The 71,765-nt window shown below is 44.4% G+C and overlaps 1 protein-coding gene across 5 annotated transcripts; it reads left to right on the top strand.

Annotated features, from left to right (window-relative positions):
- On the top strand, positions 20,514 to 69,226 carry SMAP2 (small ArfGAP2). 5 transcript variants are annotated; one of them, XM_005665520.3, is made up of 10 exons: positions 20,514 to 21,058; positions 51,187 to 51,320; positions 52,720 to 52,805; positions 53,756 to 53,834; positions 58,342 to 58,428; positions 59,470 to 59,551; positions 60,679 to 60,788; positions 61,805 to 61,970; positions 62,415 to 62,728; positions 67,886 to 68,014. In XM_005665520.3, exons 1-10 carry the CDS (start codon positions 20,956 to 20,958, stop codon positions 68,009 to 68,011), a joined length of 1,287 nt encoding a protein of 428 aa, XP_005665577.1. In that variant the 5' UTR covers positions 20,514 to 20,955; the 3' UTR covers positions 68,012 to 68,014.

The following is a 71,765-nucleotide window of genomic DNA, read 5'->3' as shown; positions in this document are numbered from 1 at the left end:
AAAAAAAAAAAAAAAAAAAGAGAGAGAGAGGATTCAAATCAATAAAATTAGACATGAAAGATAAGTTACAACAGACATCACAGGAATACAAAGGATCATGAGAGACTACTACACGAAACTATATGCCAATAAAATGGACAACCTAGAAGAAATGGACAAATTCTTAGAAAAGTAGAAACTTCCAAGACTAAACCAAGATGAAATAGAAAAAAAATGAACAGACCAGTCACAAGTACTGAAATTGATTAAAAAATGTCCAACAAACAAAAGTCCAGGGCCAGATGGTTTCAAAGGTGAAATTTATCACACATTTAGTGAAGAGATAGCACCTATCCTCTGAAACTATTTCAAAAAATTGCAGAGGAAGGAACACTCCCAAATTCATTCTTATGAGGCCACCGTCACCCTGATACCAAAACCAAAAATACCACAAAAAAAAAGAAAATTATAGACCAATTTCACTGATGAACATAGATGTAAAAATCCTCAACAAAATACTAGAAAACCAAATCTAACAATATGTTAAATGGATTGTACATCATGAAGTGGGAATTATCCCAGGGATGCAAGGATTCTTCAGTATCCACAAATCAATCAGTGTGATATACCACATTAACAAACTGAAGAATGAAAACCATACGATCCTCTCAATAGACGCAGAAAAGGCCTTTGATAAAATCCAATACCATTTCTGCTAAAAACCCTTCAGAAGGTGAGCATAGAAGGAACCTACCTCAAAACAACAAAGGGCATATATGACAAACCCAGAGCTAACATCATTCTCAATAGTGAAAAGCTGAAAGAATTCCCGCTGAGATCAGGAACAAGACAAGGATGTCCGCTCTCGCCACTAGTATTTACCATAGCTTTGGAAGTCCTAGCCACAGCAATCATATAGGAAAAGAAATAAAAGCAATCCAAATTGGAAAGGAAGAAGTAAAACTGTCACTATTTGCAGATGACAAGATGCTATACCTAGAAAATCCTAAAGACTCAACCAGAAAACTGTTAGAGCTCATCCATGAATTTGGCAAAGTTGCAGGATACAAAATTAATGCACAGAGATTGACTGCATCTCTATATACTAACAATGAAATATCAGAAAGAGAAATTAGGAAGCAATCCGGTTTACCATCGCATCCAAAAGAATAAAATACCTAGGAGTAAACCTACCTAAAGAGTCAAAAGACCTGTACTCTGAAAACTATAAGATACTGATGAAAGAAATCAGAGATGACACAAATAGATGGAAAGACATGCCCTGACTGGTCTGTTATCGCCAGGCTACAAAATCTGGACAGGATCAACAGAGTCCTTGTGCCTGTCTCTTTTCAAGAGTGTCAGCACTCTCGAACCTCACATCATTTCTGGTGAATGCTGAGGAGCTAATATCGTCATATTTTTTTATCCTTACTTATTTTTGATTAACACTGATATATGGAGCTCAATTTCACGAAATTTCTCAACTTCATGATCCCATCGTACGTGTATATCCATTTTGGTTTTTTCACATGATCCTCCATTTGGTTCCAAAACAGTGACTAGACATAGTTCCACGTGCTAAAGCGCAGGATGTCTATGCTCGCACACTCCAAGGGCAAGTGTTTGGATCTATTACCCTACAAATCTCAGTCCTTCCCAAAACCTCCCCCACAAATCTGGCAACCGAAAGTCTGTATCGCATTCCAAGAGTTTCTTTCCCGTAGGAAGTTTCATTGCTGTTATTAGTAATATTCCAGAGAGAAGGGGTTTCCCATGGGATTTGTGTCTCTCAGACATATTTCGTTTAGTATGAGTGATTTACTTTCCAACTCTGTGGCTGCAAATGGAATTATTTTTGCATATTTTTATGGCAGAATCTGCTTCCATTGTGTATATGGACATGCTCTTCCTAATCCAATCACCTGTCCATGAACATAGAATGTGTTTCCAGGTCTTGCTGTTGTGAAGAGTGCTGTCTGAACACAGTGGGGTGTTTAAATTTTGGAAAAGAACATTTTATGGATTTATGCCCAAGAGTGGGAGAGCTGGGTCCTATGATCATTCTAGGTATCATTTTCGGATGCCCTGGATCCTGTGGTCCATAGTGGTTGCACAAATGGATGTAGACACCCACACTGTAGGAGGGCACCTTCTTGTCCACACCCTGTCCAGGGTCTGTCATTTGACTGCGTCCTAAGGATGGCCATTGGGAGGGGGCTGGGGAGGTCCCTGGGCCTCGTGATGATTTGCAATACACTACGAATGAGTGATGGTGTTCCTTTTTCCGGTGCCTGATGCCCTCCGTCTGTCTGGAGTCCGGAAATGTTTATTCAGGCCTCTTCCCCACTTGTCAACTGCACTGTTGCTTTTTTGTTGCTTTTTCTTGGTTTCAGTGGTTGAGCTGCTAATTTTGGAAGCCCAGCCTGACCTGGGTTTGGGGATGCACATAAAGTGCCTGCGGGTTGTGCACAGGAGGTGCAAAAACGAACATATTTTGGAGAGCAGTGGTGCCAAGCACTGGGCATTGTCTCTCAAGAGGGCTCATGAATCTCCATGCTTTTCTTTCCATGGGAGCCTCTTCTTTCCATGCACCTGGTGTGGTGATGTGACCTAAAGCCAGGTCAAGCATATGCAGGCCACTTTATTGACAGATCCAAAAAAAGCTCTCCCTGAGATCCCTTCTGGCCCCCTGGGGAAAAGGGCTGATTTTGTCAGGGTGGTGGGTTTGGTAAACTCTGTGCCTTGGCAAACATCGATGGGGATACAAAGCACACACACTCCAGGTGGGGTCAATATATTTCGAAAGAAAGCGGGAAAGTGAGAACCAAAAAAAAAAAAAAAAAATAAGTAAGAAGGAAAGAATTGAGGCCAGACTAAACTGTATGAAGGAAGGAATCACAGGGGTAAAATTAAGAAAAAAATAATCGTTCCATCCCTACACACCTGTCTTCATAAATACGTATGTTCAAGTCTATCAAAATGGAAGAAGGCTGGCATGACATGATGTGTCAGAAGACGATGGTTAACACAGCAAGGCATGGCTTAGGTTGGCCTTGGCGCTCTGAGCCTTTGAGAGAGAGAGAGCCCACGTGGAAGGGCACTTCTTGGTTTTTCCTGAAAGCGGGCAAGGAGACCCAACCCGCATGTGGACCCCAGACAATGCAGCCCCGAGCAGTGCTGAGCCAGAGGAGGAAAACCCGAGAGTGGCTGTTCCAGTAGATGTCCACACGAGGGCGCCAGCGTCCCCAGGTGCAGCTCCGTGCCTCTAACGGGCGAGGGCTGCAAGGCTCCAAACGTGCAGGCTCAGCATTGAGGCTGATGGATTGTTGAGCAGAACCCACACGCAGCAAGCACCCACAGGATTTTGGGGTATTTCCTGGGCCCCAGGGACTCTCTCCTCCAAGACACCTCATGTCAGGCAGAGGGGACAGGTGTCTCTTCAGGATGTGGAGGTGGATTGGCAGCCTGGTTGGGGGGCAGTTGGTTTCAAATGCTTGAAGCATTTCCCGGGTTGTGGTGTGCTTGTGTTCCTCTAGAGGCAGGTGCCCAGACATACAGAGCTTCAGGGTTGTCTCCTGGGCTGGCACTGTTCAAGCCCCTGCCCGTCAGGGGTTCAGGTAGGTGAGAAGAAGGGTAGTGCTAAAGAATAACTGGGGGGCTTGGGTGGCATGAGGGTGGGCAGCTGGGTGAATCCCTGTGCTTTTTTCACTCAAGAGGCTGAGGGAAATATCCTTCTTGCCTTCCAAGATGAGCCTCCCTAGTCAGTAGGGCACCAGGTTATGGAGGCCTGACAGAAACCAGGTCATGAATTAAGCAGGGTTAATTGGTCTCATCAAGCATGCTCTCAGGGAGTTCCCACGGGGCTGCCAGGCCTAAGAGTCTCTCCTGGTCACTGCGGTGGCTGTGGCAAGAGCTGCCTTGGGAGATGACACTCTGGCCAGGCAACATCCCAGTGTGGCAGGGGGCTCCCATGTTAATTGATAAATCAAAACAGAGTTTGAAAAGAATGAGCTTAATTGATAAAGAAATGAGTCAATGACTCTCTCTCTCTCTCTCTCTCTCTCTCTCTCTATATATATATATATATATATATATATGCATACACACACAGAGAGAGTACGACAGAAAAGCTAAGGAAATGGATAGATACAGCTACACTAAAGGCTCTCCTGACCCAATACCTCGGGGGGCAGTGGGTTTGAAGTGCAACCTGGGGATGCGCAGCCTAGGAGTGGATGCATTTCCAGGGCAGAGTGTACCCGATGCCACATATGTGTGAAGGAATCTAATTCAACAAGGTAATAAATTAGGAATGAAAAAGGCCTCTGTAAATTCATACACGTCAGGTAATGAGGCCTGGTCTGATGCGGCGAGGCTAGGAAACCTTGACAGGATCCACGGAGTCCTTGGGCCTGTCTCTTTTCCTGAGGGGCAGCCGTCTATGCCCGGACACTTTCTCTGGGCAACGCTGAGCCCCCAATATTGTCGTTTCTTTTTACCATGAATTCTTTTTGAATGTCACTGATATATGGGCTCAATTTCACCTTCACACCCAAGTGATCCCATCATACATGTGTGTCCATATTGCTGTTCTCACATGATCCTCCTATTGTTTCCAAAAACAGTGGCTGGATATGGTTCCCGGGGCTAAACAGCAGAATGTCCTCGACTATCCACTCCAAGGGCAAGTGTTTGTCTCTATTAACTTCAAAGCCCAGGTCTTCCCACACCCTCCACATCCCTCTGGCAATCCTAAATATGTTGTCAAATCCATGAGTTTCTTTCCTAGAGGAAGGCTCATTGGTGTCATTTGGCTCAGTCCAGAGGGAAATGTTGCCCCATGGTATTTGTCTTTCTGTTTTTTGGACATATTTCACTTAGTATGAGAGATTTTCTGAGCATCTATGTGGCTGACAATGGCATTTTGGTTGCCGTTTTTTGGGCTGAGAACAGTTCCATTGGGTATATGGGCAGCCTCTTCCTAATCCACTCATCTGTCCGTGACCAGAGAATGGGTTTCCATGTGTTGCTGTGGTGAAGAGTGCTGCATGCACAGGGCGGGGCATTTCATTTTCCCACAGAACATTTTGCACGTCTGAGCGTGGGATCGCTGGGTCCTGGGGTCGTCCAAGGGCGATGTTTCAGACGACCTAGTTCCTGTGCTCCCTCGGTGCTGGACGCATTTCCTACACACCCTCAGGGCCGGAGAGCACCTTCATTTCCACATCCAGTCCAGGAGGTTATTCCAAGACGTCCTCATGAAGACCATTCAGAGAGGGCTGAGGGGGGAGCTCAGCTTCGTTTTGATTTGCAATTCCCTCTTCATGAGCGATGGGGTTCATTCTCCTGGTGCTTGTTGCCCTCTGGATATCTGGTTCAGGGAAAGGGCTATTCAGGTCTTTTCCCCATTTTTCAATTGGATTGTTGGTTTTGTTTTGCTGTTGGGTGGTATTGGTGGTTGAGCTGTTTGTTTTGGAAGGCTAGCCTGACCTGGGCACTGGATGGATACATTACCTGCATGTTGTGCATGGCAAGTTAATATAGTGTGAGATTTTGGACAGCAGCTGTGCTAATCGCTGGGCATTGTCTCTCAAGAGGTCCCAAGAAACTCCATCCTTTTCTTTCCACATGAGGCTCTTCTCTTCTTTCTATGCACCTGATGTGGAGACATGACCTAAAGCCAGTTCGTGCATTTCTGGAATACATAAAGAATCCTTAGAGATGGGATTAGGATGGCCGAATAGAAGGACTGGAGCTCAATTTCTCTCCTAAAAACAACAAAATTTACAACCAAATATTGAGCAATCTTCAACCCAATGGACCAGAAACTTTCAAAAAGATATCCTACTCCAGAAGACAAAGAGGAGGCCACATCAAGAGGTAGGAGGGGCGATTACATGATATAAGCAACCCCATACCTCCCGGGTGGGAAGCCCCACAGACTGGAAAGTAACTGTATCACAGAGACTCACCTACAGGAGTGAGAGGTCTGAGCCCCACATCAAACTTCCATGTGTAGAGATCTGGCACTGGGAGAAAGACCCCCTGGAGCATCTGGCATTGAAGGCCAGTGGGGCTGGTGCACAGGAGCTCCACGGGACTGGGGGAAATGGAGACCCCATTCTTAAAAGGCGCACACAGACTTTCTCATGCACTGGGTCCCAGGGCAGAGCGAGGTCTCCATAGGAGTCCAGGTGAAACCTGACTGCAGTTCTTTTTTTTTTTTTTTTTTTATCTTTTGACCTTTTAGAGCCACACCCTCAGCATATGGAGGTTCCCAGACTAAGGGTCCAATCAGAGCTGTAGCCGCTGGCCTACACCACAACCACAGCAACAACCCCAGATCCAAGCTGCATCTGCAACCTACACCACAGCTCATGGCAACGTCAGATCCTTAACCCACTGAGCAAGGCCAGGGATCGAAACCGCAATCTCATGGTTCCTAGTTGGATTCGTTTCCACTGCACCATGATAGGAACTCTTTGACTGCAGTTCTTGGAGGACCTCTTGGGAAAACAGGGGTGAATGCGGCTTGTTGTGAGGGAAGGACATTGAAGGCAAAGCTTTTGGAATATTCAGCAGCGTGCCTTTCTCTGGAGGTGGCCATTTTGGGAAAATCTTGCCTCACCCATCAGTGCTGAGAAGCCCCAGGCCAAACAACAATCCAGGTGGGACCACAGCCCTGCCCATCAGTAAACAGGTTACCTAAAGACCCCCCCAGGCACACAGACGCTGCCTCTAATCCCATCCGGAGACTAAGCCCCACCTACCTCCCTTCAGGAAGCCTACAGCAAGCCCCCATACTGACTTCAGCCACAAGGGGGGCAGACACCAGAAGTAAGAGAGGCTACAACTCTATTATCTGTAAAAAGGTCACCACACCAAAAACCTATAAAAATGAAAAGACAGAGAACTATAACTCAGATGAGGGAGAAAGAAAAAAACCCAGAAAAACAGCTAAGTGATCAGGAGATTCTCAGCCTTCAGGAAAAAGACTTTAAACTGTTGATGCTGAAGATGATGCAAGACATTGGAAATAAACTGGAGGCAAAGATGGATAATTTACGGGAAACACTGAGCAAAGAGATACAAGATATAAAACTTAAGCAAGAAGAGATGAAAAATACAATAACTGAAATAAATTCATTAGAAGCAGCCAACAGCAGAATACAGGAGGCAGAACAACAAATAAGCGAGGTGGAGGACAGATTAGTGGAAATTATGGATGTGGAACAGAAAAGAGAAAAAAGATTGAAAACAAATGAAGAGAGTCTCAGAGAACTCTGGGACAACGTTAAATGCCCCAACATCCATATTATAGGGGCGCCAGAAGGAGAAAAGAGAGAGAAGGGGACAGAAAAAATATTCAAAGAGATAATAGCAGTTCGGGCATTTAAGACTCACAGATGATTGATAAAAAGCAAGGTCTCACTGAGGTGTCTCCCGGCGCCCTAGGTCAAAGATCTGCCTTTGTCACTGGGGTGGGTTTGGTAAACACTGTGGCTTGAAAATCATGAATGTGCAAACCACTCACGCACACTCCAGGTGGGGTCAATAAATTTAGAAAGAAAAGGAAAGAGAGAATGAGAAGAAAAATAAATAAGTAAAACCAAAGAAAGAAACGATGCCAGACATTTGAAGGAAGGAATCCCAGGTGAAAAATTAAGAAAAAAATCAATAGTTCCATACCTACACACCGATCTTCGTAAATATGTAAGCGCAGTCTTTATAATAAAGAAAGAAGGCTGGCATGCCATGACGGGCCGGAAGCTGAGGGTTTAAACAGCGAGGCATGGCCTACTTTGGCCTCAGGGCTCTGAAAGGCTTTGAGAGTGAAATAGCCCACTTCCAAAGGCACTTCTTGGTATTTCATGAAAGCCGGGGAAGGAGACCCAACAGGCATCTGGCCCCCGACCAGTGCAGCCCTGGGGACGGCTGAGTCGGAGGAGGAAAGCCTGATAGAGGCTTTGAGAGCAGGTGTCCACACGAGGGCGCCAGAGGACTTTCTGGCTTCAGGCGCAGCTCCAAGACACTGAAAGGTCGGCTCTCCTCTGCTCCAAATTTGCAGGTTCAGCGTTGGGCCTGATGGTGTCTTGAGTGCAATCCCAAAGCAGGCACCCAGAGGTTGATCGGTTGTTTCCTGCACACCAGGGACTCTCTGCTCCAAGAAGCCTCATGTCAGGCAGTGGGCACAGGCGTCTCTTGAGCATTTGAAGGGGGATGGGGAGCCTGGTTGGGTGGCAGTGTGCTGAGGATGCTTGAAGCCTTCCATGGGTTTCGGCATGCCTTGGGTTCCTCAGAGGCAGGAGCGGAGACCCACACAGCCTCGGCGTGGTATCGTGAGCTGGTCATTTCCAAGCGCCTGACCACCGGCGTCTAGGTAGGTAGAGAAAGAGGGTGGTGCTGATGACTAAATGGGGGACTTCGGTGGCATGAGTGTGGGCAGTCGGCTAATCCCTGTGCTTTTTTCACTCAAGGTTCTTGGGTATATTTCTTCCTTGCCTTTAGAGATGAGCCTTCCTTTTCAGTACAGCGCCAGGGTATGGAGGCCTGACTGAAACCAGGATTGATGAATTAAACTAGGTTGATTGGTAACAAACAGCAAGCTGTCAGGGAGTTCCCTCCTGGCTGCCTGGCTTAAGAGTCTCTCTGTGTCACTGCTGTGGCTGTGGCAAGAGCTGCGTTGGCAGATCAAACTTTGGCCAGACATCATCCCAGTGTCTCAGGGGGCACCCAATAAACTGACAAATACAGACAGATATTTAAAACAAAATAGTGAGTTGAGAAGAAAGTTATAATACATAATTTTTTGCGAATTTATTGAATTGTCTCCTTTGTACAGTGCTGCAATGGGAGCTGGAGGTCTGATTCTTTTTTTTATGGTATTTAATATATTGCTTGTGGTTTTCCAGAAAAAATGTAAGCCAACTTGAACTTCCAACAATAGTACACGAAAATGTATATTTTCCTATATCCTCAACAATGCTGGGTATTAAAATTAAACATCTTTTGCTAACTTGATAATTTTTGTAAAATCTCATTTACATAGGCATTTCTTTCATTACTAATAAGGTTAAATATTTTTCTTTTTTCTTTTTTGACCATTCCCGCAGCATGCAGAATTTCCCAGCCAGGGATCGAAGCCGAGCTGCAGCAGTGAAGACAACAGGTCCTTAACCTGTTGTGCCACGGGAGAACTCAGATAAATATTTTTCTTTTTCTTTTCTTTTTTTTTTTTTTTGTCTTTTTTTGCTATTTCTTGGGCTGCTCCTGTGGCATATGGAGGTTCCCAGGCTAGGGGTCTAATCGGAGCTGTAGCCACCGGCCTACGCCAGAGCCACAGCAACGCGGGATCCGAGCTGCGTCTGCAATCTACACCACAGCTCATGGCAACGCTGGATGCTTAACCCACTGAGCAAGGGCAGGGACCGAACCCGCAACCTCATGGTTCCTAGTCGGATTCGTTAACCACTGCGCCACGACGGGAACTCCCAATATTTTTCTTATGTTTATTGACCATTTATAATTTTTTCTGTGAATCGTCTTCAAATAATTCTTGGTCCATTTTTCTATTGGAGGGCATTTTATTGATTTGTAGTGTAGTGTTAGGGTATTAATATTTTGTTAATTTTGCTATATGTTTTTTCCAACTTGTTGCCTGCTTTTACACAAAATTTATGATTTTTATAACATATAGATTTAAATTTTCTTGTGTAAATTCTATGGTTTTTATACTTAGAAAATGCAGTGCTATATCCTCTAGATAGTCACCTTTTTATTTTTTAATTTTTTAATTTTTTATTTTTTTTTTTTTGCTTTTTAGGCTCACACCTGCGGCATGTGGAAGTTCCCGGGCTAGGGGTCAGATTGGAGCTACAGCTGCTGGTGTATGCCCTCAGCCACAGCAACACAGGATCCGAGCCTCGTCTGTGACCTACACCACAGCTCACAGCAACGCTGGATCCTTAACCCACTGAACAAGGCCAGGGATCCATCCTCATGGATCTTAGTCAGGTTTGTTAACGGCTGGGCCACGGAGGGAACTCCAGATAGTCACCTTTTTAAACCTGATTTTGATATGGTTTCAATTTTTCGGTGTTATAAATAGTGCTTAAAGAATATCATCGCTTTTTTTTGGAGTTCCCGTTGTGGCTCAGTGGTTAAAGAATCTGACTAGGAACCATGAGGTTGTGGGTTCGGTCCCTGCCCTTGCTCAGTGGGTTAAGCATCCAGCGTTGCCATGAGCTGTGGTGTAGGTCGCAGATGCGGCTCGGATCCCGCGTTGCTGTGGCTCTGGCTTAGGCTGGTGGCCTTGGCTCCGATTCCAACCCCTAGCCTGGGAATCTCCGAATGCCATGGGAGCGACCCTAGAAAAGGCGAAAAGACAAAAAAAAAGGAAAAGAATATCCTCGCTTTTGAATATATTGCTTTTGAATAAATTCCTGAAAGTGGAATTATCATGACTGAACATGAATTATTCTAAGATATTTAATATATGTTTCTGAATTGTTCTTCGGAACTGTGTTAACAAGTCCACACCTTTCCCCACAGCACAGCAGTATCCAAAACTGCTGATTTTCTACCTTCAAACCCAAATGATGGTAGTTTTAAAATCCTTGCCAATGTGATAGGTGAAAATAATTTTATTATTCTATGAGTTTGTATTTATTTCTAGTGAGAGCAAATTTTTTCATATGTTTATTGATCATTTTTCTTTCTTTCTTTTCCTTTTTTTTTTTTTTAGGGTTGCACCTGTGGCATATGGAAGTTCCCAGGCTAGGGGCTGAATGGGAGCTTCAGCTGCTGGCCTCCCCACAACCACAGCAACGCCAGATCCAAGCCACATATGCTGCCTATGCCACAGTTCACGGCAATGCTGGATTCTTAACCCACTGAGGTCAGGGATTGAACCTGCATTCTCATGGATACTAGTTGGGTTCATTACCAGTGAGCCACAACGGGAATTCCCATTTTCTTGTTCGTTAGTTAAGGATCCTATTCATATTACCTACTCTATTTTTCTATTGGGGCATTTATTGTATTAAATGCTCCCACAATTACATTTCTCTGAATTTTTCTTAGATTACTATTTTCGCCTCTTGCTATTGATGGTACGTTATTTAATGCATAGTTTTGTGACTTCACTGATAAAGTGGAGTAAAAATAGGCCTGCTGTTTGTAGCTAATAATGACAGGCACCCTTTGTTAGACACCTACAATATCCCAGATGCTTCTTATATATTAATTCAAATTTTCATATCCATTCTTGTATTTATTTATTTTTGGCTGTACTCACAGCATATGGAAGTTCCAGGGCCAAGCACTCAATGCGGGTCACAGCTATGACCTATGTCACAGCTGCAGCAATGCTGGGTCCTTAACCCACTGGGCCATAGTGGAAACTCCCATAACCAACCTTTTAATCCCATGTTAAAGATGAGGACACCAAGGCACACCGAAGTTAAGTGTGTTGCCTGAGGTCCCAGAAAGAATACGTGAAGAGCTCGTTATTGCTTCTAATCCCCATAACAGTTGGTGTGGTGGTACTTTTTTCTGCAGTCCAAGCACCGTTTTTCCATCCTTTATAAGGTCACTCGAGCATCTGGTCCAATATGGTAGCTCATAGGCAGTAGTTGAAAATGGCAGAGGGCTGGCGAGTTAGGTAGACAGCAGGAACTGTCTCCCACCTTTCAGAGGGTCAAGGTTGATGGGATGGACAGTAGCCTACAGTCCTCTCAAAGGCTGTGGGGTGGATCCCCCGCCAGTAAGAAAGAGGTATGAGGCTATGGGATCACCATCTTAAGAAGCCATGGACTGGCTGCTCCCCAGGATGCTCTGAATTTGCTAAATAGGCCACATGATAAAGCCAACACTTTCCAGTACCAGAGAGCGGGCCGGGTGAGCCAGCAGAGGAGTCCCTGGCTTCCCCAGCCATGACCTTTGGCAGGGAGCAGCAGGGTACCCAAAGAGAACCAGCTGTCATTCAGGGTACCCCAGCACCAGAGATGCAGAAACCAGATCAGACCCATCACACCGTTCTGGAAATCAGCAAAAGATACAGAAGGCGATGTACAAACCCGAGGTCTCTACCCCTGATGTCGTAAGAGTGACCAGAAGGGGTCTGAGAATCAGTGAGGACGTCAAGGATAAAATGAGCTTCCAGAATGGTGATGCTGGAGTTCCTGTCATGGCTCAGCAGAAATGAATCTGGCTAGGATCCACGAGGACACAGGTTGGATCCCTGGCCTCGCTCCGTGGGTTAAGGATCCAGCATCGCCATGAGCTGTGGTATAGGCTGCGGATGTGGCTCGGATCTGGCATTGCTGTGGCTGTGGTGTAGGCCAACAGCTACAGCTCTTATTCAGCCACTAGCCTGGGAACCTCCATATGCCATGGGTGCGGGCCTAAAAAGACAAAAAAAAAAAAAAAACAAAAAAAAGAAAGAAAGAATGGAATGGGTGATACATCTGTTTCCTGGTAAAAGGCAAAACCAAGAAGACTGTATCATTGGTGCAAAACTGAATTTGTGTAGCAATTTATTTGCCAATCCGGGCCACTTCCTTTTTAGGCGCTAGTTGTGTAATATTTGTGAGTCATAGGGCCCCAACTAGCTGGATCAAGGGAAATTCCCACCTTACTTGATGGGGCTAATAAAGTTACTTGGAGGTCTATTGAGTCTGCCTGGATGAATACTTCAAGTCTGTGGTATTTAAAGTGCTGAGAACTTAAAAACAGGTTTTTTTCCTGTTTACAGCCGCACCTGTGGCATATGGAACACAGAAGTTAAGTATGTTGCCAGGCTAGGGGTCGACCTGGAGCTGCAGATGGGACCTATGGCACAGCCACGGGCAACACCAAATCAGAGCCACCTCTGTAACCTACACCACAGCTTGCGGTAACTCGGGATCCTTAACCCACTGAGCAAGGCTAGGGATTGAACCTGCACCCTCACAGAGACAACATTGGGTTCTTAACTTGCTAAGCCACAAAGGGAACTTCCAAAAGTCTTCTTCAACTCGGGAATTGATTGAAAAGAACACCACTGATGAATGGGTTTAGTCAAGTGAAGAACATTTCTGAATCTTCTTCTGAAACACACACACACACACACACACACACACACACACACGATTTTTTTTTTTTTTTTTTTTTAGGGTCATGCCTGAGGCACATGGAGCTTCCCAGGCTAGGGGTTGAATCGGAGCTGCAGCTGCCAGCCTACACCACAGCCACACAGGATCCGAGCCGAGTCTGCAACCCACACCACAGCTCACGGCAACGCGGGATCCCAACCCACCGAGCGAGGCCAGGTATCAAATCATCATCGTCATGGATCCTAGTCAGGTTCATTAACTGCTGAGCTACAAAGGGAACTCCTCTTCTGAAATATTTTTAACATCTTACTGTTGGTTGTGATTTTTTTTTTTAGGGCCTCACCCGCTGCATATGGAGGTTCCCAGGCTAGGGTTCAAGTCAGAGCTGTAGCTGCTGGCCTATGCCACAGCCACAGCATTGCCAGATGAACCACATTGCAGCCTACACCACAGCTCATGGTAATGCCGGATCCTTAACCTACTGAGTGAGGCCAGGGATCAACCCTGTGTCCTCACGGATGCTAGTCAGATTTGTTTCTGCTGAACCACGACGGGAACTCCTTGTTGTGATTTTCATAAGGTAGTTTCTCCTTAAGAAAAATAAGTGATAAACCTCTGCCCCACCATGCTTGCTCACTCACCTTAACTAATGGTTGCGAGCCTCCAGAGTTGAAAGATTTCTGAGACCCGAGTTTGTGAGCAGGTCCATGTGACCCTCCTCTTTACCAGGAATCACAGGAGACGTTGTCGAGGAGAAGTTCCCTTGCACTTATCCCACTCTCTTAGGAAAAATCCACTGCTGTTCCATTTTTCTGGTGCCTTGGGGGGGGAGGGGCATCCTGAAGTGCTCTAGCTTTCATGGAGCACAGGTGGTTCTTCCTCAGAGATGCCCCATCTCCTCCTTTCTCATCATTTGGAAGGGGTGACAGAGGGCGGGACTGAGAGGGTTTTGGAGAGGGGAGGAACTCTGCGACCTGGCAGATATTTCCCACACACTGGAGGAGTACTGGCTCTCTCTTGGCATTCATTGGAGACTGTCCATTTCAGAGATTGCACAGGAGTGGGCTCTGGACAGGAAAATGGAACCCTGGTTCTAGTCTGAGCTCTGTCCTTCTCTAGTTAACCTGGATCTAGAATCTGATTGGAGTCTGAATTTATTCTAGTGATAAACACCCGATTTAATTTAATTCCTTGATTTAGTCTTAAACTTGTTCCGATTACATACATCTTTGCCAATCTAGAGTCTACAACTCAGACCAGTGAACATCCCCACACACTCATGAAATTTGTCGTAATGTCAAAGGTTGAAAATGCTTCCATCTGTGGACCCAAGTTAAGATGCCCTCCAAGCTTTAGCATTAGGTAGAATGGAGAGTTCAACCTCCCTGGCACAGCACACAAGGCCCTTTGTGATCTGGCCCTTTGCTCCGTCTCCAGCTTCTCCTAATGTCATACGTACCCTTGTTAACAATTCACAGTTCTCTTTTCCCACTTCTGCCCTTTCGCAAATACTAATTGTTCTGTCTGGAAGGTTCTCATGCTTGATTGCCTGGAAACTAACTCTATTAAGGCAGAGTTGGGAGTTCCCTGGTGGCTCAGTTGGTTAGGGGCCCAGTATTATCACTGCTGTGGTGAAGGTTACTGCTGTGGCGAAGGTTTGATCCCTGGCCAGGGAACTTCTACAAGCATGGCCAAAAAAATAAAAAATGAAAAAGGAGACAGAGTCCAGCTTTTTTGTGTGTGTGTCTTGTATACCAAAATAGGGCATTTTGATGGCTGTTTGAGTAATGGTATCAAAGCAGCCGCTAAGCCAAATCTCCATGTTAAACACTAGACGGTGTTTCTTTCAGCAAGTGTCACAAGACAGGATTTTTTTTGTTTCCTTTTCCCTCCTTCCTTCTCCTGCTTATTTCCCTCCCTCCCTACCTCCCTTTCTTTCTTTTTCTTTTTCCTTCTCCTACTTATTTCTGAGGGAAAGGGATTCTTTCAGCCTAATTAAGTATTATTATCATTCATTTATTTATTTTAGGGCTGCACCCAAAGCATATGGAAGACACCCAGGCTAAGGGTCGAACTGGAGCCACAGCCACAGCAACGCAGATTCTGAGCTGCTTCTGCGACCTACACCACAGCTCATGGCAACACCGGATCCTTAACCCACTGAGCAAGGTCAGGGAATGAACCTGCATCCCCATGGATACTAGTCGGATTCGTTTCCCCTGCACCACAATGGGAACTCCCAGCCTAATGAACTATGATCAGAACCATCATTCCTTGAGAGGAAAGATAATATTAGTGAGAATTAGATCTCTGTGCCCCATTGTCTCTCCCATCTGGAGCGTTCACAAGTTCTAAGGCTACTTTTGTGGAAGAGTGACAAGATCTGCTGCTTTCCCAAGAGGGAGTCAGGAATGATGTCACCTATGGCCCTGACCAGCATAAACCCTGTGGCAGATGCTGTCTGCTGAGTGTCCACAGCCATTCCCAGCCCCCTCCTCTACTGCTGCCTTCCACTACAGGGCCTGAAAAGCCAGATTCATGTTTCTCTACCATCTTTGTAGTTAGGGGTTGAGTCATACAGCCCGGTTCCAGCTAAGGAGTCTTAAAGAAAAGTCAGCCGGGAGGTTCTGGGAAAATTTTCTCTTTCTTGGTAAAAGGAATTGAAGGCATTCTTTTCTCCTCTTTCTGTCTTCAAAAGTGGTGTGATGTCTGGAGCTATGGCAGCCATTTTGTGAACATCAGGTGATTAGCATGAGCAGTGGTTCTCAGGCACCAGAATCACCCAGAGAGCTTCTTAAAACACAAATTGCTGGGACTTACCCTAGAGTTCTGATTCCTCGGTCTGGAATGGGGCTGGGACTTTGCATTACTAACAAGTTTTTATGTGATGCTACTGCTGGCCTGGGGACTACCCTTTGATAACCATTGAACATGGGGGTAGAAATTCAGTAGCCTGAAGAGGGCAAAGCAGAATGATAGAGTCTGGATCCTAATGGCCTTGTCAGGTAGCTGAATAAATATAAACTTCCCTGCCTCTGGATTTCTTGTTCTGTGAGAAAATAAACCACTGTTTGTTTAGGTTATGGTTATTTGGATTCCTTATGACTCATATTCCAAAGCATTCTGAAGTTACTCCAGGGAGGGCAGATGGAGAGAAAAATCCAGAATGATGCTTATCTGAGGCTGACTTAGCATGGAATAAAAACCGCCTCAACAGGAAATGTTTTGAAATATCTCCTAGAGTCCATGGGTGTTGATCAGAGCAAAATTGTGGGTTCTTAAAAAAAATATTAGGTTAACTAAATTTTTTTTAGTCAAGATAAAACACACACAAAAATAGAAAGTCTAGTTCTACAAGGCATATAAGGACAAAGAAGGCTCTGCCCCACCCCTCCCTACCCTGTTCTTACTCCTCTGAGGTAACCATTTTCAGCTCTTCTTGTTGTTTCATCTGGAGTTTAAAATTTTATGTAAATGACAGGCTTATGCTACCATTATATACCTTTCAGCTTTGTTTATTCACATCCTGCTATGGCAGGTGGACAGTTAGATTTCTTTTTCTCCAGGCTTCTCCTTTCCATGCCACATTTCCCCAATATAGTTAAATAGCAGTATTTTTATTAAACTAATACTCAAGGTCTCTAATATTATGACTAAATATTGACAGCAGAGTCTTGTATTCACTGATTACTTTTTTTTTTTTTTTTGGCTGAGCTTTTTTCCCCTCCAGAGTCAATGGTTGCTCCATTTTTTATTTGCCTAATTTGCTATGAATTCTATAATTAATTCATACCCTCTGGCAGAAGAGAATATTTTCTTAGTTCCAGCACATACGCTAATCTATAAACTTTCTTTTTCTTGGCACTGGCCATTCTAACATTTCTGTTCTACTGCTCCAATCTGGGGTAGTCGTTGCACTATATAAGCATACCCTGGAATTCCCCTTCACCATCACTCTGGGAATAACCTCTGTCTTTTCCCTGTTGAGTGATCTATTTGGGGGATTTGGTGTTTCACTTTTTCTTGATTTACTCCGTCTGTCAGCCTACACCACAGCCACAGCAACTCGAGATCCGAGCAGTTCATATTTGATGTATCCATTGGGATAGGCTATGTTTAAACAAACAAGATTTAGTGGCTTGCTTAACACAAAGGCTTATTTTTTGCTCATGCTACACATTCTTTATGGGTTGGCAGAGGGCTTTCACTTATCAGCTACTCAGGAATTTAGGATAATAGAGCTATTATTTTCAGTTATGGACTGAACGTTTAAGTCCATAATTCTCAAAATTCAGATGTTGAAATCCTACCACCTACTGTGACTATATTAGGAAGTTGAGCCTTTGGGAAGTAATGGGTCATGAGGATGGAGCCCTCATGAGGGGGATTAGTGCCCTTACAGAAGAGACCCCAGAGAGCTCTGCTGCCCCTTTGACTACCTTGATCTTGATCTTGTTCTTCCCAGTCTCCAGAACTGCAGGAAATAAATTTCTGTTTATGAGTCACCCAGTCTATGGTATTCCATCATGCTGTCCTGAACTAAGACAACCATCACCTTGAATGTGGATGGTTTCCATGCCAGAGGGAAACAGAATCTGAGGTGTCTCAAAGCAGCAAATAAATGCGTCAGGCACGAAGTGACACATATCCTTTCTGCTCAAACTCATTGGCCATATGTAACCATAAGAGCACCAGGAAATAAAATGCTACCATGTACCCAGAAGGAAGAAAGCCAGAAATATTTACCAAAGAGCATTAATTGTCTATCACTCACTATGTTCCAAGAGCCATTCTAAATATCTTATAGGCATTATCTCGGCAAAACGTCACAAAAATCCTATGAAACAGGCTTACAATCATTATCATTCACATTTTAGAGATGAAATAACTGAGGCAGAGAAGTTCAGTTACCTGATAAAAGCCACACAGGTGGTAAGCTCAGGATTTAAACCCAGTTACTTTGACCCCACAGTCTGGGTCACTAGACTAGGCAATCTTGCTCTAAATGGGAAATTTTGACAAGCACTGTCACAGACTTCAAGAGCCACTAAAGGGATTTTAAGCAGGAGAGAGTAATTCAACCAGATTTTCCAATTAGAAATCTCTCTCCAAAGAGTGGGGTGAAGGATCAATTTAACTAGGGTTAGACTAAGGCAGTAAAGCTATTTGCATGGTGAAGGGATGAAGATGAGAAGACCTTGAACCAAGGCACAATTATCACAATTACCTGGGTAATCTTTTTTTATATATATAATGATTTTTCTTTTTTTCATTATAGCTGGTTTACAGTGTTCTGTCAATTTTCTACTGTATAGCATGGTGACCCAGTTACACATACATGTATAGATTCTTTTTTCTCACATTATCACGCTCCGTCATAAGTGACTAGACATAGTTCCCAGTGCTATACAGCAGGATCTCATTGCTTATCCATTCCAAAGGCAATAGTCTGGCTCTATTAACCCCAAGCTCCTAATCATTCCACTTAACTGGGTAATCTTGAGTTTCATCAACTTGAGACTCTGTTTCATAATTTTTTGAAAAATTTTTATGGTAATACCTATCTTGATGGGATTTTCTGAGGATTATAACAGATAATATAAACAAAAACTCTGACAGTACTAAGGCTCTGGAATCATAGAGATCTAGGTTAAAAATCCAAGCTCTTCTACTCACCAGATGAAAGAGGTTATTATTCTAAGTCTCTGTTTGCTCATTTGTAAAATAGATGTTAAAGTAAGAGAAGTTAAGTAAGTAAGAAAAATTATTACAAATGGGATATAGATTGAGAAAACTGGCCTAGGATGAAGGCAGAATTCTTTCTAGAGAAAGAACTGAGCCTTTGTTTACAAAAAATACCTTAATGAACTTAATGTGTTTAAGAAAGTCAGATCTCCTTGATGTGGCTGAGAAGGGAAGAGATTTAGACAGAGAATCCAATTGTTTTGATTAGTAAAGTAACAGAAAATTTTAGTTTTTCTCTGATGAAAGTTTTGAGGGCATCCTGTTGTTGGGAGGAAGTAAAAAGATGAGAGTTGTCACTAGAGATGAGAGCCCTGAGCATCTGGTCCTACCAGCTTCCCTGATCCATTCTTCCCCCAGCACCCAGAGTGGATTTTTTTCTCCCCAGCTGTGCCTGTGGCTTGTGGAAGCTCTCAGGACAGGGATCGAACCTTCGCCACAGCAGTGACAATGCTGGGTCCTTAATCTCTAGGCCACCAAGGGAACTCCCGAAGTGACCTTTCAAAACCTCTAACTGAATCACGTTGTTCCCTCTCCCCTAGTACATTACCAGCTACCTAGAAGTTTCTCAGGGAGTTCCCAGCCTGGCTCAGGAGAAACAAATCTGACTAGTGTCCATAAGGAGGTGGGTTCGACCCCTGGCCTCACTCAGTGGGTTAAGGATCCAGCATTGCTGTGAGCTGTGGTGCGGGTCGCAGATGCAGCTTCTCTCTGGCTTTGCTGTGGCTGTGGTGTAGGCCGGTGGCTACAGCTCCGATTTGACCCCTAGCCTGGGAAGCTCTATATGCTGTGGGTGCAGCCCTAAAAAGACACACACATGCACACACAGAAAGTTTCTCAGTGACAATCTGCTAAGTGAATGAGTGAATGAGAACATTTGCTAGAGGGCTGGAGGATCCCTAAAGAAAAGGACAGCCATGGAAAAATTCTGTACTTACTAACACTACCTAGTAAGGGTGGCTTTGGACAATGAGGTTGAATGATCATTTCAAAGTGTTTACTTATTCCGTGTTTTACTGTCATCACCCCTCCTCTCCACCCCGCCTCCCCAAATAACCTTCAGCAAAGGTCTGCTGCACAAAACTGCACTATTTGGGGAGGATTTAGGAATGAAACCAGAAAATGTCTAGGCGACGTGCGAAACGATGTCTAAAGATGTTGGTCATCACAAGAGGAGCGCTAATGAACCGGGGGACCCAGAATTCAAAAGGAGCAGGCATTCCAAGTGAGAGGGGACCAGAATCCTCTGAACATTTGGGGTGGTTGTCATGTCGCTTACCCTGGGTTAGAACCTTGGGCCCTTCTTTTTGGCTGTTGAAGTAAAGAATTACCTGGGGGACTTTGGAGTATTTCACATCTCCCAGGTTACGTAAGGACGGCAAATATTTAACTCGTAGAGAGTTTTTGAGGATTATATTGGGATAATTCATATAAAGCGCTTAGCACAGCGCCTGGCACATAGTAAGAGCTCAGCAAACGTTAATTGCTGTTTTCCTCACTTTCTTCCAATCCCTCCACTCCCTTTCCGCCGGCTCCATTCATTCTTTTCCAAGGACATGCAAGGGGCGTGGCCATTCCTCCCTCCGCCCAACCCAAGCCCCGCCCCTCCCTTCTGCCCGGATTGGTTCCTGAGAGGCGGAGAGGAGGGAAGCGCCCAGTCCGAAGCGGTGGGGGCGGGGCGCATGCGCGGGCTGAGCCGGGTGGAGGAGGAGAGGAAGAGCTGCCGGAAGTAGGCGGCGGAGGTGGTGCCCGAGCAGGCGGCAGCTGCCAGGGAAACCGAGGCGCTGGACTCTGCCCGCGGACAGGCAGGCCGGGGGGTAGTCTCTGCGCCCGGCACTCAGGAAACCCGAGAGCCCCCCTTGCCTGGCGTGAGGGTTCCTGTCTGGTCCCGCAGCCCGGTCGGGACCCGAGCCTTTCCCTAAGCCCGCCAGGGGGCGCCGCCTTGAGGGGCTGCAGAGCGGGGGTCGGGCGCGGCTGAGGGGAGAAGGGGCGCCAGGCCGGGCCAGGGGAGAGGGCTCTCCCCCGCTCAGGAGGTGCCCCTGGGCGGGGACCGGGAGTCCTCACCTCCGGACTGAGGCAAGGGTTTCTGGGGGGCTCGGAGGGCGCGTCGCCCTCTGCCCCCGCCGGCACCCTGGCCATGACGGGCAAATCGGTGAAGGACGTGGATCGGTATCAGGCGGTTCTGGCCAACCTGCTGCTGGAGGAGGATAACAAGTTTTGTGCGGACTGCCAGTCTAAAGGTAGAGCATCCCTCCCGGCGGGCGAGGGGTCCAGCCTCCGGGCGGAACCGGGGAGGCGGACTGGGTGGGAAGAGGTCTCTGGAGCTTAGGTGGCCCCGATCCTCTAAATGGTAACGCGTGCTAGCCTTGCTGAAGAGGCTTCTAGGTGTTCTGCAGCGCAGGCATTGGTGTGGGGAGAGGTTGCGAGGGCGACTGTGGGGGGCGGTGATGGTGGGGGTGGAAGTGGCGTGGTGTGTGCAGGTGAGAATGTCTGTATTTCAGGGCTGTGAGTGAGTTCTGGGCCGACTGTCAGTCCAGAGGCAGCCGGGAGTTCACAGCCTTCTGCTTGCAAAGCTGGGGATGAACTGCAGTGAGTGGTGTGTGCGGTGTGTGTGTGTGTGTGTGTGTGCGAGAGAGAGCGCGAGAGAGAGGGGAGGAAGGGGGAGGAGGGAAGGGAGATGACGGTGAGAAAAACTGCTTAAATGATTTTAAGGAGGTGAGGGTTGCTGACTGCTATTTGGTTAGCAGCTCCTTCCGTCAGTTTACAGCCTTGCTGAGATCTGACAGTGCTTAGGTGGCTTTCCTCTTTCTGGATGTGTGGAGGGGAAACTGCCTTGTGCAGTGACACAGTGCGGATTTCTAGACAGCCTAGCCCTGGCTTGTGCAGTGTGTTGGAGGCCTGATGTGCGTGTGGTGGCAGAAACTAGCAGATTGTGGCTGTAGTGCAGGATCGGTTTAATCAGTGCTGAGAAGGAAGCAAAGCATGCTTCGAATTTGTTGCTTCCAGGGCAGCCACCCTTCTAAGGGGAAATGTGATCATTGTAGATTGTCAGAGCCATTTAGTCTTTGTTTTCTGTGCCCTCAAAGATTCAGGATTTGATACAATTACAAATCAGTATGCTAGGAAAGCTTGGTTATTCGTGAAATGTTTACACTCAATTTATAGACGATAAATATTTTGTTTCCTCATTTTCTTTCCGAATTCTTTGGAATATAATTGGAGTTGGGAAGATTCTTTTCCTTTTGGTTTGAGTAGAAAGGGATGCATTTTGGGAGCTATATTAATTTACTTTTGTTTGTAATGCAGTGGATTTGCCTGGGTTGTTTGCCATGTAGCATGTTGGACATATAGTGCAGAACAAAGATTCAGATGTATTTGTATTTATCAACATTGAGAAAGGAAGTACATGCTTAATTGATGCTTTCACTTAATTACCTTTCATTTTAGAGAAATAGGTTATGTAAGGAGATCGGGGAGAGAGACATTGATCAGGACGCTTTATAGTATATTTTAGTGCCCTTTCCCCATAGACAAATGGCATGTGCCATTAGGAAAGCAGGTCCCCAGACTTCTTTCCTAAATTCATTGGCAAGAATTCATTTTTAAAAGAGTTTTGGAATCAGTTTATGTTAAGTAGGTTCATTTTGTCTCTCGTGGACTCTTGTGAGATCTTGTGCTAGATCTAGTGAAAGATTTGGTTTAAAATTTAGGAGTATATCTCTTGGCTTTACTCAAATTCCCTTGTGTCCTCAGTTGACAGATCTTGAGTCACAGTGAAACAACCCACTGGAGAGAGCATTGCTACATTAGGGGAGTCAGATGCCATTTTGATGCTTTGTGCCACTGCAGCCCCGTTTTGCATACCACTCTTATCTTACTCATATTCCAATAAAACATAGCACATGGGAGAGAGGTTGATTCATCAGTTCTTCCTCCAAATTTTCCATTGCTCTTTATCAACAGAATTACTGGGGATCAGGTAATGAAACATTAGTAAATTAAATCTTAATGAGAGCTAGTGACTGCTGGCTTGTAAACTTTATTAACGGCTCTTGGCAATAGAATCCTGGTTCCTGAAACAATTTCTCTTCACAAATTAGTTTTACCTTTTGGCTTGGTGGCTTCAGTGACTTTGGCCATTGTATTAAAAATGAGATGACAGTGTGTCCATCAGTTGTCTTTCAGTTCAGTTAAATAAGGTATTTGTTCTCGGAGTTCCCGTCGTGGCACAGTGGTTAACGAATCTGACTAGGAACCATGAGGTTTCAGGTTCGATCCCTGGCCTTACTCAGTGGGTTGAGGATCCAGCGTTGCCATGAGCTGTGGTGTGGGTCACAGACCAGCTCGGATCCCACGTTGCTGTGGCTCTGGCGTAGGCCGGTGGCTACAGCTCCGATTAGATCCCTAGCCTGGGAACCTCCATATGCTCAAGAAAAGGCAAAAAAAAAAAAAAAAAAAAAAAAGTTTGTTCTGGCCTCAGTTTATTAATCTGTGAGTTAATCAGGCCCCTTCCACTCTTTCAAGGCCTCTCCTTCATTTTCCACTCCTTTTTCCTAATTTTGATTGTTGTCATGATCATGTGGACAACTTATCGGATCTTGGAAGGGAGAGACCCTTGCACCTGCAGATTAAGTTACCTGCTAGCATGTAAAAAATACATTTAGTGGGAGGAGGAATTTTAAAATTGTAGGCTAAGATGTGGATTTAAGTATGTATGTGTATGTCTGGTGTCCTTTCTTGCTTAGAAAATTGATAACTTAATTGTATGGGACCTGGTGGGTGACTGCTTATCCATTCATATGAAATCAGATGACGTCGCCCTGAACTGTGGACCTCTGAGCAGATATTTTTGTAATGTTTCAAAATAACTCTGGCAATGACTCTTTTTAAGAAAGTCTTTCACCAATTTAAGAATGATAATATCTTTAAATATGTAATTTGAACATCAGAACAGAGGATAAGCATGTGTTCTTTTTTGTGTGATACAAGTTTTGTTGGTCCTGGGGTTTTTAAACTTTTTTTAGCATAAGACTCACTCTACCCCTTCTGGGTAAAGGCACTGAAGTAATTTCTGTGTGGGAACGAGGCTGCTTTGGTACTGCCTTTAAAAAAAAATACTGTGACTTGCTTTAGGCTGAAAGATGTGGTTTCATCACCCAAAGCCCTTAAGTTATTGTGACCTTTAGGGTAAAATTTTGGACTGACTTATGCAGAGGACAAACTGAAAATTTCAGGGACGTTAATGGTTAATTCTCCCAAGTTGAGTCCCGGTCCCATTTTTGGATGGACCGTTGGTGGGATTGTACTGGTTCAAGGTTTAGCCTTTAGCTCTGCAATTCTGTATTTTATCAGTGTGCTTGGAATAACTTCTAATTAACCTTTTCAGAGACTGGTTTAAACTGGACACTATCTTATTTATCATGAAAGGATCTGCCTTTCTGATGACCTGAATACTTGGGTCTACTATTGGGACACTCCTTTCTCAGTATCAAGATTGGTGAAAAATTGAGAGCCATTTAATGAGCAAAGAATTAGAATGGAAGAGCTCTGATGGTTTTGAGGAATATTTACTTCAGACTGTGAAACCACATGGAATTCTGGAATCTGATAGAAACTTTGTAATAAGTTTTTACTTCTCAATTCTTCTGCTGCATCTTACCTCTGAAATGTTTCGCCTCAGTCACCTGACCACTGCCTTTGTTCCAACTCCCATTATGTTCTTAAATTTAGATTCACTTTTTGAAAAAGGTAGCACTTTCATGTTGCTCAAAATTCAAAAGGTTCGAAAGGGAATATGCACAGTGAAAAGTTGTGGTCCTGGCTCCTTAGCCGCCATTTTCCAGTGGTTCTGGAAGTAACCACCATTGGTAATTTTGTATGTGACTTTTAAGAGCTAGTGTATGCACAGACAACTGCATTTAAGTATATACCTTTGCAAAGTATATACTTTTGTGCAAAGAGCAGCATGTTACCCACAGGTCACGGCACCTTGCATCTTTCAGTCAGCTGTATCCCTCGGAGGGCACGAAGAGGCCCTCTCTGTGCACATAAAGGATGGGACTAAGTTGAAAGACGTGCTTAAGTGATTTGGAAACATCTGCTGTCGCTGAAGTCCCCTTAGAAAGTGTCCTAGGCCCATCCATAGCACATGTAAGCTCACCTTTCAGGTGGAAAGGAATCAGAGTAGCAGTAGGAGCTATAGACTTGATGTTGGACACCCAGTTAAACTCCTCTCCTCTACTTCTTTTAGCTTTTTTTGGGGGTGGGGCCGCACCCACAGCATATGGAGGTTCCCAGGCTCGGGGTTGAATCCCGGAGCTGCAGCTGCCAGCCTACGCCAGAGCTCACGGCAACTCTGGATCCATAATCCACTGAGCCAGGCCAGGGATTGAACCTGCATCCTCATGGATACTAGTCGGGTTCGTAACCTGATGAGCCACAACAGAAACTCCATGCTTCTTTTAGCTCTGGGACCTTCAGCATGCCACCTAACTGTCTCCGTTTAATTCTCCTCATTTGAAAAAGAAAAATGCCTCTTAAGCTAAAGTGTTACACAGATATAAGCATTATTTATGATTACCATTGCTGATCTTATTTATTTCACCTATTTTCTTACTTTATTCCCTTAAATGCTCTGGTTACTGGAAGCCACAGTTAGAACGACTCACCCAGTAATTCCCTAGTTTTTAAGCCAAAGCCACTTCCTAAAAAAGGGGTCCTAGCATTTTTGCAAATGTACTTTATGGGACCTTGGAGGATGGTCTGTGGATGTTTCCTGCCTCTTCAAAGTTGTATGAAAAATTAGACCAGGGAATCTTTGTGTAGAAATTTTAGAATATTATTTCTAAATTTTAACTGTGGTAAATTAGTCTCTGGCTTTGTTTTACATTTGTTTTCTGTCAATAGCTAAGTCATGGCTTGTTAAATATCATTCCTTAAAACAGGAACACTCCTATCAATTTTTAATTATTTTAGCTGTATCCACGACACCTTTTCAGAGGTTTTGTAAAATTCCATCAGATTGGACAACATCAGGAGTTTTGCTTCTGTCTCTATGTGTTGAACACTCTTTTCTTGGAGTTCCTGTTGTGGCGCATCGGAAGCGAATCTGACTGGTAACCATGAGGATGCAGGTTCCATCCCTGGCCTCACTCAGTGGGTTAAGGATCTGGTGTTGCCGTGAGCTGGGTTTTAGAGCTAATGCACCTTAACTCTGACAGTCATGGTTAGGATGACACAGTTTTACTGAAAGTAATTGATCAAAGTCCCCCTTAAGATTGTCTTTTTTTTTTTTTTTTTTTTTGTCTTTTTGCTATTTCTTGGGCCGCTCCCTCGGCATATGGAGGTTCCCAGGCTAGGGGTCGAATCGGAGCTGTAGCCTCCGGCCTACACCAGAGCCACAGCAACGCGGGATCCGAGCTGTGTCTTCGACCTACACCACAGCTCATGGCAACGCCAGATCAGACCATTAACCCACTGAGTAAGGGCAGGGACCAAACCCACAACCTCATGGTTCCTAGTCAGATTCGTTAACTACTGCACCACGACGGGAACTCCAAGACTGTCTTTTAGTATAAACTTATTAAACCTGTTCCCTGGGAGGTACTTTCCTATTCCTTCTCCTTGTCCTTTAAATGTTCTGTGGCGGTGGTTTAGAGTAGAGAATGCTGTAACTTTTAAGGGGAACTCTGCCAGTTTGAGAATGCAATCCCACACTAGGTATATTCATTCAGAAAATAGTCCTTCAGCACCTACTTTGTGTCAGACACTGTACCGAGATATGTAGATTAAAAGAGAGGGTCTTTGGTCTCAGGGATTTTATAAATCGAACAGGGAAGCAGATGTGTAAACCGATAAATAATGCAAAGCAGTAATCGTCGTAGTGGCATTGTGTACAGGGAGAAATGAAAGCACCGAAGAAAGCAAGCAATTCGGCCTCAGAAAGTCATAGCTCAAAGAGACCAGTAGGCTATGTCTTGAAATAAGCATGATGTCGTCAGGTGAATTTAGGGGACTTTGCATTCCAGGCAGAGGAAACAGAATGTGCAAAGGTTCCAAGATGTGCCGGACTGTGTGTGCGCGATTCTGTAGTGTGTTCTGACAGTGTGTGGGGATGGCAGGGACCTGCAAGGTTAAAATTCGAGCTCTGCAGTTGGCTTGCTCTATGGCATTGAGATTATGAATATGCTGTAGACGCCCTGTTGTGTAAGAAATCCGTTGTATTGGAAGTCCATCTGCTACTCAAATGGAATTATAAATAATTGCAAACGTGAAATGCTTTCTAACTGCTGAGTAGGAAGGAAGATCTAGTATTGTGCCCACTAGAGCTCCATGGACGTTGACCTTCATGAGTTCATTAAATTATCTTAGCAAAGTCTAGTGAAATGCCAGTAATAGATACCATGCCATTTCTGGGGTTGATGATGCTGATGTTGGGGCTGAGCGTGCTCTCACACTCAAGCCGTCTAAGGGTGTTGAATGTTTGATGTGTGCCCTTGGGTTGCTCAGGGCTTAGGATGTCTAAACAGGGAGCTGCAGCCACACCTCTTGGGACAGTTTTCAGCAAGTCTTTTGCTTTTAAATAAATCAGAAAACTATCTTCTTTCTGCCTTTTTCATCTGATGTCATTGTATGTAGGTGGCAGCTTTCTTGGGCACGGTTGTCTATATAACTGCTCACCACATGAGTCATTGTCTGTTTTTGTTCTGCCTGAAAATTCCATCTCAGAAATAATGCCATGCAGTTGGAGACCACGACCCTGCATTCGTTATATACATTGCCACTGCCTTTGTATGTCATGTTGGAATCTGCCTGTGCCACGGGGAAGAGGTAAAGTGACTTATCAAATGGACTTAGACTCAATTCCTCCAAATGACATCCCCCGCGAAAAAGATGCCAACAGGAATCTGCGGAAAACACACGTGTTCTACGTTCTAAGCATACAATGCCTAACTTTTGTTATTGTGTCTGCTTAAATCCGTATCACAGCTAGACTTCTGTTTGAGCAAGTGTCCAGTTTAAGTAGATAGTAACTTTGAAGAAGGCCTGTATTGGCCCCTGGAACATGACAGCGCACCATGAGGAGGGGGTACCAAGACTGCTGGAGTAGAACACCTTGAAGTTAATCCACTTTTACCAAATTCCTCCTTTTTTTTTTTTTTTTTTTTAATCTTTTTAGGGCCACACCCTGGGCACATGGAGGTCCCCAGGCTAGCGGTCAAATCGGAGCTGTAGCCGCTGGCCTATGCCAGAGCCACAGCCACATGGGATCCAAGCCACGTTTGGGACCTACACCACAGTTCACAGCTATGCCGGATCCTTAACCCACTGAGTGAGACCAGGGATCAAACCCGTGTCCTCATGGATACTAGTCAGGTTCGTTAACCACTGAGCCATGACGGAATTCCTCTATACTAGTTAACTTCTTAAAATGGTAATTTGCCACAGTTAACTCATCTACTAGAATGCAAGCTCCAGGAGGGTAGGGGGTTTGTGCCTGTTTTGTTCTCTGTAGTATTCCCAGCGTCTCAGGCAGTGGTTGGCACAGATCAGGCTCTCAGTAAATATTTGTTTGAATGACATAAATTCTTTCTTATTAGAAGTAATCTTTTATAGGTTATCTGCATATTTGTGTAATTCTTAGGAAAGATAAGTTTTAAATTTTAAAGTTGGGGACCCTTCAGAGAAACAGAAACCACTGTTGATGGTCAAGTAGAGGGAATTTAATATGGAGCAGATCACACAGGTGATACAAGAACCAAGAAGGTTAGGAGGCTGGAGAGACACCCTAGAGATTGGCAACACCTGGGAGCTCCTATGCCTGTGAAGAAATTGGAAGGTGCTGGTATCACCAAAGGCCACAAGCCTGAGCCATCTGCTGTGAGCTAGAAGCTTGGAAAGAAGAGCTGTCTGGTGGCAGCTGGAACTCAGACCAAGTAAGATAGCATTGCCCTGGCTTCCCTCCCGCCCCCTTCTCCTGCCTCTTACCCTTATCAGTGCCTCCCACAGATGGAACTTACCCAAAAATCAGTTGGCAGGGGAGCCTGGGAGATGTAGTTCTCTGTGATCGAGGGGAGCAAGGGTAGGTAGGATCCACACTGAAACAAGCAGAGGCGCAAAGAGACTTTAAAAAATCCCCAAGATGTAATTCTTTCTCCTCATAAGTACGCAGTTGAGTTATTTTGGACAAGCAATAAGAAGGGTTTTCAGGCAGATGCAATCTCTGTGCTTCTAAAGGATCTTAGCTGTTGCTGAAACAATAATTAGTCCAGGGAACTAAGGGAACAACTCAGTCACTGCCTGTAGAATTAGATTGTTGGTCTCTGTGGAATCTGTATTTGACTTCTGGTCTCTGACAGGAGCAATTTATCGTTTGGATACTCAGAAAATAAGTTCCCACCCTGTTAATTCTCGGAAGCCTTAGGCATGGTATGTATGCATTGAACTTGCCCATCTACAGCTAAAGACTTGAGTCAGTAACATTTCAGCTGTACAGAGAGAATTTTCAGGAGTGCAGCTTTAAAACATGGTACAGATTAGACTTTCTTTGATTGTTAAGGTGGAGCCAATTTTTTTGTGTGTGCCACATATCTTTTTAAACAGTTGTATAGGCTTGTCTCTCCCTCCCTGACCACCCCCAAAACCTTCCGATAGGTTAGAGTGAGGGAGAAACGTGAGGTCCCTGAATGTACTGTCTTCTACACTGGACCCAAGAAGTATTTTGTCTCATTTCGAAGATTGCTACTGTTCTATTTAAAGACAGCCTTCTCAAGTTGTTGCTACTAGTTTTCTTCCTGATTGTAAAGTGTTTAATGAGTTATGTGATACAAGCTTAGCACTTTCTAGAAGTGCTTTTTTTGTCAATCAGGTCACCTGCCTTTGGGCTGCTGCCACATTAATGGAATTGGTGGAACTAGGCCAGCAAGGGTTTTCAGTGGAGTGTGAGTTTTTTTGCTTTTAGGCTGTTATTTTCCACAGAAGCTACAGAGAAGAGATTCTGATTGAGTAAAGTTATCAATGGTAAAAATGGCGAAGGTTTCATTGTTTTTCTCTTTTTCTCCAAAAATTAATTTCCTCTTCACAGGTACTACTGTAATTCACAGATGTAATTAAAACTGTAATTTGGTACTGTTCAATGCCTGCTTCCCAGAGTACCAGTTCTTCCCAGCCAGTCCATGTCACCCTAAGAGGTGCATTTTTGAAGCCTCATGTTTAATAAGTACAATATTTCCCTACTGAATTCCAAACTTTTTTCCCTACTGTTTTCCAAACTTTTTCCTTCCCTACCCCGCTCTTCTGGAGCCTATATTTCCCCACAGGCTTTGTGGATGCTGGTCCATTAATGGCTGAACTGCAGATCCCTTCCCAGCGGAAACCCCAGAGAGGAGCCAGATCTGCCCTCAGCTGTGGCCGTCCCTCAGCATAAGGGTGCCTTGGTGGTTGTCTTCAGTTTGTCCACCCCCCGCTTAACCTCCTTGCTCCCTCCCTTGTGGCTGGAACTTGCCCTGGAATCCCACCTTTGTACCATTTTGCTGGGTGGTGAGAGGATTTTTATTACCCCCCTTTGTAACATATTGCTGGGATTTTTTTTTTTTTTTCTTTGCTGCCCATTTTTATTTTCAGGCAAAATGTCAAGTAGTTCTCTGACTATTTTTGTTGACCATAGCCCTCTTACTGCCTACGGATATTCTGGTCTGCTCTTTAAATATCTATAGGATATGGTTTATTTAGGAAGTACTGGATTTCATAAGTCCACTCGGAGAATGCTTTGTTAATCCTTATTTAATTTCAAGTCAAAACTTTCAAAAAGAAATGTCTTAATCGGAAGCAATGAGAACTAGATCCTGTGCTATTTCTTCTCACCCAAAAGTCAAATGTGTAACTTTCTCGTTTTATGATGTCCTGAAAATAGTAAAGCAAACAGAAGAGGAAGAGAGACCTACTCAGCTCTAGCTGATAAGCCTGTCCCAGCACAGAGATGTGAGAAGATAAAGCACCTTTTCTTTCCCTCTGCTCCAATTAGCCACAGTCTTTGGAAGCAGTTGCTAGTGATGGGAAGGCCGTAAATCCCCAGGCCTCTACTGCAGAGCTTACTGTAGATGTGGGTTTGCATGTTAATCCTGCAGTGCTACTTCCTGAAGTGCACACGAAGTAAATTCTGACTTCTTCCTCTTTTCTTATCTTACTGGAAGTCCCCCGACTGTGTGTGTATAGATATGTAGAAATAAGTTCTCTCGTTCTCAAGGCTTGAGTTAAAAATTTTGTTTTAATATTGTTATAGATGGCCATTATTCTTATGCCCTTTAACAATGATTTCTTACAGGATTTTCTTTTTGATCCGGTTACATTTTATGCTGCAGTATAAAGCTGGTGAGGGAGAGGGCATTGGTATCTTTTCTCGATACTTTACCACTCGGGTTGTAACTGACCCAAACCCTCTGATGAGAAATAGGAAGGAAACTCCCTGTTCTTATCATGATGTTGTGTTCAAAATAGCTGGAAACAATGGGGCTCATGGAAACCAATGTAAGTGTGACAGCTGATTTGAGAAAGAAAGAATGAAAAGATTCAGGCTCTTCTGCTAATGTTGAAAGCGTTTGTATTGAAAGAATAGCTTTTTGGAGCTGCGGACTTTGTCTCTCTGAAGGTAGGCATGAGTAGTTGGGTTAGAAGAACCCTTTCAGACCGAGGAGAATTTTGAGAAAAGGTCTCTCCTATAGTGTGAGCACTATATTAACATTCCCGGCTTTTTTTTTTTTTTTTGCTTTCTAGGGCTGCACCCGAGGCACATGGAAGTTCCCAGGATAGGGGTCAAATCAGAGCTGTAGCTACTGGCCTAACCCACAGCCACAGCAACTCAGGATCTGAGCAGAGTCTGCAACCTACACCACAGCTCGTGACAATGCTGGATCCTTGACCCACTGAGTGAAGCCAAGGACGGAACCCACATCCTCATGGGTATTAGTCCGGTTCGTTTCCACCGAGTCACAACAGGAACTCCACAGTCCCAGCTTTTATGTGGCAGAAAGGAAGCGTCATTAAATACTGCATTGGAATCAAGAAGACTCCCAGTCAGCAGCTCTGAGCTTTCTGGCTTGATTTTGAGCCTCATCTGTGAACAGGTGCCTGACACAAGCAGCTCAAATCAAGGGTCCATTATAGTGAGCAGAGTAAAATTAAGGCTCAGTTTCATTAGACTTCTTATGCATTTATGGGAAAAAAAAACCAAAAGATTTGTTACCATAGGAACAGACTCCCAGACCAGTGGTCTTATTAGCTAAACATCACAAAATGCTATTTCTTTAAAAAACAAAAATTTATTTTTTCTCATTGTGCAAATTATTCATATTTGTGGTGAAAATCATTGGAAAATATGAAAAAGTATAATAATGTAGAAGATATTTCGCATAATCCTTATCATCCATTTTGTACTTCAGCTTATACTATAATAATTTTATATCATTGTTTTCCTTAACATTTATCAAAAGTATTTTTCATGACACCAGAAACATTTAAATTCCTTCATTGTATTCCGTCGTCTGAATGTATCATTACTTATCTCTTGTCCAATTGTTGGACATTTGCGTTTTAATTTTTCAGTGTAATAACATAATGAGACAATTTGAATTTTTGTGCTGTGTTAGCTGAAGGGTTATTTATGTGTTCAGAGTTGAGTACTTATGTGGGCCCTCTGGTTTTAAAAAGTTGTCAGGAAGTCCTCTGGGTTGAGCCCATGTAGGCAAGGCCTTGCTGCGGGGGCTGTCATTTTGAACTGCTTCATTGCAGTGGACGTTTGTGGCAAGGAGCAAAGAGCCAGGGAGTCCAGGTTTGATTGTAAGGAACAGATTTATGGGATGGGCTGCGATGTGTTCTTACAGCTCACACGCAGGTTCCGCATCATATACTTGATAACCTGGAAATACCGTTGTGCCACTGATTTCGCATCTGCGTTGTTCCCACAGGCCTCCTTCAGTTTGGTCCACTGGGAAGGAGGACTAGAAGCGCTACATTGGTGGCAGGGGTTCTGACAGCCACCAGTTTTGGTGTTGGCTTTACAAGGCTTTCCTTAGGCTGCAAATCCCATGAGGACAGGGATGGGTTCCATGTTTACCTGTCACTACTGCCCAGCCTGTGGCACCTAGCGTCCGTGTCTCCATCTCGAACATATTCTGTAACGTGCGTTTAGATCATAATCCTTTCTTGTTTTGTTTTCTGAAAGTCACCTTCATACTCTTAGCTCAGGGATTTGAAGCTCTGTGACATTGCAGGAAGCAGAGCAGGTGAATCTCTGGGTTGCGTTGTGGTAATTGCTTCTTTGTGCCATTCTTTTGTGTGCTTCTGGCATCTTTGCTACACTGAAAGCTGGAGCAGGTCACGAGGCTCGTACTCTGCCCTTTCAGTAGGAGGTTTTAGTGTGACACATCATCTCGGGGAAAACGTAGCAGGGGTGTGAAACTGGAGGCGGAAATAGCAGTCCTTTCGCCTTTTCGTGGGACGGGAGTAAATATTTAGACACTGTTCTCAGGTGCCGTAGAAATTAATAATAACCTTGCAGCCATTGAAAGCTCTCCGTGTCCCTGCTGGAACAGGTCTGTCTAATTTGAAGAACCTTGCTTTGGCTTTTTTGAAGCTGCAGTTTTTCCCTTTAGAGACCTGCCCTGGGTTCCTCTGCATAATGTTTTCTTTGCAGGAACTTTCTGGCCACACGGCTGGCATCTTTGCCCACCCCCTTGCACCACACCTTCTGACCTGTACCTCTTGGTGCCAGATTCTGAACCACCTCGCTTTGAGACATTGTCGTGAATGTCTTCTTTTGAAAGGTCAAATCTCCACCTTTCACTCTGCTCCCTTAAGCCGGGGCTGTTTCGGTGACTAACATTCCACACACTCACCGTCTGTACTTTGACCCCGGAATTCATTTCTATCCTGCTATTTGTTTAGAAATGAAAGTTCTCTAGCTTGTTTGGATACAAAACTGGCACTGATTTTCGTCTGTTGGCCACTGGTTGGGGCTCCTCTGATGTGTTGGAAGGTTGCTTGCCATCGTGAAGGGAGAAGTTCACGTGTCTGTAGTCTTGCACAAGCGTTCATTTGCTGACTCGGAAGATTTTGTGTAAAGCCTCTCTCTGTGTGAAAGGCATGAGCGTCCCTTTAGACAACTGAAAAACGAGTTCTGCCTGGCCACTTGCTCTTGAACCCTGGTGTGTTACCCTCTCCTCCACCTCTGGGCTTCCTCTGAGGAAGAGGAAAGTGGGTGGGAAGGGGAGTGGATGCGCCTTCCTCACGAGCTCAGCTGTGGGTGTCCCAGCAGCAGAGGAGAAGTAAGAGGAAAGGGGACCTGAGGAACAGAACGTCAGTTTAGTGTCTGTGGTTGAGCATCTGCTCCGTCTAACACACATGTGGGGTGTAGAGAGATGATTCTCATTCTAGTCCAGCTGATGCTTCCTTCTGTGAGCTTGGGTAAAGGACTCTTGGAGCCTTAGATTTTCCAGCTGTGGTCAGGCTAGATAATCCTTTAAATTCCTTCCACTTTTGGAATTTTGTATCTACATGTTTTATCGTTTGTTACAGAACAAGAGAAGAGGCTTTTCCACAGGAGTGGTATATGCTCATAGCTCGCATGCTCCCAGCGAAATGGCTTAAACATGCTTTCTCTAGAGCAAGACTTCTCAACCTCGGCACTATTTACACCTTGGTACTTCTTTGTTGAGATGTTGTCCTGTGTAGGATATTTAGCAGCATCCCTGGCCTACCCTACTCGAGGCCAGTTGCACCCCCACTTGCTGCCAGTTTGGGCAACTGAAAATGTCTCCAGGTATTGACATTGCCCCTTGAGGGGAAAGTGCTTCACTTGAGAAGCACTGCTCTAGAGGGAGAAGAGTGGTCCTCTTTGAATGTGGGCTGTTTTTAACGCCTTTCTTCATATTGGCCCTCTTCTGCGTATTACCTGTCCTGAGGGTGGAGGATGAAGAGCAATCTCATTGGCCAAGAGCTCCATCACCCTTCTTTGGCAGCTTCTGAAGTTATGCATCCCCCAACTGGGCAGGCTCACCTTGCATCTTCAGCATTTTTTTCAGGCTTTGTATAGGTATTGGCTGCAAAGAGGAAGTTAAGGCTTTTATCGGAAGTAACCTAAAAATGTAAAGAACTAAATGTCCCTGGGGCAAAGACCGTAACTTCTAGAGAACTGAGTTAACATCTCTTCCCTGAAGTGAGGTCATGAGTGATAGGAAATGAGTGTAATTATAGTGTCAAGTTTTGACATATCAGGTCCACCTGGCCAACTCTGAGCACTTGCTGTTGCCAGGTTGTTAGCTCAGCAGACCACCCTATACCCCCCTCCCCAGCCTGCTCTTAGCCACTGAGGTTGATTGAAATGTACTGGCTCTCTTATAAGAGCTGGGTTTTGGGGTTCCCATTGTGACTCATGGAAACAAATCTGACTAGGAACCATGAGGTTGCGGGTTCAATCCTTGGCCTCAATCAGTGGGTTAAGGATCCAGCATTGCCATGAGCTGTGGTGTGGGTCAGAGGCAGCTCGGATCTGGTGTTGCTGTGAGCTGTGGTGTAGGCCGGCAGCTATAGCTCTGATTGGATCTGGGTTTTATCCTTATATGCTACAAAATGTTGATTTATTTCATTTTTTACATTTTTGACTTTTTTTTCATTGAGGTGTAGTTAATTTACCATGTTGTGTTAGCTTTAGGTGTATAGAAGAGTGATTTAGTTATGCATATACATATATCCATTCTTTTTTGGATTCTTTTCCATTATTGGTTATTATAAGATGCTGAATATAGTTCCCCACTCTGTATGCCTACTGCCATACAGTGGGTCCTTGGTGCCCATCTGTTTTATATATAGTGGTGTGTGTATATTAAGTCCACACTCCTATTTTATCCCTCCCCACCCGTGTTGGTTTTAGGTTGAATTGCTTTACCTTTGTCCCCAGGGCCCTCTTTTCCTCATCTCTTTTCAATTCACATTCCTGACCGGGTTGGGTGCAGAATGACGCCGTGTGCTGCCTGGGGTGGAGTGTATTCTGTGAGTATCCTTACTGGGATGCTCTGGGATCCCAGAGCCATGATCAAGACGCTTGAGCCTGTGTCAGTCTCTGTCCCTCAGTCCTGGCAGGCTCCGTGCCCCATTCCAGCTGAGCCTTTGCTGGAGTAATTGGCCACATGGAGCCTTCAAGCCAAACAATTGTTCGTACTGAGATAGTCTCACTGTTCAGCTCCTAATGAAATAATCTCCTTCCTGCCCCCGATGAAAGCAGCTATTTTTTATTTCCTCCCTCCCCCTTCCAGAGAAGCCATCCCTGAGCTACCACTCTTCTAGCTTATTCATAAATGCTTTAAGCAGGGTCTTTGTGTAGAGGAAATTAGCTAGAGCCAGAATATCTAGGGCTAACCAGGATACAAGGAGCATTAAGGATACCCTTTCTCCTAATTTTCTATGTAGGATATTTAAATTACCTTCGTGTGATTTGCTGAGTAATAAGCAATTCAAATTTCAAGTCCACATACGAGAAATACTCATACTAGGTTTTTAAAAAGTGTACTAATCAGGCAGTTGTTACCTAAAGGAGTTTACTAAATAAAAACAAGTATAAAACCCAACAGCAGAACAATCGTTAGATGAGTGTCCCCTGGGGAACAGCAAAGTACTATGCGAGTCAGAATAGGAAGGAAAAAAGGCTTGATGGGGAAAGTAGATGGAGCAAGATTTTCACAAAATGATGTTTTGCAAATAGAAGTAATAGCCCATGTCTAACTGTTTGTGAGCAATCTTAAGTTGGTCCGGAAGGTGTAAGTAGTCCAGTTTTCGTCATCGGTCAAAACTGAGAGCCTCCAAAATGTGACTTGAGGAAGGATGATCCACAGGTAGAGACAGAAAGTTGCCCAGGTGGCCCCAGCGTGGTCTGCTTCGCTTTCCCCCTTCAGCGCTTCTTCTGGATCATCAAGGCTTTCATCACACTGCTGCCTCTGCTCTAAAGCTCTGGCTTGTGGACATAAATTATGTCCTTTGATTTTTTTTTTTCTTTTTTCGTTTTTACAACTGCACCTGTGCCAGAGATCAAATGGGAGCTGCAGTTGCAGGCCTGTGCCACAGCCACAGGAACACTGGATCCAAACTGCATCTTCGACCTACACTGCCGCTTGCGGCAATGCTGGCTCCTTAACCCACTGAGCGAGGCCAGGGATCCGAACCTGCATACTCACAGATGCTGTGTCAGGTTCTTAACCTGCTGAGCCACAGTGGGAACTCCTGATTCTTTTCCCTTAGCCCTCTTAACCCCATTCAGAACTCTGAGTACAAAGGAGGAACAAAAAGGGAAACTTAACACAAAATATATGAAACTAAAAAATAGTCACCCTTTGAAGGTTTAATTGCTGATCCTACCTCGACTTGTTCCCGGTCCCAGTTCTGCTTCGTAATCCTGAGGTCGTTTTGCCTTAGCTTCCTAGGACCAGGGTAGATTCTGAATCACCTTGCTTGATTTCTCTTTTCTTCACACCAGGCCCTCCACCATGTGGAAAGTGCTATCTAAGAACCCACCACCAGGAATTTTCTCTCTAGAGAACTTGACCCAGGGGATAAAGCAAACTGGCCTTCTCATGCTGCTGCTCACTCAGGGCGCCTTTACTCATTTCTCAGTGGATGGGCATCCAGGCCTTTTCCTAAGGTTACTGGCATTAATCAGAGACCTCATCCTCCAGGCGAAACTCAAGATTATCCAGAAAGAGAGAAGCTTCTCACTTGGAGGCCCAGTCCTGTGTACCCCAGCTTTCATACTGGGCTCTCATGGGAGCATTTATTTAACAAGAACTGTGAACATACTTGTTGTGTTTGTTTGTTTGTTTGTTTGTTTTTTAGAAGGGAAAACTTTTTAATTTTGACTGCATAAAATTTTAAAACATTTACACAGCAAAGCATTTGCTAAATAGAATAACAAATGTTAAAAAAACATCAAGAAATTAATAATTGCAAAATGTCAGTTCCCCAATCTATGAATTTAGGGCTAAACTAATAAAAATATTACTAAGTTTAACTGAGGGTAGTGTTGTTTAGTTTTTGTTTTACATTGTTCTGGAAACCAGTCAAAGAGTTCCCAATGTGGCGAAGCGGAAATGAATCCGATGAGTAGCCTTGAGGTTGTGGGTTCGATCCCTGGCCTCGCTCAGTAGGTTAAGGATCCTGCATTGCTATGGTGTAGGCTGGCAGCTGTAGCTCTGATTCGACCCCTAGCCTGGGAGCCTCCATATTGCCATGGGTGCGGCCCTAAAAAGCAAAAAAACAGAAACAAAGAAAAAAAAATCAAAATTTATTGGGATAAATATTTTTACTTTGACAGATTTTTACTAACAACTCGTTGCATGTCCTGTATTGTTTCCAATGTTTCCACCTGGTCACATCAAACTTGAATGAATGGTTTAAGTCATAGAGGATCTTTTATTGCAGTCAAAGCACAGCAGTTAATCTAATTCTAGAGAGTCCAGGGAAGTGGAAATGTGTTCCTAAGCATTGTATTAACCTTGTCTTAGGAATTATTATAAGAGCAAATGTAGCATCAACTGACTAACAGCCATTAACTGAAAAGGGAGAAATCAAAATGACTTTTGAAGAGAAGACATAGGCAGATGTTCTGCCATGACCGTGGCTATTCAGGAGGTGGCTCCTATGGCCTTAAACCTGGACACACACTCTCTCAGCCTCACAGTGCAACCTCCTCCTTCCTGGGAATGCCCTACCCCCTCACCCCCTCACCCCCTCACCCCCTCACCCCCTGGGGCCTCTGCTTGCTAAATAGCAGGGCGGAGGCCCCGCTGGGGGAAAGCTGGGATCTGAACTCTGCCTTAGCCCATTCATGTCTTCCTGTGACCACTTCTTTTCTTAGCTCGTTGAGCTTTTCTCTCAGTGGCCAGAAATGCCAGCCAACTTTGTTGAGGTTTTTTTTTTTTTCCCTCATGGGACATGATCCATCTTTGATAGAAGGAAGTGTTTCTTTCCAATTCTCTCTCTAGGTCTTTGGCCAGCTTTCTGTAGGAGTTGCACTTCTGCTCATGTTTCTGTACACTTCAGGAAGTTCCTTCTTTTTTTCTAGGCAGTAAATAAATCCCCTCCTTGATTAACTGTCTGTGAAGTTTGATTACTTGTTCTTGATGTAATTCAGTCAGTATTTGAGGTTTCAGCTGAAGCTTTTGAATTTCACTTTCAAACTGAATATTCAGCTTGCAAAGGGGCTGCTCAGTTTGGAAATTCCTCGTTTTGACTTGTAAGCTCTTTTTCATTTGATTTTCTCCACTTGATTTAAGAACATTCCTTGCTTTTCTCCCTCAGGCCTTTTTAAGGGAACATTTAAGTTAACAGCACGGATGAGTTTCTTTGAATCAGCTTCGTCTCATAGTCTAGGTGGTCTCCATTTTCTGATCCATTCTTTTTGTCCAACCCCAAATTGCCATCATCCATGTAATCTCTAAAGAGAGCAGGGAGATTTATCCTCTCCAGCCCAGTTTCTGTCATAGCTGGCTCTTTTTATCATTCACCGCCTATTTCACCTGTGTATTTGAGTTTTCAAGCATTTTTTTCTTCAGTCACCACACTCTGTTTTTTTGTTTTTCTGTTTTTGGCCACCCCGAGGCAGCTGGAGTTCCCAGGCCAGGCCAGGAACCAGAGCCGAGCTGCAGTTGCCACCTAAGCCTCAGCTGCAGCAACGCTGGATTCTTCACCCACTGTCCCGGGTCAGGGATCGAACCTGTGTCCCAGCACTCCCAAGATGCCACCGCTGACCCCTTGCCCCATATCAGGAACTCCTTAGTTCCCACACTCTTTGCCTCCATTTTGCAGCTTCTTGGGACGGCAAACCTAGACTTTCCTAAAAATGAGTGTTTTCAATCATACCATCCATTCTTTCCCTCTAAAGTTGCTCTACATTCTTCTTGAGGTGCTTTTAGAGTGTTTTGGCACCAGTCACTAGGGACTGGAGAGTTGTCGATGTACCTTTGAGTGATCATGTATGTCCTTGAAGGCAAGCCATCAGCACTCCATGAAATGAAAGTTCAGCGGGCTCACTTTTAGTTGTTTTTCAGAAAACTCTACTATATCCTCAAGCAAAGAGGTGGACCTGTTTAGATTTATAAAGTCTTGCCATATTCAGTGTTTATAGTGGACTGGCCCCCACTGGCAGCATCAGCTCGTGTACTCAGTCTAATCCTCTCACTGACTTCATGAGATTCTTTAACCCAGGAAGAAGATGTTTTGACTGGCTCTTTTCCTCTCCTTAAAATACATCAGCTCTTTACTATGAAAACAATCATAGCATCACATACCAGAATCTCCCAGGGAAACCCCAGGAGGCTTGGGCCTTGTCTCAGGCTTTCATGCCGTGCACCAGTAGCACGACACAGCTGCTCCAACACTGGCCAGAAAGACATCGTTACATCTCTGTGGCAGTCAGAGGCCTCTGCTCAGAATCAGGGACTCACCTTGTCCAGGAGTCTCACAATCGGGCTCTTGTCTCCAAATCAGAAAAAGGCCTCTGAGTGTCTGTAAGTAGGAGTCACCCGCTCAGATTTCTCTGTGTGGCAGGAACATGGCAGCTGGCAGCTGTACACACAGTTTTAAGGGGAAGTGATTTTTCGTTGGTGTATAGAAGTGAGAAGAGGAGTAATAAGAGTTGATTCTCGAAAGGCTCAGATCATGGAAGAATTTAAGCCACACGTGAAAGTTTGGAATTTAGTTGTCAATGGAGATCTCATTACATATCTTCGAATGGGGCAGTGATGTCATCAGAACATAATGTGGCAGAATGTCCTTTTCAGAGCCAGAAAAATTCAAACCTGGGTTTTTCCCTTCTGAAGTAGTCCAGGAAGTAGAGCTGAGGAATAATAGTACAAGTTGGTTGGATTGGTAGTTCTTTTTTTTTTTTTTTTTTTTTTTTTTTTTTTGTCTTTTTGCCGTTTCTTGGGCTGCTCCCGTGGTATATGGAGGTTCCCAGGCTAGGGGTCAAATCGGAGCTGTAGCCACCGGCCTACGCCACAGCCACAGCAACGCGGATCCCGCGTCTGCAACCTACACCACAGCTCATGGCAACGCCAGATCCTTAACCCACTGAGCAAGGCCAGGGATCAAACCCGCAACCTCATGGTTCCTAGTTGGATTCGTTAACCACTGAGCCACTATGGGAACTCCTGGATTGGTAGTTCTTTATTAGCAGAACACCACCTAAGTATATATAAATCCAGCTGCTGGGATAGCCAGAAAGGAAGAGTTACAGCCTAACCCACAGTAAATCCCTACTGTCTGATAATACAGTAAGGAAAATGAGACTGATGCGGAGCTACATTTACCAAAAGTTAAATAGCTTCCTTTAGTCTTTTTGGAGTAGTTTAATAAATTTTAGAGATACTATTACTATCTTTTAGAAGAGGAAGATTTTAGAAATAATCTAATCTAGGAAGTTCCCTTTATGGCTCAGTGGTAATGAACCTGACTAGTATCCGTGAGGATGCAGGTTGGATTCCTGGTCTTGCTCAGTGGGTCAAGGATCCGGCATTGCTGTGAGCTGTGGTCTAGGTTGCAGACACAGCTTGGATCCCGCGTTGCTGTGGCTGTGGTGTAGGCCGGCAGCTGCAGGTCTAATTGACCCCTAGCCTGGGAACTTCCGTTTGCAGCAGATGTGGCCCTAAAAAGCAAAAATAAAATAAAACAAAATAGAAGGAAAGAAAGGAAGAAAGAATCTAATCTAGGTAAGGAAATTGACTGTCAGAGAAGTGAATTGATTTGTCTAAAGTCATACCGCTGATTAGTGGCATAGCTTAGGTAACCCATAACTTTAGCTCTGTGGCTAGCAGGAGCCAGGTAAATGATGTGAGGTATGTATAAGCACATTACTGGACTGGTTCAGAGAAAGTACTGCCTTTCCTAGGCTTTAGAGAGTGTGAAGAGCCAGTATATAGAGAAGCTGAGAAAGATGCTACAGCCAGGTAGAGACATGTGCCTTGTTTTGGCCCTGGCCCCTTTAGCTGTTTTATTGTTTTAGACTTAATTCCTTTCTGTAGGTGCTTTTTCAGTTGTATTTAATTTTGTGGTACCAGAGCAGATCAAAGTCAAGGTAGATGCACTGTCTATGAGGGCCGCTAACCAGAGAAAGATGTCGTCTGTCCCCTTGCTCTCACTGGTCCCCAGTCCGCTTCCCTATTGATTTCCTAGTGTTACAGCTTTAATGTCTTTAGAGAAAGGCATTTAGAATTGACTGCTGAAGTTCCCTTGTGGCACAGAGGGTTAAGGATCTGGTGTTGTCACTGCAGTGGCTTGGGTTGCTGCTATGGCACACATTCAATCCCTGGCCCCAGGAACTTCCACGTGCTGTGGGCATGGCCAAAAATAAATAATTTTTTTTGCTTTTTTGCCATTTCTTGGGCTGCTCCCGCAGCATATGGAAGTTCCCAGGCTAGGGGTCAAATCGGATCTGTAGCCGCCGGCCTATACCACAGCAACTCAGGATCCGAACAGCATCTGCAACCTACACCACAGCTCACGGCAACGCCGGATCCTTAACCCACTGAGCAAGGCCAGGGATTGAACCCGAAACCTCATGGTTCCCAGTCGGATTCATTAACCATTGAGCCACGAGGGGAACTCCAAAAATAAATAAGTTTTGAAAATAAAATAAACTGCTAAAATAAGTTTAGATGTCGACCGACTAATTATTTCATCAGTGAGTGCTTAGCCCTGTTCTACTTCACTAAGCTCCTTTTTCTGGTTACCTAATAGGAAGATAGTGTTGCTTTGCTTCATCTCCGCTGATGTCATAGCAATCTGTTTGCTACATCTATCTGTTCAGTCATTGACCTCTTAGATTAAGTTGACTCAGCTGGCTTGTACTTTGGTTGCATGTGTGAATAAGCTGCTCTCTCCCGCTAGAATCTCCAGATCATTATCTTGCATTTTCTGTTACTGTATATAAGTATGGGAAGAGTATAGAAGTGGCACCAGGAGGTAAAAATGGTTAAGAAGGCAGATTAGAGGACTAAGTGTAAGCAAGGCATCTCCACGATTTAGTGCCATCCAGTGGTAGAATGACCTTCCTTTCGAAATGGTACATAACTGACTTAGTACCACAGCTCTTCTGAGAGGCACCAAGGGATCGCATTCAGCAGGATGTGAGACTCAGCGACTTCTAACAGTCCTTCATCTCCCATTTTCCCATTTTAGACTTCCTGGTGCAGTATTTCCCTTTATTCTCTAGTCAGTCTCAGAAATCTTTCAGTTTGCTTTGTTTCAAACATTTAAAAAGCTTAACTTCTGTTTTTTTTTCAAGTGTATAAATGTGCACAGTGTCTCTTTGACAGAAGGAAACAGCAGTCTTGCAAGATGGACCGGATGGAAAGGGACTTCTCTTGCAGAGCATTCTGAGAGGAAAGGTTGATTGAGTAAGCTCTCATTTTGGTCTCATGGTTCCTTAAAATGTTTGTACTTACAGAAGTCGAGTTTATTGTTATTTTGGAATAGGGAACTAGATGAATTCTCTTTTGTGTAGTTGCAAATAGGCTGGTAAACATACCTCTGAGTAGCCCTACTTAATTCCTCCCAGATGGCACTGGTGTTTCTGTGTGTTGTTTGTAGTGAGTCAGGGGTTGAAGGGAGGTGATGGTGGAACTGAGTTAGTAGCAATAGAATTGTACTTAAAACAAACACCGCTTCTTCTTCACTTTGATTCCCAAATTTCATGTTGGAGTTAATGATAGGCCAAGTCCAAGAGAAATTTGCCTCTATTTTCAAAGCAGAGTGTGCCAGTTTAGGTTTGCCCTCATGTGTCTGTCACATTTAAGCCAGCTTTCAGTGCCGGTCATAGGCTCCATGAAGTGAATTTGATTTCAGATTTTTAGGTTCATCAAGACCTAACATCGTCATAGGTCATCTCACACTGCATTTTTCAGAACCATTGAATTTCAGTCAGGAGAGACCTAAGAATTTCCTACCAATCAGCTAATAGAACCGTAGGAGTCGAAGCTCCTGGTTTTCCCCACTCACTGCACAGGGATCATTTCTCTACCATCCCTCAAAGTTGATCATCCAGTCTCTGCTTGAGCGCTGGTACTTACTGCTATTCCACCATTGCTGGTTGTGCTGCGTTTGTTTTCACGCAGCCTTCGTTAGGAAATTCTTCTCCAGAGTGTGCTAAAATCAACTTCTACTCATTGGTGCCAGTTCTGTCTTTGGAGCCTCACCAGAATGACCTAATCCCAGTTCTGTATAATATCTTTATCTTTAGGGTGTTTGAAAACTTCTTCTCCCTTCATTTCGCAAAACAGGAAAAAAAATTGTATACTTTTATCTTGGTAATTCGTAACTTCTTTTAACAAATATTTATTTTGTATATACTGTTTGCAAGCATGGTGCTAAGTGTTCGGGATAAATGATGAAGGGATGTGGTCCTTGCCTTCTGGAGCTGTGAGTCTGTTTAGGGTAAGAGAGACTTGTAAACAACTGTAATAAGATATTAAGTATTGGAAGAGCAAAGCATGCAGTGAACTATTAGCATAAGGAAGGTCAAAGTTTATTTCACTGAGGGCCTCATGGATGGACGAGGTGACATTGGACTGGATTTTGAAGTTTGTCAAGCAGGGAATGGGGGAGAAAGCCATTCCTGGTAGGAAGAAGGTGTAGGCAAAGAGGTGTGAGTCAGGCCACGTTTCAGAATGATGGCTTATCATCGCATGCAAAGCACAAGCTCTTAAAAGGCTTTATTGTCGTGCTAAGGAGTTTCAACTTATCCCGCAGCCAGTAAGGAGCCATGGATGGCTGTGTTTTGTTTCTAAAATATCTGTACTGATTTTTCTCATTACAAAAGTAATACAAGTTAATTGCAAAAAAGTCAGAGTATATTAAAAAGATAGGAAAATAGGAGTTCCTGTCGTGGCTCAGTGGTTAGCGAATCTGACCAGGAACCATGAGGTTGCAGGTTTGATCCCTGGCCTCCCTCAGTGCGGGTGAGGCCCTAGAAAAGACAAAAAGACAAAAAAAAAAAAAAAAAAAAAAAGGAAAATAAATATTTCACAATCCCACTACCCAGAAATAATAGCTTTTAATATTTTACATATATTCTTCTAGACAGTTTTTCTGTACATACATATATATTTATTCCCATTCTTAAACAAAAATGGTTCTGTGTATACTGTTTAAAATTGGATTTTATAAGTAATATAACATGGACATGTTTCTATATTAAATAAAGAGCTACAAAATCTTTTCCCTAATTGTGTAGTGATATCATAGTTCTAATTTTTGTTAGAACCTTATTATACTATGTTAATGAATATTTCTTTGTGTACCTGACCTGTTATTTCCCCCATGAATTCTTACAAGAGGTGGGGGAGGGGTTTCAAAGGATTTACTTATTTTTAATTAATTTTTAAACAGATTTCACCTCCCTGCTGTGTGTGAGGAACTGTGCTCTGGGAACGTGACAGCGAACATCACTGATCTGTGTCTGCTCTCGGGGCACTTATGGTGGAAAAGACACATTCAGCCGTCACACAAACAAATGTACGATAAAGTATAGTACAACTTAGAAAAGGTCGAGGGTAAATGCAAGTTTATAACCTTTAAAAAGTCCTTATTTTTAGAGATATGTATCAAAGTATACACATATGAAATGGTACCATATTTGGGATTTGCTTCAAAGTACTCCACAGTTGGGAGTTGAATGTGTGGGAGTACAGCTGAAATAAGACTGGCCAGAGGATGATCATTGCTGGACCTGCTGGTTAATTATACTTGGCTTCTGTGTGTTTGAAATTTTCTGTAATGAACGTAAAAACCAGAAGAAAAGATGGAAGAGGGACTAAAACCTGGTTTAGATGGGGGACCAAGGAAGGATTCCCTTGAGGAAGAAACTGTTCAGCTAAGACCTTCGTGATACATAGGAATTGACCAGGCTGCAAGGGGTGGATGGTGGCTGGGAAAGAGCTGCTGGGAGCAGCGTGTACAAAGGCCAAAAAAAAGCCCTACGTAAGGAACATGTTGGCATTTTGAGGAAATGAAAGAAGGCTGGTATGATTGGCGCTGAGAGGCTGGGGAAGTAGCCCCAGGCCAGATCGCTAAGCCCTTGGAGACCGTGTTAAGGATTTTGTTCTTTCATCCAGCGGTGATAGAAGCAAGGCTTCCACAGGAAGGATTTTTAAGTGGCTGAGTGGCAAGATCCCGTTTGCTTCTTTAAGAGCTCAAGCTGGCTCTTTTGTGGAGAATGGTTTTGGTCTAAGTTTGAAGGATAAGGGAATATAAAAGTGGAGAGACATTATTTAGGTTATTACACAGTCTGAGAGATCTGGTGACTTTGGATTAGAGAATGAGCATTTCGGATGGAGAGAAGAGATACTGATTTGAGAGAGGTGTTTGGTCTTGGTGATGGGATAGATATGGTGGTTGAGGAGAGACGTATAAGGAAAGATGTATAAATTTTGGACTGATGCATTTGAATGGGTGGAGGTGTGATTGACTGAAATGGAGAAGAATGGAGGACGAGCAGTTTCTGTGGCAGGAGATTGAGAGCTAAATTTGGGATATGCCGTTCAGAAAATTTGCACCAGAGCCCCCGTTGTGGTGCAGTGGAAACGAATCTGACTAGTATCCATGAGGATGCGGGTTCGATCCCTGGCCTCACACAGTGGGTCGGTGATTGGGTGTTGCCATGAACTGTGGTGTAGGTCACAGACCCAGCTTGGATCCCGAGTTACTGTGGCTGTGGTGCAGGCCGGCAGCTGTAGCTCCGATTTGACCCCTAGCCTGGGAACCTCCATGTGCTGCAGGTGCGGCCGTAGAAAGCAAAAAAAGGAAAAAAAGAAAGAAAATTTGCACCAGTTTACATTTTCACTTTTTTTTTTTTTTTTTTTTTTTTTTGGTCTTTCTGCCTTTTCTAGGTCTGCTTCCCGCGGCATATAGAGGTTACCAGGCTAGGGGTTGAATCGGAGCTGCAGCCACCGGCCTCCGCCAGAGCCACAGCAACACAGGATCCGAGCCGTGTCTGTGACGCACACCACAGCTTACAGCAACCCACTGAGCAAGGCCAGGGATCAAACCCGCAACCTCATGGTTCCTAGTCGGATTCGTTAACCACTGCGCCATGATGGGAACTCCTACATTTTCGCTTTTATACTGGAGATGACATGAAAGATTTATATTTGGGGGCCTGACCTGTAGAGATTTGTGTTTTAGAGAGATTATTCTGATGGAGTCTGGAGACCAATTAGTTGTTAGCCTGTGAGCTCTCTGAATTAGGGAGTCTTGAATGCTTATAGGTGAGCTATGAGGAGGCCTAGGTAGAAATGGATAGAGTCTAGGAAAGTTTCCAAGATAGATTCAACAGAGCGTGGATGGAAGACGGAAGAGAATTTCTCTCCTTTCCTTGTCCCTGCCTGTCAAAGAGCTTTTCAACAGCTCCATGATGCTGGCAAGTCTACCTGTGGGTATCCATTGATTTGTCAATTTGTTTTTCCCTCAACGTTTACTTTTTGGGACTCCAGGGGTTAGAGATCAATGGTTTGTAATTATAATAGTAGCTTCAGGCCATCCATGACGCTGGTTCTCTTCCCTGGGCTGACTTCTCGAGCCCAGAACCCTTCGACGCCTAGCAGCTCTGGTGGGAGGAGAAGTTTTATCAGCAAGGGAAATTGACAGCCAGGCATCAGTAGTTACTCAGTTTTGTAGAAGCTGTACAGTAGCTGAATGTAAACTGGATTCACATTTATATACTTTCCATTTTACAAACGGGGAAATAAGCCCTAGAGGACTTGTCAAAAGGCATGCAGCTGGTCCGTGTCAGCCCAGATTTCCCTGATGCCAGGCTGGTACTTAACTACAGCCGATTTCTTGACAGATTAGCCAAATCCATATACTTTCATTTTTACTGGTCCCTTATTGCAGGATGATCATTTGTTAATTTTAATACTGCTTAATGCTTCCTGAGCCTGCTCCTAGGCCCCTGTTGAATATATTCACTCAGCCATGACCTTGTTCTTCTGTTGTGCTAATCACTACCAGTGTGTGTCAATGCCTATCCTCTTTGCTTTCAAAATGGTTCAGAATATTGCCTCTCAAAGTCTCTGTCCACTTTCAACTCCAAAATGATAGCTGTTACATCTTCTCCGTGGTTGCCGTGACCAAGACGTATGGAACAATTGGATTAGCTCTGCACGGATCCCGTATTGAAGTAGGCTGGCGTTGGAGCAGCAACCCTGGGTACTGTGAATCCAGGCACGTCAGGATGTCAGCTTTCTGCCTTCCTTTGTGTGTGTAGTGGAGGCGTGTGGGGTGCAAGGGCAGGGTGGGTGTGTATAACAGAAAAGGGGAACAGGTGGGGGGGGCTAGGGCGTGCATTTTCAAGGAATATTTTGAGGGGGATCAAAGAAGCTGCTTCAAATTTCACGTTTGCTAGAAGACTTTGAAATTGGATCCAGGGTAAATTTCTTCTTACTGCTCTTCCGCCACTTGATTCTGGTTCTGACCTTTTAGGACTGGAACTCGTGTTCTTGTCTGACCAGCAGCATTCCGTGGTATTGCGTCGTGTCGGGATGCGTATCTATGCGTTAACATGCCTTGTCAGTGGAGGTGAATGGGAAATGCGTTCTGGAATCTCACTCTGTACCATGTTCTCATGTGTAGCTCTCTTTTATTGTTACCCTCCCTATTCTAAGCGCTGCGAGTATTACTCTACGAATTTTGAGGAAACGGAGGCTTAGGAAGTTTAAGTATTTCTCTGAAGGTCACACCGCTGGTTATTGATAAAGCTGACCATCAACCCTAAGTTTATTTGCTAGTTGCCAAGATTATGCTTTTAATAACAACACCATTTTCCCATAATTTCAGCCGTATGAGCAACTGTCTCTGTTGTCTTTTCCTTTTGTCCAATTTCAGAAACCTTTAAGGAACATGCAGTTATCGATTAATAAATCTAGTGGCTTAAAACTAAAAGAGACTGTGTCTGAGATAGAACTGTCGGTATTTCCCTGGGCAAAGGCCATGAGAGGGATAGAGGAGGCTTTCCTCAGACCTCATGAAAATGTTACTGCCTGTGTTTCTGAACTGAGGCCTTGTTAGTGGCTCCAGAACAGCAGGACTCAGTCTTATGTTCCTCCAAGGCAAAGGGGCTTTAAATACTCGAAATGGGACCTGGAGAAATTCCACAGTGACAGTAGCTTACACGTTTGGGAATCACCTTCTCCTGATTGAAGTGCCAAGAAGCAAACACCTAACATTTAATTAGTGTTTTTAGCTTCTGATTTTGAGCAAACAAATATAATTTTAACTATCTTATCACAAGTTCTGGAATCTAGAACAAAGGGCAAAATGGTAAAGAAACATGAAATTTTAACTTTTGGTTCCATTTTTCATCCTATGTATTTTATCTGAGTCCCTTTATGAAAACTATGACCTGAAATAGACACACAGCATCCTCAGGAAGCATGTTCTGGAATTAGATGGTGTTGCGGGTATGCAGCTGTGGGAGTTATACGCCTACATCTGTTTAGATTGTTCGTTTTGTTTGTATGTAACTCCCGGCCACTGGAAGAAGCATGTGCGTCGTCTGCGTGTTCATTAGCCACATGGCAGATCTACTGTGCAAATCTGTCTGGGGATTTGAAGGGACTGAAGGTCTTTTTATTTATTTGTTTGTTTATTTATTTATTGTCTTTTTGCCATTTCCTGGGCTGCTCCCGTGGTTCCCAGGCTAGGGGGTCGAATCGGAGCCAAGGCCACCAGCCTACGCCAGAGCCACAGCAACACGGATCCCGTGTCTGCAACCTACACCACAGCTCACGGCAACGCCAGATCCTTAACCCACTGAGCAAGGCCAGGGATCAAACCCGCAACCTCATGGTTCCTAGTGAGATTCGTTAACCACTGAGCCACGATGGGAACTCCCTGAGGGTCTTTTTAGAAGATAAATCTGAGCCTCTCAAGATTATGGTAATAAGAGGGTATTGGGATAAAATTTCAGGCAGAGAACACCACCTGGTGGTTGTAAGAAGGACTCACGCCTTCTGTGTTTGCAGTTTTTGGCGTAATGTCTAAGTGATATCTTTGTCCAAATTTTGCATTCTTATTTATAGTAATTGTGGATTCAACTTTATAGGAATAATTTTCTGCCGTATTACCCTAGCATTCCTGCATTAAAACTGCTGTCAAACCTGCAGACCAACCAAATGATTGTCTCTAGCCAGCAGAACTGACATCTTGTGTCCTTTGTTCCTGTTTATCTCTGTAGAAAATCAATTAATATCTTTTCACCTCTTTATCACAACCTCTAACTTTGACATCCGGCTCATTTTATGTGATAAATTTCTGCCTAGTGGTTTGATGGAGAAGGAAGTATTAGTGATATTTTAGTAAGTTTTTGGCAGGTGTCATATAAAAGTAAGTCACTTTTATCCTGTATAAAAATTAGGAAGAGGAGTTTGAAAATTTTTCAGAGTGATTACTGGGGTGAGAAAAGCTGGCAGGGGATGGGAGATTATGTAACAGATTTTTATTAAAATATATATCTGAGATTTTTATTGCAGGAAGCATCTTTATTATTCAACAATCTTGAATCCAGATAGTTCTGGGTAAAATAGGAACATCAGCCCAAGGGGGAAGGATCCTGTTACGTTAAGCTGGATGCATATTTTATAGGCCTGGTGGGGTGGGGAGAATAAGCACGTTTTGAATTTCAGGCAAAGCCTTGACCTGGCATGGCATGTCTGTGTCTTTTTTCCTAGCAGGAAAACTGAATCCAGGCCTCACCACCATTGAAAAGCTCCTTGAGAGAGGGCTGTCCATGTGAGACACTAAGTAGAATGCAACATGACTGCGCACTGTGCACCTTGGATTTTTTTTTTAAAACAAAAGTAATGGTATTACAATATATGCATTTCAACGCTCACATTATCAGACATTGGAAACAGCTGCTCCATACATGAATGCCCACATATTATATAATTCCATTGATATGAATGTCCAGAACTGGCAAATCTATAAAGACAGAAAGTTGTTGCCAGTGGTAGGGGGAGGTTGGTAGGAAATGGGGAGTGCCTGCTCATAGGTTTGAGATAGCTTTTCGGGGTGATGAAAATGCTCTGGAATTAGATGGTGTTGCGGGTGTACAGCTGTAGGAGTTATACACAAATCCTCTATACACTTAAAAACACTTTTAAAAAGGCTGATTCTTGGAGGAATGAATGAAACCAGTTAAAAAAAAAAAGTATTGCGGTAACAATTCTTTCACTTATGTTCTAGGAGAAACGTTACCTTATGGTCTAAATGCCTCCGTTTGGGTCTGGAATGTTGTCTTAACCTGTGCTTTTTTGCCCTGTTCCCACCTGCGCAGGGCCGCGATGGGCCTCCTGGAACATTGGCGTGTTCATCTGCATCCGCTGTGCTGGAATCCACAGGAACCTCGGGGTGCACATATCCAGGGTCAAGTCAGTTAACCTCGACCAGTGGACCCAAGAACAGATCCAGGTACTCACACAGCCCACGACCGAGTCGGCTGCTCCCGCGTTTCCGTGTGAAAGTAGGTCCAGAGGCTCACTCTGGGCACAGAGGTGAAGATAAAGGAAAGTTGAAAAATTTAGAAGACCCTTGTCATTTGCAGATCTAACATTTGTAGTTTTAGATATTCACTTAAAAAAACCTCAAACCCCTCCAATGCGTAGACGTCTAATGATGTTCTGTTGCGAAAATGCACATATGAATCTTACTGGCTGTTAGGTTGACGGGCTGGGAGTGAGACACTTAAGTGAGTGAGTTCAGCCTGCTCCTCGATGTGCCTTCATTGTTCTCTATCCTCCTCCTGCCCTGGAACTTATTAAAGTAAATCAAAAACAATTTCTTTCCTCAAAGACAAAAAAATTAAAAAATAAAGTGAGGAGTTCCCGTCCTGGAGCAGCGGGAACGAATCCGACTAGGAACTATGAGGTTGTGGGTTCAATCCCTGGCCTTGCTCAGTAGGATAAGGATCCAGCATTGCCGTGAGCTGTGGTGTGGGTCGCAGAGGGGCACGGATCTGGCATTGCTATGGCTGTGGGGTAGGCTGGTGGCTACAGCTCCAATTAGACCCCTAGCCTTGGAACCTCCATATGCTGTAGGCACGGCCCTAAAAAGACAAAAGACCAAAAAAAAAAAAAAAAAAAATCTAGTTGTGGGGGAAGAAAAGACAGGCTCCAGAGAAAACCAGTTACTAAAATTGGGGCTGGAAATGAGGTTATTCTGAACAGAAAATGGCTTTAGAGGTTATTCTAGATTAGTTGTATAAATTCACTAAAGGCCTAAATGTTTAGTTATATTTTTCAGTTATACTTTATTGTATCTTATGAAGGAAAAATACATGCCATAGAGGTACTTGGGAATTTGAAGCATCGTTGTTTTTCGTTGTTTTTTTTTTTTAATCTTGGGGCGAATCCCTCACAAGTGTTAAGGAGTCTGTATTTCAGAAGTTGGATGGCAAACACATTTATTGGCGATAGAGCATAATAGGTTCATTACTACTCTAAACTCAGAACCGTAGTGATACCAGATTACCACCTGCCTGACTGGACACTGATGGTTGCCTGCCAAGTAGACATTTTGATTGGCAGCTGTATGCCTTGGACTTTCAAAGCGGATCTTGAATTATCGAATTAAGTGTATCCTGTCTGACAAATCTTTCAGTAAAAGGAAAGGAGGTGGCAGGAAAGACAGCTGTGGGGGCCAGTGGTTGGGAGTAGAGAGAACCATGGATTAGAAATCGTAACACACAGGTTCAAATCCCGGTTCTGCCACTCTCTAGGTTGGCTCTTCAGTTGTAAAAGTGTGCGTTTGGGTGAGAAGCTTTTCAAATCTTTCCTGACATTCCCTTTTTTGCACATCTGTCTGATCGCAGTGCATGCAAGAGATGGGGAATGGAAAGGCAAACCGCCTTTATGAAGCCTACCTGCCTGAAACCTTTCGGCGACCTCAAATAGACCCGTATCTTTTCTGGAGCAACTTAGATGGCTGAGTGGTTTTTTGGTGTTTGGGGAGAGTCACAGAGGTTCAAGATCCATGATCCAACTGGGCCATCTTTATGTGTGTTTCCTCTTTCCTGAAACCAAGACACGCGGAAAGCACATGTGTACTTTCTAATGCTGGAAGAGTGTCTCTCTCGGGAATTAAGACTGCAGTGGTTTACTGTGAATTCTTCCGTAAGGTGACATCTCCAATAGTTTTTTGTATCTCTGAAACTATTGTTTGATAAAAAGAATAGTTTATTATGCTGTGTTGAATCAGCAAAAGTGCCATTCATTTTTAATGCCTTTTTATATGTCCTGGCTGAAAGAAGTAACTGTGGTTGACCAGTTAATAACTTTCTTCCCTGATGCCCTCAAAAGGGGATAGCACCCAACTCATAAAATCAAACCCTCTGAAGGCAGTGCGTCTCAAAATGCACTTTGCAGACCATCTTCTTAGAGTTTGCTTTTTGGAGGGTGCAAGTGGAATGTGTTAAATGCAGATTTGGGGCCCGGCAGAAGACGCACAGATGAGAATCTGGCAGTAGGGCAAAGAAGTTATAATTTTAAGGGGCACTCAGGTGTCTTTGCTTAAGACCTGTTGACCTAAGGGCTTTAAAATAGATAATTGAATGCTTTACCTGTATTCTAGAACAGCCACAGGTTCCACTGATGTCAAAAGGAAGACCAATCCCATTTTCTGTTATCATTACTCCGAAGGAAAATCCTAGGAAGTTTTGAATTCCTGCAGTAACAATGAAGGGGGCATTTTAAGGTTTTGATCGGGGAACCGTAGGAGAAGAAGAGCCCGGGAGCCCGTGGGGAAGAGGGGGGAGGGAGGAGGACAGTGTCCATGGGATACAAATTGACCTTTTGTAGTCGCGCTGGGAGAGAGATTTGTTTGATTTATCCTTAACCAGCTTTTTGCAGCGCTGTCGAGGGATTTATTCGAGATAAATATGAAAAGAAGAAATACATGGACCGAAGTCTGGACATCAATGCCCTTAGGGTTGGTTATAAATCATTCAAGTTTTGTACTTAATAAGTAATTTGCTTATTAATCAGGCCAGCAGAGAATTTGAACCATCACCAAAATACTCTAAAACCATCACACACAAAAGAAGAAAAAGCCAGTTATTGAAACAGTACCATGAGGTATCACGGAGCAAACTTTTGCCTCAGGGATGGACAGGGCAAACCGTCAGTGAATTCTTAACCTTGATCTGGATTTAGATGTTAGTGATTTCCATTTCCAAACTATTCTTCAGATGGACACGTTAGGCATACGAGATCGAATAGAATAATATGTACATGTATATATGTGCGTATTACTGACGTGCATGTGTATTTTATGTATTATGTGTGTGCATACATTTTTTTTCTATAAATGAAGTCAACAAAATTAGATGTAGTTAAGTCCCCAGTTTCCTTCAGTTTGGCAGCAGATTTACAGTGTGTCCATAGACCGGTTGTCAGTGGGACCCTTGTTCCTGAGGAGGGTTTTCGGAGGCTGCCCGTTGCCACGTATACTTTCCATCCTAGGCATATGCGGTTAGAATCTGAACTATACCGTATGATAGCTAGCACAAACAAGTATAACACACAAGAGGAAATACGGCATGGTTGCTAGAAGAAGAAGATATGCCTGTCTAATGACAACTAAAGGAAAACCAGTAAATGTGACTATTCAGACGTTTAAAAAGCCTTTGACAAGATTCTATAGTAAAGTTGCTTTGAAATAACTAATATTTCTCTAGCCATGGAAGCGTGGAGAATATGGAATTCGCCGGTTCTAGTACAGAATCAGTCTATCCATCTGTCTGTCTGTCTGTCTGTCTATGATCTATCTGCTACTTATTTGAATGGAAGATGTGATAGCCAGGGAAATCATTAAGTGTACCTGGGTCTCCAGGCCCTTCCAGGTAATTTAAAGTCAAGCTTAATGGAATCAGCTCTAGACTTATCTTTTGAGCTTGTGTGAAAAGAAACACTAACTAGAAGGTGAATTTCCATGTTGGCAAAGAAGTGCAAGGTAATCCGTGTATTTAGATAAAGTTAATTCCTTCTCAACTTAGTGGGAAGGACTCTTTTACCCAGAGTCATCCAGAAAAGGGACCTGGAAGTTATCTTAACTGTTCCAAAAAAGAATTAACCAAGTGTACAGCCATAGCTTGGATAGTATCATCAAAAAGGATTTGGAACCAAAGCACAAACATTTCTTTTTATTTATAGAAAACTATGGTCTGTCTGCTTAGCTCTGATCATTGTACCAAGTCATATGAAATCAGATGAGGTCAGAAAAGGGTATGTGAGGTAATCCAGAAATGGAAGAGGGAAGAGTTGCTGTGTGGAGATAGTGCTCCTTCGTAATTATGTTGCTGGTGTACTGTACCCAGGAAAACAGCCTGTTTTACTCACTGAATGTTTTCACTTAGGAAGGAAATATTTCCTATGTGCCAAAGAGCTTTTTCAAAAATTTTTATTTGATGTACTTAGATTTTTTAAAAATATTCTTATGAAGGTTTAATGCCAAGAATTAATATTTGCTAAGTGAAGACATCTAATATCAAGTCAAAAGGAAACTATGTTAATTAATGAATTTTTTATTTTTATTTTTTTATTTTATGATTTTTATTTTTTCCATTAGATTTGTTTACAGTGTTCTGTCAATTTCTACTGTACAGCAAAGTGACCCAGTCACGTGTGTGTGTATATATGTAATATATGTGTAATATACATATATATACACACACACACATATTCTTTTTCTCATATTATCTTCCATGTTTTTAAATGAATGGGCAAAACATTTTAACTTCAAGAAATAGTGTTCTGGGGGTTCCCCTTGTGGCTCAGTGGTAATGAACCCAACTAGTATCTGTGAGGACTCGGGTTTGATCCCTGGCCTCACTCAGTGGGTTGAGGATCCACCATTGTCATAAGCTGTGGCATTGGTCGCCGACACTGCTTAGATATGGTCTTGGCTGTGGCTGTGGCGTAGGCCTCAGCTGCAGCTCTGGTTTGACCCCTGGCCTGAGAGCCTCCATGTGCCACAGGAGTGGCCAAAGATTAGAAGAAAGAAAAAGAGAAAGAGATCGTGTTCTGCACAGGTGACACTCTGCTGACACTACGGTGGGCATTCTCTCTATCTCCCATGAGCACTTGCTTTTTCTTTCTTTCTTTTTTTTTTTTTCTTTTTGTCCTTTTAGGGCCGCACCTGCAGCATATGGAAGTTCCCAGGCTAGGGGTCCAACTGAAGCTACAGCTGCCAGCCTACCCCACAGCCACAGCAACACAAGGTCCAAGGTGCGTCTGTGACCTGTACTACAGCTCACAGCAACGCCGGATCCTTAACCCACTGAGCAAGGCCAGGGATTGAACCTGCGTCCTCATGGATACCAGTTGGGTTTGTTACCACTGAGCCACGACAAGAACGCCTCCCTCATGTGCTTTCAAGGAGGCTAGAAAATGTGTTAAATGACCTTTACTTCTTATCCAGTGTGTTTACAATCTTAATTACCAGCAATAGATAAAAGAAAAATGAAATTTAAAAAAAGTGTTGTGTATTAAAGCATTATACTATGTATGAAACAGACAGCGCTGCACATGTTCTTTGTGATTATAATATCACTTTACAGAGAATATGAAAAATAAAGTGGAAAATCCATTCCTACTCTTTTCTTTACTAATGGTTATCATCTTGGAGTCCCCCGTTCCCCCCCACCACCTTTTTTTTTTCTATGTCATTACTTTTGGAAGACGTAATTATAACACATTGATAGAGAATGTCCCTGCTTTCACTTGACTTAACACATCATGTTGTGGGGTTTCTTTTTTTAGTTAATGTTACTTACTGTTTTCACAACTTGCAATTGTGTATCTAGATCACAGTTTATTTTACTGTTCTCCCCTGTGGCATAAAGGTTAAGTTTTCTTCAGCATAAGTAATTCTGGGATGAAATTACTGGTGTATATAACATTTTTCCATGTTTTAGATTATTAAGAAATATTACAAAATATGCTATTATCTAGGTCAAAAGATCTTAGTATTTTTCTCTTCATACTTTTGCTAATATACTTTCTAGAAGTTGTACTATTTTAAAATGTTTTCTCAGCATTGGGTAAGAGTGGTAGTTTTACAATTAAGATTCCCCCCCCCCAATAAAAAGCATTTATTTATTTATTGTATTTTTTGGGCTGTACCCGTAGCATATGGAGGTTCCCCAGCCCAGGGGTCGAATTGGAGCTACAGCTGCTGGCCTACACCACAGCCACAGCAATTCGGGATCCAAGCTGCATCTGCGATCTACACCACAGCTCCTGGCAACACCGGATCCTTAACCCACTGAGCAAGGCCAGCAGTCAAACTCGCATCCTCGCGGATACTAGTTGGGTTCCTTACCACGGAGCCATGATGGGAACTCCCTAATATTCTATTTTTTATGTGCTTTTTAGTTTTATACAGGTGATACATTCAGAACACTGTAAAAGGGATACTTTAATCCTTTAGCTCGTTTTTGCCTTAATTTCTTGGTTTTTGTTTTCTACTCTTTAAGCTTAAAATTATGGTTTATTTTGTTTTTTTAATAATGATTTTTATTTTTTCCATTATAGCTGGTTTACAATGTTCTGTCAATTTTCTTTCCTCTTTTTTTTTTTTTTTTTTTTTTTGGTCTTTTGTCTTTTGTCTTTTTAGGGCTGCACCTGTGGTATATGGAGGTTCCCAGGCTAGGGGTCTCATCAGAGCAGTTGTCCGGCCTACACCACAGCTACAGCAATGCCAGATCCGAGCCATGTCTGCAGCCTACACCACAGCTCATGGCGACACCGGATCCTCAACCCACTGAGTGAGGCCAGGGATTGAACCCTCAACCTTCTGGTTCCCAATCAGATTCGTTTCTGCCATGCCACGATGGGAACTCCTTTCTTTCTTTGTTTTTCAGCTTTCTACTGTACAGCAAGGTGACCCAGTGACACATACATGTATACATTTTTTTTCTCACATTATCATGCTCCATCAGAAGTGACTAGATATAGTTCCCAGTGCTATAGAAATTATGTTTTATTTTCTGATGTTTAAAAAGGGAGATGAAGAGTGAGAACTTTTGATTGAAATTGCAGTCACAAAGGGCGTATGTCAAGTAAGATGCACACGAACCAATTCACTACTGTACCAAGGGGGGGGACCCCTCAAAGCATGAGCGAGTTAAACTTGGGTTGAAAAGGGGCAGCGAGCCAGTGAAACGTGTTAACCTCTGTGGTTAAACTAGTTGCATACTTTAAAGAGTCCTAAGTGGGTTAGACAGAATGCCTAAGCTGTTTGAAAAGTGCCTCTCACAGCTTTGGGGCTAGTGTGGGAGAGCCCACCATTCACGCCCAAGCCCCCTAGTTTGTCAGACTCCTGCATCAGACTCAGTCGGGATTTGGTGTCCTTTCAGACATTTGGAATTACAGTTCGCTGAATTGTTTGTCACCATGAGGCCTGTTCTTTTTCTTGTTTTGTGAAATCATCATAGAAAGAAAAAGATGACAAGTGGAAAAGAGGGAGCGAACCAGCTCCGGAGAAAAAAATGGAACCTGTTGTTTTTGAGAAAGTGAAAATGGTAAGTGGGGAAGTGTATGCCTTGTACAGATGGCCTCAGGTGTGTTTACACGGGTGAGGGTGGGGCAGGGCAGGGCGGCTGAGGGCATATTGACCATGGCCCTGGGGCTCAAGGGGTCCACATTTAGGTCGGATCACCCACTGCCATTTCTGCTTCTTTCTCATTGCCTCGTTGCTGCCTCCTCTGCTCTGTAACACTTCTTTCTGGGGCCAGATGGGAGCCCAGGAATTGCATCCATCCCATCTGAGCAAGAGGCACGTTTCATGCCAGAATGCCAAGGCCATGTGGCACCTTCTGAGCCCGTGCTGTGTTAGTCTTTCCCTCCTAAAAGCCTTCTGTACCTCATTTTCCTGTTGCAGTTAAGAACAGCCCAGAAACCAGGCCATGCTCATTCATTTTAAACAATCCCTTCTTATATTCTCATTCTGTCATATTGAAGCAGGCACCTTTCTTTCTCCACAGGACATACTGTGGCTGTGGTTGTAGATACTCTAATGTAGGAGTTTGGAATCTTGGGAAAGAGGACTTTTTACTCTTTGCTTAAGAAAGAGTCTTTATCATCATTCTGAGTCACACTGTCTGCAGGACACAGTCATTAGTGATACTGGCAGAGCGAACTAGGTAACCTTTAAACTGAGCCCTCTTTCCATGTCGAAGGTTTTCTAATCGCTGGAGGATGTGCTGGCTTTCAGCTCTTGTCCCACCAGGCACCTCCCTTTATTCTTCACTTTTCCTGGGACGGAAAACTGCTCTTCTTGGGTACCCAGATCTGTGGTTGTCTTGGTTTCAGAAAGATCTGTCTTTTCAGAAAGCCAGACAAGCACAGATGACAGCTTTGTTTGTCACTTTAGCTTTGATTTATGCACTGCCTCTCCTGACTTGATGCTTCCACACAACACTTCCTGAGCTGTGTTTCTTCGGCGACTCCTTGAATAATAGCAGCCATGCCACAAAAAAATCCCTGTGACTTGACAGTGGAGAAGGGAATGGAAGGTTCAGAAATGCTTGCTTACTTCTTTCTCTAACATATTTTCACCTTAGCCGCAGAAAAAAGAAGATCCACAGCTACCTCGGAAAAGCTCCCCGAAATCCACAGCACCGGTCATGGATTTGTTGGGCCTTGGTAAGAGTTAGACTTTTCCAATCCTATAATCTTATAGATTTTTTTTTTTGGCCACACCCATGGCATGTGGAAGCTCCCAGGCCCCGGATCAAACAAACCTGTGTCATAGCATCAACCTGAGCCACTGCAGTGATAATGCCAGATCCTTAACCCACTGCACCACAAGGGAACTCCTAATTTTACAGATTTTGATGAGTTCTCTGTGACCCTATCTGGGAAGATAGGTAGAGATATGGTGTCTTCTTCAGTTGCTGTCTTTGTCACTGAGATTGTTTTTCCTGTTGTTTTACCTCTGAGCAGTCCGAAGAAGTGGTGACATTTTTCAGGGAGGCAGTACAGTCATAGAGTAATAGTGAAGTGCAGTGATGGTTAAGCATGGCCTTTGGAGCCAGGGTTGCAGCTCTGCCACTTACATCTATATGACTTTGGGCAACTTTCTTAACCTCTAAACATTACTTTCCTAACCTATGCAGCGAGGGTAGTAAGAGTCTACTTCAAAGACGTCCTTAGAAGGATTAAATGAGATAATGCCTTGAAAGTTCTTAACTCCTTGCCCAGCACATACTAAGCATTCGGTAAACGTTAGCAGGTTTCACTGAACCAGCCCCTGTGATCTCTGCCACCATGCCTCTCATTTTCCAGGTGCAGCCTGTTTCTGAGTTGGCCCGTTACCTCGTGGTAGTGGTGCTGCCCCTTTCAGAAACAGAGCCCGTTCTTTTCACAGCGCTGATGGTTTGCACTGGTTCAGTCCATTTATGCTGATTTAGGTTACTGGCTTCTTAGCCTTCTAATGTCTGTGCTTTTCCATTTCTCTCTGAAAATGAATCCTACACAGCTTTGCCCCTCAAATAGCCAGAAGGGGTGGTGCTGATGCAGCCTTCAAGCCTGGCTTTCTGCTGCCCTCTGCCTGAAAGCCAGGCTGCAGCCTTCCCCAGAGTGTTCATGTTCTCGGGAATGTGGGGGGAGGCCTCTTGTGAGATGCCCCATCCAAGCTAGGTGGTTCCGGAGCCTAGATTTCAGGGTCCGTAATGGAGCCTGGGGGCCTTCTCTGCTTTGTGTTTAGAATAGAAGGGAAGGAATGGGCCTGATGAGCAGTGCTCTGTTTTGACTTTGATCTCTTTTTCCAGATGCTCCTGTCTCCTGCTCCACTGCAAATAATAAGACCAGCAATACCCTAGAGAAGGATTTAGATCTCTTGGCCTCTGTTCCCTCTCCCTCATCTTCGGTTTCCAGAAAGGTGAGTCTTGTGGGCTCCTCAGGATTAAAAAGCATTCTGGAAAGGATGGTTTTGATAGCTTAATCGCAGAATCAAGTCGTGCTTCCTTGGTGGGACTGGACTTGATTCTTCCCTTAACAGTGTCGTCTCTGACAGCCTAAGGTTACTCTTCATTCCGTTTTGTCTCCTACCCAAAAAGAGAGGGCCCTTTGAGTGTGTCAGATTGTAAAAGCTGATCCTGTGGGTCAGCCTCAGCCTGAGTTCTTGCCAGAGAGTTTGTAGGTAGAAGGCTTGAAACCTTTAATGGCTATCACTTATGGAATCCTACTGTGTTCTAGGCGCAGTGCCAGGTGATTTCGTGTATCATTTTATGTACTTCACTTGTGATTTAAAACACTCAGAGTTCCCGTCGTGGCACAGTGGTTAACAAATCTGACTAGGAACCATGAGGTTTCGGGTTCGATCTCTGACCTTGCTCAGTGGGTTAAGGATCCGGTGTTGCCGTGAGCTGTGGTGTAGGTCGAAGACATGACTTGGATCTGGCGTGGCTGTGGCTCTGGCGTAGGCTGGTGGCTACAGCTCCGATTAGACCCCTAGCCTGGGAACCTCCATATGCCACAGGAGCGGCCCTAGAAAAGGGCAAAAAAACAATACTAATAAAAATAAAATAAAACACCATAGCCCTGCAAAATGGATCTTTTGTAGATGAGAAAGCATAAGTTCAGAAAAGTTATCTGAGCCTTTTGTTACACTAGTAAGTGGTGGCACTGGGATCTCAACTTGCTTCTCTCCACCTCATCGTTTGTAGATTGTTTGTATCTGTTTGTTTTCCACCAAATCACATTGTTTTGCTGAAGAACAACGAGCTTAACTGCCCAGAGTGTTCAGACACTTGTGCGGTAAGAATGTCCGGAGGCAATTAACTTGAGCCGGGAATTCTTACTGCAAATAGGAGAAGCAGCAGAGAGACGAGGGTGGGCCTTACAGAGATCTCCATGAGGACCACTTCAATTCCCTCCCCCGCTCTTTGCCCTAAGGTTGTAGGTTCCATGCCAACCGCAGGGAGTGCCGGCTCTGTTCCTGAAAACCTGAACCTGTTTCCAGAGCCAGGGAGCAAATCAGAAGAAACAGGCAAGAAGCAGCTCTCTAAAGACTCCATCCTCTCACTGTATGGATCCCAGACACCTCAGATGCCTGCCCAAGGTAGCGTCCGTGGGGGTCATGGCAGTGCACCAGACATGAGGACTTACATGCAGGAATTATCTGTCGTGACAGGGACAGTTGCCTTGGGGGCCAGGACATCTTACTCCAGACCAGCCCTGAACATGGCATTTCTTATGAAGCCACCAAGTATTTGGAGATAGAGATTAATGCAACTCAAAGCCAAATTTCTGGGGGTCTGACTTCACACCTCTCTGAAGTCTGACCCAGGGTCTGGATCTGGACCCTAAAAGAGAAATGGCTGGGTCAGCAGCCCTTTGGAAGCTGTAGCAAGTCTTGTCGGGGCTGTCTGAGTGTTCTGGGTGGAAGAGCATTCTGAACTGAGTGGTCCTGGGGAGTTCTAGCAGGAAGGAGAAGCCAGTGAGAGTTTGGACTGACTGTGTCACGTTCTTTAACAGATCTGTATGTGTGTTTTCTTGGCAGCAGTGTTCATGGCTCCCGCTCAGATGGCATACCCCACAGCCTACCCCAGCTTTCCTGGGGTTACCACTCCTAACAGCATAATGGGGGGCATGATGCCCCCACCGGTAGGCATGGTAGCTCAGCCAGGAGCTTCTGGGATGGTGGCCCCCATGGCCATGCCTGCAGGCTATATGGGTGGCATGCAGGCATCTATGATGGGTGTGCCAAATGGAATGATGACCACACAGCAGGCCGGCTACATGGCAGGCATGGCAGCTCTGCCCCAGACGGTGTATGGGGTTCAGCCCGTGCAGCAGCTGCAATGGAACCTCACTCAGGTAAGCGGCTCCCTTTCACTCAGGACAAGACTTTCGAGCCTCCCTCAAGGGCGTCTCAGTCTCTGTCTCTTATCCTTTGAATCCTTAACAGTATAAATGAAATATTGCCAGAGATATTCTTAGGTTTGTTTTCTTTTTCATAGAAGGTCTATCTAACAATAGACTTTCTGAGTTTTGGGTTCCTTAAAATAAAAGGAACTGCCTAATTCTACAATCTCCACACAGTCATCAGAACAACAAAAACAGGAATTCCTTTGGCACAGCAGGTTGAGGATCTGGCGTTGTCACTGCATCAGCTTGGGTCTCTGCTATGGTGCGGGTTTGATCCCTGGCCTGGGAACTTCCACATGCCATGGGTGCAGCTAAAAAAACAAAAACAACCTATACAGATAAACCAGGAGTGCAAATAAAAGCACATAACCCACAACTATAGCACCTAAAAGAATACTGCAAACCTCAATAATAGGGCAATAGGCTTATAAACACCCCAATCCAGTAGAACCAGCATCATAGACTATGTGAAAAGAGGAGAGGGAGCTGGGGGCCGAAGGTGACAGAACATAGATAAAATTGCCCCCCAGAGAGAGAAAGCCCCGCCCTGACTGAGACACACTGAGAAGAGGCCTGTGACTTGGACTAGAGCAACAAAAATAAGGTAGCCCTGGGAAAGCATTGCTGCTGGAAGAGACGGAGATGGCTGAGAAGGAGGTGGTGCTCTCCAGAGGCCCGATGGTGGAGGGGAGTCAGGGATGAGAAGTGGGAGAAAGAATCGCAGAATCAAGAGCCACCATCCTCCTCCCAACCGGGGAGTCCTGTCAGTACACCAACAGAAGAGGGCGCTCTTGAACTGATACGGCTAGGCCGTCTCCCCAGACCGCTCTCACCTGTCTGGTACTGCTGATTCAGAAAAATAGGCTCTGCAAACAGAAAATGGTAAGTGACATTCATGCAAGGCTGCTATGAGAAGAAAATAAAAATCAAAACATTTCAAGGAATGAAAATTCTTTCCCCAAAACAAAGTAGAAGAAAACTACTGTTAAGCCTGAATGAAATGTCCTTTATCAAACACTTGCTGATAAGACAAAACAGCTTGAAACAGAAATTCAAAACCTTAGAATCAAAATGGACCAAAAAACCTGGAAGTTGTGAAAATTTACTGAACTCAGAAAACAAATTGAAAAATGACACAATTATCTTCTTTTTTAGGGCCACACCCACAGCATATGGAGGTTCCTAGGCCAGGATCAGATTAGAGCTGCAACTGCCAGCCTTCGCCAGAGCCACAACAACGCAGGATCTGAGCTGCATCTGTGACCTACACAGCTCACGGCAATGCCAGATCCTTCACCCACTGAGTGAGCCCAGGGATGGAACCCGCATCCTCATGAATGCTAGTTGGGCTCGTTACTACTGCACCACAGGAGCTCCTGAAGGCTCTTTTAAAAATCCTAAATATATAGTAAATCAGGGAATATCACACTTAAAAGCTTTTCCCGTGGAATCTACCAGAAGATAAACTTCATCCGTCTGAGAGATGACTGGGAACATTTTGGCAAAATGACTAATGGCGATTGGATGTTTGAGAATCTGAGACTAAAACAAAGGTAATGATAAGAGTGGGGGCATCTGTGTTGTGGTGTGACCAACAGAAACAACGAAACTGAAAATAAAGGGATGAGGAGTTCCTTGGTGCCTCAGCAGGTGAAGTTGCGTTGTCACTCCTGTGGCGATGGTTACTGCTATGACGCGGGTTCAATCTCTGGCCCAGGAACTTCCACATGCCAGGGGCGTAGCCAAAAATAAAAAGTAATAAATAAAAATTAAAATGATGGGATGAATAAGATGAAAAAAGGGGAAAGCAGAATAAATCGATCGTTGCATAGGGAATAGGTAGAAGTCAAAGGATGTAATAAGTTGATGAAACAAATAGCAGAAAAGGTTGAGTTTGGAATCAAGGGAATGGTGATGACGAAAAATGTTAGTATAACTGTCATCACTAGAGCAAAAATGTGAAACTCTAAATACCAAAGGAATTTTTTAACAACAAAATAGGATACGTAGATCATCAATACAGCACATATAATAAACACAGTAAAAATACAGTATGATAGAGTTGGGGCCAAACACCACTCATCAGTAGGCAGCTCTTCTAGTAAAAGAAAAAGGTGTTCAAATGGATGCACAAAGCAATGCCTAAGTTTATACTAGATACAAAAAATATAGCTGAAACAAAGTGATTCCAAGTCTGGAAAATAAAGAGATGGACAGAGGAATGCCAGGCTGGCAGTGTGCGTGCCCCACACGCATTCATGCACACGCCGTCTTTATCAAGGTTGGACATGAATGTTGTACTTGCTTTGGAAACAATGTTCTTTTGTTTTGTTTTATTTTATTTTATTTTGCTTTTTAGGGCCACACCCATGGCATATAGAAGTTCCCAGACTAGGGGTCGAGTCAGAGCTATAGCTGCCAGCCTATACCACAGTCACAGCAATGCAGGATCCGAGCCTCGTCCGTGACCTACACCACAGCTCACTGCAACACCAGATCCTTAACCACTGAGCAGGGCCAGGGGTCAAACCTGTGTCCTCAGAGATACTAGTCAGATTCATTAACCACTGAGCCACAAAGAGAACTTCCTAGAAAAAATGTTCTTGTATTTTCCTTTTGCAGTTTGGCCCCTCGCCTGGGAACTGCCATATGCCGCACCTGCGTCCCTGAGGAGGAAAAAAAAAAAAAAAAGGAATTCCTTTTTTGTCTTTTTTAGGCCCGTACCAGAGATATGGAAGTTTCCAGGCTAGGGGTTAAATCAGAGCTGCAGCTGCCGGCCACAGCCACAGTAACGTGGGATCCTAGCCTCATCTATGACCTACGCCACAGCTCACGGCAATGCCGGATCCTTTAACCCACCAAGTCACCAAGTAAGGCCAGGGATCAAACTTGCATCCTCATAGATACTATTCGGGTTTGTTACTGCTGAGCCATGACAACGGGAACTCCAGGATTGTGTTTTATCTATTAGTTTTATTTATTTATTTATTTATTTATTTTGTCTTTTGTCTTTTTAGGGCTGAACCTTTGGCACATGGAGGTTCCCAGGCTAGGGGTTTAATCAGAGCTATGGCCGCCAACCTACGCCACAGTCACAGCAATGCCAGATCTGAGCTATGTCTGTGCCTACACCACAGCTCACAGCAACGCCGGATCCTTAACCCACAGAGCAAGGCCAGGGATCAAACCCGCAACCTCATGCTTCCTGGTCAGATTCGTTTCCACTGAGCCATGAGCAGAACTCCATCTATTAGTTTTATATTTTTCTGTTTTCTACCTCAGTTTCTGGTTTATTTTTACTATTTCCTGCTGTATGCTTTCTTTTGATTTACTTTGCTTTTTCTAGTTTTCATAGTTGGGATTTTAACTCATTTATTTTCATTCTTCCATGTTTATTCACATGCATAATGAAGTGCTACAAAACTGATGGGAACATGTCAAAAGGACACAGAAGCCAGCTTCTGGAGGTTCCCACTGGCTAAATATGGGAAAATTTGAACATCGAAAAGAATGACACTAATTGGAGTTCCCTTGTGGTATAGCAGGTTAAGGATCCAGTGTTGTCACTGCAGTGGCCCGGGGTTGTTGCTGGGGCGAGGGTTGGATCCCTGGCCTAGGAACTTCCATGTGCCATGGGCATGGCCAAAAAAAAAAAAAAAAAAAAAAAGAATGATACTAATGCTAATGGATTACCTATAATATATTTAATGAGTGCAGGATAGAGGGAGGGAAAATCTTTGCAGAAGAATGACAACTAATAATTGTAGAAAGAATAGGGTATTTGCACATTCTCCAAGAAATACCGTTCGGATTACTTATCCATTACAATGAGAAAGCACGTGACGGATACTACCTTAGACAAGTGATCAAACAAAATTGTCAACAATGGACTCATTAATTTCATTGTTGTTTAGGCAAGTCTTCTTTCTTATGTCCCCTGACTTATGAAAGGGTGAAATGTTAGGATATTTGCAATTTTCAGTGCTCATCAAAAAATTTTAGAGGCGTTCCCATTGTGGCTCAGTGGATTACAAACCCAACTAATATCCATGAAGATGAGGGTTCCATCCATGGCCTTGCTCAGTGCATTAAGGATCCAGTGTTGCCGTGAGCTGTGGTGTAGGTTGCAGATGGGGCTCAGATCCCGAGTTGCTGTAGCTCTGGTGTAGGCCGGCAGCTGGGGCTCCAGTCCAACCCCTAGCCTGGGAACCTCCATATGCCACGGGTATGGCCTTAAAAAACCACACACACACACACACACACACACACACACACACACACACACACATACATACCTCAGGGAGAAATAAGGCAAAAATGTTAACAATTGGTGAATTTAAGGTATATGGGTTTCATTGTATTTTTCCTTTAACTTTTCTTGAAAAGTTGGCTGAAGAAAAGTAGTTAGAGCTTCTCTGAAAGGAAAAGAACTTTTACAGAAAAGGTACCGGGCTTGGGGAGTTTAAGACCTTTTTCTTTGATGGGTTCTTCTGTTCACTGCCAGAGGTCAGTGGGTCAGTCCAGTTCATGGAGGCCCCACCCCCAGCCCCTATTCTCCCAGCAACTCCCCCTTCTCTACACTGTAGACCTGAAGACACGTTGGTCTTTGGTTTTTCCTTCTTTTGTTCATTCTGAACAGTCCCGTCTCTTTTCTTCCCTTTTCTGTCGGCTTGAACGTGCACTGCCCTTTAGCGGGCACTGTCAGGAGCGACTTTGCTGGAGACGCGGCTGGAGCGCTGGCCTGGGGGCTTCTCTTTACACCCTCGGGGTCGGCCCAGCCGGTTCACAATAGGCCCCTTCTTTTCAGGATGAGAGACTGGACCTGAGAAAGAGAATGACTTCCCAGGCAGCTTTTCTGTGGACACCTCCAGGATTCCCCCTTCCCCTCCCCAGCCTTGTCTCAGCCAACATCGCCCTTCTGGAAAGGTCTTCCTTTCCGGGTCTGGTGTCCGGGAAATGATCTGTAAGGGTTCAGGGCCGTTATGGGCCATGACAGAGCTCCCTCTGTCTCCTTCCCCACGAGCGCAAGGACCCTCCCCTGCCTGCGGCCCTCATTGGCTGCATGCCCGCAGCCTGGGCTGCAGGTCTCTCCTCTCTCCCTTGCAGATGACCCAGCAGATGGCTGGGATGAACTTCTGTGGCGCCAACGGCATGCTGAGCTATGGGCAGTCCATGAACGGCGGGAACGGACAGGCGGCAAATCAGACGCTGAGCCCTCAGATGTGGAAATAAAAACAACACACCTGTACGACGACCACTCTCCCCAGGCCCCTCTCCTGTCTTCCCTTGCTCCCCAACTCCTCCCCCGAAGGCCCTTTCCCTCCTCGCTCTGTTTGATTTAGAAATCGCTCAGTCCATCATCTGGCGCGGGGCGTTCTGCCAGCCCAGCCGCGTCCCAAACGCACAGCCCTCTCTGTTGCTTTATGTTGTCCATGTCCCCCAGCCATCCTGACTTCCTCCCAGCCTCAGCCCTGGTCCTCTCCTGGCACCAGCACCTTAGGAATTGTTGGCAGAAGGCATTTCGACTGCAGGATAGATATGCACACTTCAAGTACCTTTCCCACAAGGTTAAGCCTCCTGTCAGACTCAGAAAGGTATGTAGGTGCTGTGTTTTAGGCAAAGAGGCGGTTTACAGGTCCTTCTAAATGTGTTGAGGAGCTGTTTCCATGTGTTTCAATTTGGGGGTAAAAGGGAGGCATCGTGCTGCCCCGATTTGTGGGGATGAGGAAAGGGCTGCCATCAAATTAAATACTCCTTGGGTCTTAGATCAGGTTAGCCCTAGCCCTGGGGCGAGGCAAAACTCCTCCTAAGAGGATGAGCAAAACTATGGCTCTGCTTTGCCCTGAATTGCTCTCTGGGTCTGAGTCTTCAGGACCTGCTGCTTCAGTCGGCCTTTATTAGCACCAAAGACTCAAAGGTCCCACACACAACACACACCCGTCTCCCTGCCTCTATCCTGCCTTTGGGAGGATCTGGCTTTGTGGCTGAAGGACCGGCCCCTCCAGTGGGAATGCAGAGCTTCACGTGTGTACTGCTTGTGTGTGTATGTGTGGATTCTGCCTCCACTCTCTCCCCATCTGCTCTGGGTATTTTTGTTTTTGTTTTTGCTTTAGCTTTAGGTTTACAACAGAGAGGAGTTAATCTATCCACAGCCTAAAACTGTTGCCAGTTTTACAATCTCATTGGTGGCTCCCTTTCTCCTTTCCCCTCTGCAGTCTGCCAGTCGCTCTTTCATGCCTGTGTATCCAGGCTGCTCTGTGTCCCCACCTGTTCCACGAGTATGAGGCAGAGCACCTGGGCAGCTTTCCTCTCAGTCACTGTTCATCCTACTTGAAAATTAAAACAAGAAAACTCTGCTTAAAAAACTTCATCTATGGGAACCACAACTCCTGGTTGCCTTTCTCCTGTGTATGTGTAAATTCCTTAATAAATATTGCAGGGAAGGAACGCTTGCTTGCTCTCTCTGTGTGTCACTGGGAGGAGGGTGAGTTACACCCCCAAAGGCAGTGCCCTCACTTTCCATATTTTACTTTATTTTTGCTTTCTAGGGCCGCACCCGCGGCATGTGGAAGATTAGATCCCCAGGCTAAGGGTCTAATCAGAGCTACAGCTGCTGGCCTACACCACAGCCACAGCAACATGAGATCCGAGCCTCATCTGTGAACTACACCATAGCTCACAACAACGCAGGATCCCTAACCCACTGGGCAAGGCCGGAGATCGAACCTGCGTCCTCCTGGATCCTAGTCAGGATTGTTCACCGCTGAGCCACGAGGGGAACTTCCTCACTTTCCGTGTTTTAAAAAACTTCATATGGAGCCTACCCAAGGGCCAGGCCCAGGCTCAGGCCATCAGGAAGGGGAGCCTTCTCCAGTGGTGTCTGGAGTTGTGAGCCAGGGAACTCTGGATAACTGTACCTGCCAGAATCCCAGAATATCGGAACTAGAAGTACTTCTCCCCACTAGATAGAAAAGCTGAGGGCCTCCCTCCACCACCCCACCTTTGAGTCTCCTTTTGAATCCTTGCAGATGTGAGTGAGAGGATAGCATGGTGGCTAAGAAAGCCAGCTCTGGACCAGGCTGCCAGTATTCAGGTCCCTTTTTACTCTGTGACCTGGTCAAGCTACTAAACTCCAGTGTCTAAGTCTTAAATGGGGCTCACAGTAATACTTAAGGTAAAATGAAGCAATGCCTAGGGTGCATTTAGCACAGTATTGGGCACTTTGCACTCAAACGTTACCAAGTATTGTGTGCCAGACCTGTGTTCGGCAGTAATTCATTCAACAAATGTTTAATAAGTGCTTACAGTGGGCCAAGCGCTATCATAGACTCTGGATAAAGCATTCAGTCAAAACTCCCCCGTCTCATGGGACAGTGTGTTAGAAGAACAGACAATACGCAAGTAGAAAAGCTATTTCATTTCAGATAGTAATGATACAAGGTAAGACAAGTTTAGGGGAGAGGGTGGGTATGGGACCATTGGCTGGAGCAATCAGGAGTTTACATTTGAACTGAGACCCGCATAAGGAGCCAGGCATGTGGAGATCTGGAAAGAGCAGAGCAAAGGTAAGTGTGTGCATTGGAAATCATTTGGTAGAGGTATCGGTTTGGGCGTCATTAGGGTGTGGGCTGTATATAAAGCCATGAGACTGGGTGAAGTTCCTTCAGGAGAAAGCATGAAGAGAAGAGGACTGAACCTTAGGGCCTGTCAGCTTTTAGAATTTGGGAAGAAGAGATAAGAAAAAATGAATCTGGCATACTCCCTGCTTTTAAGATGCCGGGTGAATCATGGGGCAGCAGACTTAGGATTTCTTTATGGGAGGTAGGAAGGTTGAGAAGACCTTCCCAAGGACAGAGGGCACTTGAGTACTTAACAACACTTGAGGCTAAACTCCTTCCTAGGGTAAAGGAAGCCCCCCATGATCTAAAGGTGAGATAGGTGGTACCCAGCCAGTGAGGTGTGGGAAGGAGGAGTGTTCCAGGCAGATAGTACCGTGTGTACAGAGAGATAGAACCCTACAAGAGCATGGAACATTCCTGGAAAGCACAAGCTGTTTCTTAGGTCGGATGTGAGTCAGGGCGTGGTAAGAGGTGAAACTGAGGTGGGGTCAGGCCAGATCATGGGGGGCTTCCTTCTGCCTAGGAAGGACTTTAGCCTGACGTGCTGTAAACGGTGGAGGGTGTGGTCAGATTGGAGTTTCAGGCAGCTTCCTCTCCCATCGCTGAGAACACACTTGAGGGAACAAAACCAGATCTAGGGACCAGAGAGGGGCAAGAGAGTAGGGGTGGGAGGGCTGGAGTCCCTTGGAGCGGCAGTTCCCGAACTGCTTAGGAGGCCCGTGAGACCCTGACAGGCGAGGCACAACAACGCTAAAATAAGTTTGGAAAGACTGCATCTTGTATCACCTCTGGTACCTCCAGAATATCCAAATAGTAATGGCTCCAAAAAGTCCTTTGGTAAAGACTTGTTAAAAAATGAGTCGACTTTAGTTTGTAGAGGGTTTTCAACACAACTGAGCAGAAAGGACAGTGTCCCCATAGACCCTCTGTCCCCCACCAGCCTCCTTCACTTTGGACACCCTGCAGAGTGGCACGTCTGTTAGAGTCAGTGAACCTGCACTGACTCAGCATTATCATCCCAAATCCGTAGTGGACATTTGAGGTCATTCTTGGTGCTATATATTCTGTGGGTCTTGACAAATTATAATGATATGTATCCACCATTATAATGTCATACAGAATAGTTTCACTGGCCTGAAAATCCCCTGTACTCTGCCTATTCATCCTCCTCCTCCATAACTCCTGGAAACCACGGATTTTCTTCATTGTTGTTACTGTCTCTATAGTTTTACCTTTTCCAGAACGTTACATAGTTGGAATCAGGCAGTATGTAGCCTTTTCAGACTGGCGTCTTTCAGTTAGTGCTGTGTATCTAACGTTCCTCCATGTCCTTCCACGGCTCGATAGCTTATTTCTTTTCCTTCTTA

The sequence above is a fragment of the Sus scrofa genome, chromosome 6 (assembly GCF_000003025.6).
Source record: "Sus scrofa isolate TJ Tabasco breed Duroc chromosome 6, Sscrofa11.1, whole genome shotgun sequence".
NCBI classification, from domain to species: domain Eukaryota; kingdom Metazoa; phylum Chordata; class Mammalia; order Artiodactyla; family Suidae; genus Sus; species Sus scrofa.
Note: the sequence above shows the minus strand (reverse complement) of the source record. Positions and strands in the feature narration are given on the sequence as shown.

Coding starts and splice junctions, on each gene's coding strand:
- SMAP2 (XM_005665520.3), top strand. CDS start 20,956: ATGACGGGCAAATCGGTGAAGGACGTGGATCGGTATCAGGCGGTTCTG. Junction 51,321..52,719: donor GGACCCAAGAACAGATCCAG/GTACTCACACAG, acceptor GTCTGATCGCAG/TGCATGCAAGAGATGGGGAA. Junction 53,835..58,341: donor TGGACATCAATGCCCTTAGG/GTTGGTTATAAA, acceptor AAATCATCATAG/AAAGAAAAAGATGACAAGTG.